The sequence below is a fragment of the Peromyscus leucopus genome, chromosome 3 (genome assembly GCF_004664715.2).
Source record: "Peromyscus leucopus breed LL Stock chromosome 3, UCI_PerLeu_2.1, whole genome shotgun sequence".
Classification (NCBI taxonomy): Eukaryota; Metazoa; Chordata; class Mammalia; order Rodentia; family Cricetidae; genus Peromyscus; species Peromyscus leucopus.
This window is the reverse complement of record NC_051065.1, coordinates 122,644,910-122,716,998: the sequence shown is the minus strand read 5'-3', so window position 1 is coordinate 122,716,998 and position 72,089 is coordinate 122,644,910. Positions and strand designations below refer to the sequence as shown.

General features: G+C 39.8%; 2 protein-coding genes across 6 annotated transcripts; one reads left to right on the top strand and one right to left on the bottom strand.

Moving 5' to 3' along the window:
• The first annotated feature begins 32,279 nt into the window (after positions 1 to 32,279).
• Positions 32,280 to 53,310, top strand: Crbn (cereblon). 2 transcript variants are annotated; one of them, XM_028886667.2, is made up of 11 exons: positions 32,280 to 32,386; positions 36,832 to 36,947; positions 37,541 to 37,743; positions 38,487 to 38,636; positions 41,703 to 41,862; positions 48,299 to 48,361; positions 49,328 to 49,412; positions 49,816 to 49,931; positions 50,352 to 50,416; positions 51,036 to 51,167; positions 51,963 to 53,310. In XM_028886667.2, exons 1-11 carry the CDS (start codon positions 32,320 to 32,322, stop codon positions 52,141 to 52,143), a joined length of 1,338 nt encoding a protein of 445 aa, XP_028742500.1. In that variant the 5' UTR covers positions 32,280 to 32,319; the 3' UTR covers positions 52,144 to 53,310. The 2 variants fall into 2 exon arrangements, with proteins under 2 accessions (XP_028742500.1, XP_028742501.1); XM_028886668.2 differs by having other exon boundaries at positions 32,290 to 32,386; positions 36,835 to 36,947.
• Positions 47,132 to 67,276, bottom strand: Trnt1 (tRNA nucleotidyl transferase 1). Of its 4 annotated transcripts, none has more exons than XM_037203951.1 (9): positions 67,196 to 67,276; positions 66,412 to 66,584; positions 62,452 to 62,645; positions 59,899 to 60,037; positions 57,093 to 57,219; positions 54,972 to 55,165; positions 54,098 to 54,351; positions 53,679 to 53,958; positions 47,132 to 47,393 (listed from the first exon to the last, which is right to left on the bottom strand). In XM_037203951.1, the coding sequence occupies exons 2-8, from the start codon at positions 66,557 to 66,559 to the stop codon at positions 53,710 to 53,712; spliced, it is 1,305 nt and encodes a 434-aa protein (XP_037059846.1). In that variant the 5' UTR covers positions 66,560 to 66,584; positions 67,196 to 67,276; the 3' UTR covers positions 47,132 to 47,393; positions 53,679 to 53,709. The 4 variants fall into 4 exon arrangements, with proteins under 4 accessions (XP_037059846.1, XP_028742502.1, XP_028742503.1 ...); XM_028886669.2 differs by lacking the exon at positions 47,132 to 47,393 and adding an exon at positions 50,418 to 51,225; XM_028886670.1 differs by lacking the exon at positions 47,132 to 47,393 and adding an exon at positions 50,418 to 51,225 and having other exon boundaries at positions 67,209 to 67,275.
• Between the last annotated feature and the right edge of the window lie 4,813 nt (positions 67,277 to 72,089).

The following is a 72,089-nucleotide window of genomic DNA, read 5'->3' as shown; positions in this document are numbered from 1 at the left end:
TAAGATAGTTTGTCGATATTTTGTATTTTATCATTTGCTAAATATATATATTTTTAATTTAAATAGCCTCCCTTTTGGTTTCATTCCATGCAAAGTAGTATATTTCAGGCTGGATTGTGAAACTGCTGTAAAGGAGGCAGTCCTATGTAAGAGTTGGCTCACTGGGAAACCAGAAGTTGAATAGGGCCTGGAGGAAGGTGAGGATTAAATATGCAAAGATTGAAAGATTCTCTGCCAGAGGACAGGGCCAGAAAAGGCTTGCGGGTGGCTACAAGTTGCATGCATCAAAGTAACACACACAGCCTGTCTTTAGGCAAAGGTACAGATGTTTGGAGCAGGTAATTGCAAGGCTCGATGGCCACACTGGTTTTTTAAATTATTCTGAAGAGAATGCCTGGAGTTTCCCTTAGTTTTTCAAGTGAAAGAGATGTGATGAAAGGAAAAGCATCTAAATCTTAGAAGCATTAGAAATAGCAAGTCAAGGAGTCTGATGGACAAGAAGCACAAGTCGGAGCTCATCAAGATGTAGGAAGTTGAGGGTGCTGGGGAGATGGCTTAACAGTTAAGAGTGACTATTCAGTTGCCCACACCCATATCAGGCAGCTCATGAGCCCGTAACTTCAGCTCCAGGAAATCTGATGCCTGCTTATGGATTCCAAGGGCACCTGCACTCGTGTGGCATACATTCACACACATACATATCAATAAAAATGTTTTTTAATAGATGTAAAAAGGAAAGGAGAAGAGGAAGAAAAGATATTCTGTGGAGAGCAAATCTGTGAATTTAGCAGGTAGCTTCACACTAGGCCGAGGAGCTCATGAAGAATGGGAGAGAGGTTAAGTTTCTGTGTGTTTGTCACCCAGCTAGATTTTCGTGTCCCTGTAGAGGAGGGTCTCTGCATTTCTGTCTCCTCAAGTGTCAGTGTGCTCCTTGGATCAAATCAGAAGCTAAACAAATGCTCGTACTTTCTCCACCTACTCCCCACCCACACATTAATTTTTTTTGTCTGTTGCCAGAAACTGCTGTTCAGAGGTGGGAAGACGATAGGTCAGCGTGACCAAGAAACTGAAGAGTTTTTCTTTCTGGGTCATATTAACATGGATGACCAGTTAAACAGAAAAATGGAGAAGGACATTGCTAGCAGACTGGAAAATTGGTTTGCTGGGTAGGTAGCAGCTTGAAGGATTTCCATGCTTTGTTTTGCTTGGTTATTGCCTTTTAGTGGTTGGAAGAATAGAAAGCTCTGAAGTGGTCCTTTGATCCCCCTTTTTAATGTTATGAGATTCCTCGCTGCTGTGGCTAGATTTTCAGGCTCTTTGCTTACAGCTTTCTGAGGTCAGGGGATCAGTGGTCTGACGTGCTTGGACTGTTCTCACTGTTTAAAACTTCAGCAGCTATTAGCTTTCTCTGTGTTTTCAGTGTCACACAAGCAGACACACACACACACACACACACACACACACACACACACACACACAGCTTGTCTGCTGCCATCTTATGTTTATGAGCCTTTGAAAACCTGAGGTTACTTTAAAAATTAGATAGAAACTATTTGAAAGTATCTTTGGAGATTTGATTAACATGACACCCACATGCAACAGAAATCACATCAAGGTCAAATCCAAGCCTAATTAGAGACAGAATACTTTCCATTTCTTTGTTTTCATTTTTTATTTCTTTCTTCATTTCTTTTCTTTCTGAGACAGACTCTAGATACATAACTCAAGCTGGCCTGATACTTGCAATCCTCCAGCTTCTGTCTCTAGAGCACTAGAATTATAAGGAGTGCAGTATTATGCCTGGCTTTCACACAAAACAGTAAGCTGAAATTTGACATTTGCAATAGCTGTCCTTAGTCACCATGGCAATCCACACAGCCAAAGGGACATGGAAGAGTCGGGTGAAGGGTGTCATGCTTTGGTGCTTCTAGGTTTATCATGTCACCGATTAATTCAGCTTGGTGTTATTTGACAATCTGCATTTCACTTATCGTTGGAGTTATTTGGGGACTCAGGGGTAACATGAAAAATAACAGTCATATTCTGAAACATTTAGCTGAAGCAGTAGGGAAGGAACAATTATAAAAAGCCACATTGTACATCTATTACTTCAGGACAGATGATTCTAGGTCTCATTGACATGCCCACTTCTTTGAGCAGATGGCCAGGAAAGGAGCAGAGAGTAGAAAGCTTTCGGCAATTTTGAGTTCACTTCCAACATTAGACCCCAGGATGGAATGCACAATGAGGTGTTATGCCATCTCATGCAATAATGGTCTGCGGTTGTCCATCCTATTTCTTGCCCCTGAATGAGGAAGTCACGCTCCTCCAGAGTCTAGTCAACTGTTACTTCCCTAAGACTGTCTTTGTTGGTCGATGCTTGCTTTCTCAGCTCATTCAAATAACCCATCTGAACATGACTAAGCATGGTCCGCAAGAGACCATGGTCCCAATCTTGTCAGGTTTCCTAGTGGTAGCTTCCCCTACCACGGTTCTCTACAAATCCTGCTTTACTACAGTCCCTATGAAGACATAGTACTTAGTATCAAGCTAGCATTAGCACTAACTAATGAGATAGGGACTTCTGGTGTGAGGTAAATACTGCGCTCTTATTAACAGAATCAGAGAACCTGTTAGTTTGCATGAGCACATATTAATCAAGTTTCCTAGTCCATAGATCCATGATACATTTGTGAAGTTTTATCCTTTGAACTTCAGTGAGAGGCTGTAGCCACATACCCAGCAAATTTTATTTTAGTGCTGAAGACTCTTCAATGTTTTGTGGTTTGCTAATATCAAAACCTTATTTAAGGTTCTGAAGATGATGGAATGCAAAGCACAAGGTCCTGGGTTCAATCCCTGAACCTCTAACACCACTACAAAAAGTCCTTTCAGATGCCAGACACAAGTCTCAAATCAGAGGGCAATCAGCTGGTCTGCTCGAAGTGAGCTCAGCCCTCTAAGAAGGTACTTGATATTCCCATTGAGAGCCTTAGGAAATTCAGCCATGAGTCCAGCACTGAACAGAACACGACCAATCTCTCCCTTGGTTGTGAAAGAGATAGAACTTCATACCAGGGATTTAAATGTGACCATTCAGAACAATTTAAACATATAAATCTAAATTCAGCCTTTTAACATGTCCTGGTTGGCTTAATACCTGGTAGAATCAGTTCACAGGGTGCACTTCTCTGTGCCTGCTGTGGATGTCACATCCCCTGGAGGGACTAGCATTTCCATAAGCTCATTCAAGGAATTTAGTGCTCCAGAAGCAGTTGTATTTTTCAAGCTTCCAAACTTGCCCCTGAGGTGCCATAAAAGATTAAGCTTGCCTCGTTCACAGGAAGTAGATTTCTTTTAAAATTCTCATTTCAAATGTATGTAATAAAGTATTCTGATCTGCCCCATGAGTAAAAGAGAAACAAAGGGGATAGAAATCATGATACAGAAAATATTAAAAAAACAAAAATGCTTCTCCTCCAGTTGAGATGTGTTCTGAACAATACAGTGTTGGGGTGTGCCATTGTACAGTAATTATGTTTTCTCATGTTTCTGCGGTAGCCTGCCTCTTGCCAGACTTCAGCATTTTAGCAGCATAATGATCACTTTGGAAGGGATGAGCACCCATTATAACCAGAGAAGGAAGATCCCAGAAAAAATCAAATTCAGAAAATGCAGGAGAATGTACTTTTCATTGCTAATTTGTTTCATAGCTGTCTTTGCAAGAGGGAAAAGAAGAGTGTTGTTTCCAAGAGAAAAAATGAAAAATGCAAATGAGTTAATTTAGAAGCATCCTAAGATGCAAATCCCTAAAGTTCTGAACCTGTACTTGAGGTCCCTCCCGGAACCCACAGACCCTCAGGCTGGATGCATCTCTGTACCTGTGACTTAGCGAAGTGTGCTCTGCATAGCGTTAATAGATGCTGTCTGTTTTTCAAATGTTCTTTTGGCAAGTAGGTATATAAAATGCACTAAATTAAACAACACTAACCAAATTTCATTCCCGTAGAGCCAGTCCTGAATGTGCTAAGAGCCAAAAGATTTCCTCTAAAGCCACATAAAGAGTTGGGGAGATGGTTTAGTTCATAAGGTGCTTGCTTCAACCATGAAGACCCAGAACCCATGTTAAAATAATGATGATGATGATGATGATGATGATAATAATAATAGTAATAGTAAAGCAGGATCTGTTGGTGTACTTGCAATCCAGGGACTGGAAAGCTGGGGAGGTGGAGACTGTTGTCTCTCTGAGGTTCATATCTAGCCCAGCTGAAGCAACACGGTCCTCACCAGTAAGAGGTCTTATCTCAGCTGGGCGGTGGTGGCACACACCTTTAATCCCAGCACTCAGGAGGCAGAGGCAGGCAGATCTTTGTGAGTTCGAGGCCAGCTTTGTCTACAGAGCGAGATCCAGGAAAGGCACAAAGCTACACAGAGAAATCCTGTCTCACTCAAAAAACCAAAAAAAAAAAAGAGGCCTTGTCTCAAAAAACAAGATGGATAGTGCCTGAGGATTGACAGTTGAGGTTCTCTGGCATTTCCATATCCACATGTGGATACACACACACAAACACACACACATATACAAACACACACTCACAAAGAGAGGAAAGAGATACAGAGACAGACAGACAGAGGGGTAGTTCCCAAATACTTTGAAAACAGAACCTTGCTTTCATGTCAACTCATTCAGGGATGGGTCTTCTAAAGACATTCTCTAGGAATCCCTGCTTCTGTCAACCCCTAACATTAGAATTCTATAGCTAAGGAGAAAGGTTCTGTTTTTCTGAGGTCATCCAGGTAACTCAAAGGTGAAATTGCAGATAATTTTTTGTAAGGAATGCATCTCTCTCCTCCCCTGTGTATGCTTATTCCCTGTTTCATAGACACACCTGTGATAATGGCACGTTTGAAAAAGTCCACTGTTTTAAATATTCTGGAAATTTTCTGTGGGGCCCAAGAGATCTGTAATATTCTAGTTTATGCTTTCCGTCTCCCACATGAATATTATAGTATTAGAGCCCTTCTGTACTTGCAGACATAATACACCCCCATTTAGTATGATTCAACTCAATGATTTTCTCATATTAGAAAAGGTGATATGCATTCAGTAGACATTATAGCTGAAATGTTGATCTTTTCCCAAGCTAGCAATATGTGGTTAATACTCCCTTGAGATACTGGGCAGTATCAGCCAGCCACAGCACGCAGTAAGCCATGGGAGGTTTTAGCTGACACAATGCAGTACACTATATGCTGCTTGCCGCTAAACTTGGATACTAGGTTGAATGAGTGTGTTGAATAGACTGGCTTTGTGATATCTTCAACTTCTAATGGTGCTGCTAAACTTGGATACTAGGTTGAATGAGTGTGTTGAATAGACTGACTTTGTGATATCTTCAACTTCTAATGGTGCTGCTAAACTTGGATACTAGGTTGAATGAGTGTGTTGAATAGACTGGCTTTGTGATATCTTCAACTTCTAATGGTTTTAATGGAAACCAACTCTCTGATAAAAGTACCTAGAACTGTATAAATAAATGTGACCCACTGTAATTGAACTCTAAATCCTGATTGCTTCATGGATCAGAAGGCAATGTCACGTTTGTTTTTGCTAAAGTTTTGTGAAAACCTGGGTCCTTTGTTGCCAGTTCTGATTTTTTAAATGAGAACCATTAAGTTTAAACTTTGTCAAGCAGTTCAGATTAAAATATTAGATGGACTTGTGGGCAGAATACAGCCTGTAGACAGCCTATCTGTCACTGCTTGGTGTTTGGAAATTGGCTTGGGTCTCTTTATTGACTCTGTGGGTCACAGTGGGGAGAGTATTCCACATTTCCTCAGGACAGCCAGATAGATATTCAAGAGACCGGGACTGTTTCTGACCCAGTTTCCCTTCCCGAGTAAGTAAATGATACAAACAAAGGAAGATGAACATGTGTAAGAAATAGAGATGAAGTGAGATCAGTAAAGAACCTGTTTGCCTCCTGCTCAATGTTTTCCTGTCTTTTCATAGATGTTTGGGAGGGGTTAGTGTTCACAGAAAAATTTAATGGAAAATACAGGAATTCCTTTGCCTTCCTTGGAGCCACACAAGTTCAGCCTCTCCCACTGTCAGTACCCTACCAGAATGAGTGTCCATTGACACACTATCAAGCAAAGTGCATAATTCACATGCTGGCTCACTATCCATGTTGTAAATTCAGTAGGTCTGAACAATGCACATCATGTGCCCACCATTTAAGCATCATCTAGAGTAGTTCTACACCCCTTAAACTCTCTGTTTGTTCAAGTTTTGTTGCTGGAGGGCTTCTCTCCAGGTTCCCCAAGCCCCGCAGTCCCACCATCCACTTATAAAATAATCACTCAGACGCTTATATCACTTATAAACTGTATGGCCATGGCAGGCTTCTTGCTAACTGTTCTTTTATCTTAAATTAACCCATTTTTATAAATCTATACCTTGCCACGTGGCTGGTGGCTTACCAGAGTCTTCACATGCTGCTTCTCCTGGCGGTGGCTGCAGCGTCCCCTTCCTCAGCCTTCCTCTTCCCAGCATTCTCCTCTCTCCTTGTCCCACCTACTTCCTGCCTGGCAACCTACTTCCTGCCTGATCACTGGCCATCAGTGTTTTATTTATATAGAATGATATCCACAGCAAGTTTGCTTTGTCTGACATCTATCTCTGTTTCTGGTGGATCAAGAATTTTGTGTTTTATAGAATCTCATGTCACTGCAACTAAACAGTATTTGACCTCTCATAGTGTGAATTTAGAATTTCCTTCAAAAGCCCATGTGTTCATTGCTAGCTTAGGAATCTGACAAAGTGGTGGAGCCCTTAAGAAATGAAATCTAGCCAGGTACAGAGGCACATGCCTAAAATCTCAGGAAGCAGAGGCAGGAAGATCAAGATTTTGAGGCCAAGATGGGCTATGCAATAAGAGTCTATTTTGATGAGATAGAGAAAAGCAAAGGAGAGGAGAGGAAGGAAGCAATGAGGGGGGAGATGGAGGGGAGAGAAGAAGAGAGAAGAGCAGAAGATAAACAGGCAGAAATGGGGAAAGGGTCTAATGAGAAGTCACAAGTCATAGCAGGTCTGCCCTTGGTGGGTTTATTGAGTTTCTGGTACCCTTCTCTTTGTTTTCTGACCAGCAAGTAAGAGCTCCTTCAATCATGTGCTCCCACTATGATATATTGCCCCCCAAATAGCAGACCAACAAACCATCAACTACCTCCAAAACTGTGAGTCAAAATAAACCCTCTTTTTAAGCTTGTTGTCTTAGGTATTTGTAACAGCAATGGAAAGCTTGCTTACACAGCATCTATCAGTTCATGTTATCCAAGTCTGTCCTTGGCTTTTGATAGTCTTTTTCTGATCCAGCACTTCTAGATGCCCTATTACCTGCATGTAACACAGAATTTTCCCTGATGATTTTTTGCTTGGTATTTTTATTTGTTTATATTTCTTTTTTTTTTTTTTTTCTCAAGACAGGGTTTCTCTGTGTAGCTTTGCGCCTTTCCTGGAACTCACTTGGTAGCCCAGGCTGGCCTCGAACTCACAGAGATCCGCCTGGCTCTGCCTCCCGAGTGCTGGGATTAAAGGCGTGTGCCACCACCGCCCGGCTAATTTTGTTTATATTTCTGTTTTGTTTTGAAACTGGGTCTTGTAATATAGCCTAGGCTAATCTCAAACACATGATCCTCCTGCCGCCGTTTCCTTAGTGTTAGTTTTACGCTCATGAACCACCATACCTGACTCACATTTATCCATTCTTTTGCTAATGGAAATGTTGGTTTCTTCCACGTTCTGATGATTATGAATATAATCGCCATAAGGTTGTATTGTTCAGGTTCTTGTGTGAACATCAGTTTTCATTTCATTTGGGTAGACTACAAGAAACGTATTGGGTCATGTGGTGAAATGATACTTAGCTTTATGGGGAACTGTAAAACTGCCTTCCAACATGGCTGCACTAGTAGTAATGAATAAACTTGCTAGTTCTGCTGGTCACTAGGCATGCCCTCAACAAGTAACTTGGTATGGGAAATGTTTTCATCAGGTGCCTGAGCCTAGGAATACCTGAAGACAAGGACTTGGCTGATTTCCAGAGTTGGACATCACAAAGCAAAACAGCATCTCACAGGAGTTTGGCAGGGGATAACAGACCTTCATGAGCAATCTGTTCTCATTTAGTTAGGCAGAAATTCATTTCCCCGCCACTATCCCTGGAGGAATCTGGGCATCAGGGCATCATAGACAGCTGAGGATTTCCCCTTTTGGCTTTAGAATACTCCAGTCTCTAGTCTGAGCATAGGAAAATTGATCTGAGTTCAGATTTAGATAGAATTAGAAGATTTTAAGATCTGGGTTGTGGCAAACTTTACTTTTTAACCTCTGTGACCATCTTTGTATGCAGCCGAATTGTGATATGATCATGCATTTGAGGTCAGCCTAGGCTATATGACAAGACCCGGTATCAAAAATCAGTTATATGAGAGCAGGAGGCTTTACTTTCACCAGTATCCTTACACTACATGGATGGAATCTTCATCAGATTTCAGAATTTGTCAGGGTCACTCTTAGATAGTCAGAGAACCTGTTTGGAATTTTTTGGTCCCCAAGCAACTACGGTTTAAGGAATTTGCAATAACCAGAGCCCAGACTCTTACATGATTGCAGAATTCAGAGCTCCCAGCTCAGCACTGCTTTCAGCCTACTTTAGTTCTGCTGGTATCTACATAGAGAATGACAAGGGCTCTGTAGGTGGCTTCTTGGTGGCTTGATCCTCACCAGTTTGACTGCAGGACCTACAAGATGAAAGGTGAGAACAGATTTCAGAAAGCTGTCCTCTAACCTACGCACGCGCGCGCGCGCACACACACACACACACACACACACACACACACACACACACCCCAGAATGTCTGTTCTGCACCCCAGCTTCCTATGTTAATAAATGTGATTAAACATTGCTCTCTTAATTTTGGTAGCTTACCATTGTTCAAATCATAAACATTCTCTGAACTTAATTTCATTTATCTCTAAAATGGTCTACCTCATCATGGGGTTTTCAAAAATATCAAAAACAAAACAATGTAAACAATCAGAAGATGAATTCTAGTTCATTCTCCTAGCTAAACTAACGGTCATCTGTTGACCAACTCTTTGCCCTCAGTGCAATGAACCCATTAACTGTTGCCAATGTCAGCACTAAAGAACTAGGTCAACTCTAGTATTTCTTCCAGGTATTTTATTATTGAAATCAAATTTATTACCCATTGCATGATTTTTGCTGGGCAGTAGTAGGAAATAACTAAGGCAGCCCTACCTAAAAGTATTCTCTGTGATGGGCACAATCAGTGTCTTTTCTAGTACAACTCAACCTCCACAGCAAATGTCGTGAGGAAGTATACATTCAATGTTAGTTATGTATTTATGTGTGTATTTATTATTTATTTATTGAACTGATTCTCTAATACAAACCTGCTTTGAGATCCATATATAGATGAAGATGACCTTGAACCTCTGATTCTTCCTCCTCCCTCCATATCCCAAGTGTTAGATTTTTAAGGCATGTACCACCACAACTGGTTTGTTCTGTGCTGGGAATCAAGTGTGGTACATGCTAGGCAAGGACTCCATCAATGGAGCGACATCTCAGTCTTGAATATTCAGTGTCATATTTTACATTTAAGTGGCCATCTGTAGTCAGTGGCTACCATACTGGTTCATGCAGAACCCCCAGGAGCCTGAGAAGAAGGTAGTACAAGCAGGAAAAGGAATGTAGGCCCTGACATTTTATTGAAGAGATGGTTTTGCAACTTGGTAGTAGCATGTATTTGACTGCACATGTTTTGTTTGTTTTTTTGTTTTTGTTTTTATTTTATTGTCTTTCTGTAGTGAACCTTGGAACTTGGTAATTCCAGGCAAACCTAACAAAAGCTTTGTCCTAAAATGAAGTGGGGAAGAGTCTTAAAGCCCTGGGTTCTTACAGAGTATAATTATGTGTGCTTTGCAAACAATAATAATCAAGGATTTGTTAGAAATATTTAGTTCATTAGTGCTTAAACTTTTCATTATGTGTGTGCATGTGTGTGTGTAAATATGTGTGCCATGGTACTTGTGTGAAGGCCAAAGGACAATGGGTGGTAGTTGGTTCTTGCTTTCCATGATGTGGGGTCCCAGGGATCAAACTCAGGTGGTCCAGCTTGAGAGCAGATGACTTTACTTAACACTTAGGCACCTTGTTTTTAAAATGGTTTTAAAACTCACCGGTTTTTAAAATGGTAAGAATTTAAGAGTATTAAATAAAAACAAATGGATTTCCTGCCAAGTGCTTCACTGATGGGGCTATGGTAGTGACTTATTGGGAAACACTGTATTTGGTGCCTTACGTCTGATACATTCTCTACAGCAGAAATCTCTGAATGGAGCTATTGAGAGCAGGTCAGGGCCTAGGCCTGGTGTGTCCAAGGTCTTGGCCTCTTATTCAAGAATGAAATAACACAAACTGCAAAGTACGGAGGAAACTTTATTCAAAGCAAAACAACAGGACAGCTCAGGATACAATGCAAAGAAGCAGTGCCTCCCAATGAAGACACTCAAGGGCCCTGATTATTGTTTGGGGCTTCCTTCTATGAGGGCTAAAGGAGGTGGGTGGATATTAAGAGGTTTGTTTTGGAAGGTTCTCTATTTTGATTAACATATTAGGTTGCATAATCATTCCTCTACTGGGAAAGTCCCTTCCTGTATGTGTCTGAATTTTGATTATATGTCTTCCTAATGATGTCTATACATAAGATGGTAAATAGGGAATTCTTCCTAGAAGTTTACTTTAGGACATAATTTTACCTTACTGTGCATGCATTCAAAACCAGTTCAGACCAGATTGGCCTTTCCATTCTTGTACTCAGACAGAAGTGGAATATAACCAAATCTTAGAATCTGCCTAAGTTTAATGGTTGTTAAAGGCAGGAGAAAACTGACTCCATTGTTCTGAGTATAGTGTGTGTGTGCAGCTCAGTACAGGTGCTGCCACTTGTACATGTGTATGCAGCTCTGTACAGGTGCTGCTACTTGTACATGTGTGTGCAGCTCTGTACAGGTGCTGCCACTTGTACATGTGTGTACAGTCTTATATGGTCACGTGCTACCAAGGGTACTATTAGAAGAGGCATGTGCATAGCCAAGCCAAGCAGAGTCCCAGGTTGCTATGCTATTCCCTATGCTCATTGCCTCAGAAAGTTGGCCTGTCTTCCTGAAAACTCACACTGTGAAAAGCCTGGTATAACTAAATGGGCTCCACTTTTATGCCAGTCCAGATAAACTTTGACCTTGTAGGAAAATGGGTGAAATTTCTCTCCTATTAACATGAAGTGGTTCAAGTAGTCTGCTTAAGAGGTCGGCCCCGATTTGAAGCCATGTTTACCATTTACCTTTGGGGAAATGCCTTTGGAAAAATGCTTCTCTGCCTCAGTTTCCTCACTGTCTCTCCAAAGTATGGTAGTTGGGTTATTGCAAACATTGACATAGATAAGTGCATAAATCTTTCAGTGAGTAAAGACACACAGCACACTATGCAATGTGTTGTGACAAAAGGTAAAAACCAATGAAATAAGTACAGTCCAGTGGGAGATTAGAGACTGTGTGTTTTCCACTGGCTTACAGTGACAGCTGCTAACAGGGACAACTTCCTGAGTCCACTAACAAAGAGGTTTTAGCCCATCCCAGCCTCTCAATGGAAAGAAGCTAGAAGCGACAAGAAAACAGATTCCGTCCTGCAGTTTCTTGCAATTTGTCCAGGCTTCTTGCATTTTGGTCCCTTTGTCACATCACATCAACCATGTTTCTGTTGCTGCTTCTCCTTTCATTCATATTGACATCCTTACCTCTGTTTTAGGAAGCCCTTGTGATTATAGTGGCCCATACATGGAGCCCTAGATACTTCCCCTTTCAAGACACTTACAGATCTCTGAAAAGTTCCCATTGCCATATGGTATACATACCCACAGGGCTTGAGAACTGGGTGGGGTTCTCTACCACAGAATGACCAGATATTAATAAATACTATGATGGTGAAGGGCGTGGGATCAGACCTGCCTGCTTTATTCAGAGTGGAGGCTCTTGGGGAGCCAGTAATTCATGATAAGCATCATCTGGTGACTTGGCAGAATGCAAGTACTTAAACATGCAAAATTGGAAGCAGTCCTGGCAACAATACCAATGCAAAGCCCTGGGGTAAAAGTTGGAAGTTAGGGAAGACAGGAAGTTAGGAAGACAAAGGCCGTCCTTGTCATGCTCTTGGGAGCAGCTGGCTTGCTTTTATTCTTTGTCCAAGAGAAATGTCACTAAGAGACCTATCCGTTCTTTGAAGGTTAAATTATCATTTTTAATATCACTCTGTATTTAACTTGTTTGGTCTTACCATTCTTCTAAATGGGGCTTAAAAAATGACTTGAAGAAGTCCCTATGTCACCTAAACATGATTCAGAAGATAAGGTATTCTTCCTAATTTTGTTAAGCCTAGGTGACCTTTGCAGAAGAGGGGAGGGCACAGAGTTTATCAAAGAGGGAACTAAAGGGCTCATCCCTAGTCTCTACCCAACCACCCTGTCCTTTAAATTCCTTGCTAAGACACAAGAGCAGCCCTGTACATATTATTTAGTCATCAACAAAACTGATATTGGAAGAGGTTGTGCAAAGCACATATCACCTGGTTACAGAATTATAAAATGTTAGAGGCAAAATACAGCAGGTTCCATGGCCTTCATTCTCTAAAGGACTCAGAGGTCCTACAAAATCACCCAGAAGATCCCATAGTTAATGTAGCATTTACGACTGGCAGCCACATTCCAGAGCATACACCAGTCAGACAGACTCCAACATGCCAAGTAGAAAGTATTAGCTGTTTTCAACCCCAAATCAAGAAATCTGACTGCAACAAGGTGAATCTACCCTGATTTCCTTTCATTATGGTTCCACAGTGTGAAGAGAATCAGTTAGCAAAATGTGAAGATGGAGTTGTTCACGCTGATACATGGGTAAAATAGAATTGAAATGTGCGTGAGGAATATCCAGAGCAAGGGTAACCATGAGAATATTTGTAGTTCTGTAGGGATGACATTCTGTTGAGGGCCAAGGTCATAATTTAAAAATAAAAATTAAAAAAAAAAAAAGAAACAAGACCAATAGTGGCAGTAAGCTTTATGATGTCAATGGCTTGAGCAGGGGTGTGTTGGGAATGAAATGGGGGACTCATACATAGAAAGGGAGGACACATAGAGAAACTGGTTCAGGAACAATGAATAAATCCATATGATAAGTTCTAAAGGCAATCCCAAAAGTTCCAGGAGTTACCTACAGAAACAATTAGGAAAATAGTCCACAGTGCCAAAGGCAACTCGCTAAAGAGTGAAGAGCCAGGGTTTCATCCCACTGATGAAAGAGCAACAGTGAACTGGTCCAGCAGGGACGTGTGCGGCAATGCAGGTTCATCCGGTGTGGTGTGGGGAAGGGGAGCCCAGGAAGGGTGAGGTCAAAGGCATGTTGGCCGTATTTTGACCATAAAAAGGACATGCCCCAAAGGGCAAGGCTACTGACTAAAGTCCAAGATAGTTTCCCTTTTTGCATTTGTTAATTTTTGATTACTTAGTAATTTTTATTAAAGAGAAAGGGGAAAGGTTTTACTAGTGGCAAATAACGTTTTAGAAATGGAGGAATCCATGTTATTGACATCATTGTGTAGAGTCAAATCTTCTAGGTGACACGGCACACACAATCCACGTTGGTTTTCATGTACAAGTTTGGGGATGTTTTTTCTCTTTTAAATTTCCAGTTGAATATTTTAATTCATTTGAATTTAATTCACTGAATTCATTTTTTAAATGTGCTTTCATTTTGTTCTTCGCTGAAAGGAAAGAGAGAGGGAGAAGGAGAGGGAGAGGGAGAGGGAGAGGGAGAGGGAGAGGGAGAGGGAGAGGGAGAGGGAGAGGGAGAGGGAGAGGGAGAGAGAGAGAGAGAGAGAGAGAGAGAGAGAGAGAGAGAGAGAGAGAGAGAGATTCCAGTTCTCAAAACATTACCACCACCACCACCACTCCCACACATGCACCTTTCTCTGTAAATATCAACCACGCCATCTTGTGGCTAAAAGGTCTTTGTGTTCCTGACTTAAGTCATATTTTGAACTGTGCACACATTAAAATTTCTCATTACCTTCAATCATTAAATAAAATATGAATTCTGATGAGATGAACTTCTGTGGTGTTAATGAATTAGATTCTCACCGTAAAATATTTATTGTGAAACGAAGGACAATTACAAAGATATCAAATACAAAACCTTACTCAACATTTATGCCTTAATACTGGCTTGTGAACTGAGAAGCGTCTCTGTGATTACAGCCACAAAGGCCTCTGTTTTCTGTTCAGACTAATGCCACTTCCCTTCATCTTTGTCTGCATCGTCGCCTCTTCGTTTCTTTGTGATTATTTTTTACACATTTTTATTAGTTTGCTTCCCCCTCTGCTCTATTTTGGAATTTAATATACTACTTGTGGTGAGAAATTTTATTTGTGTGTTTCATCAGTATATACCCAACACTTAATATGGCCCCTGGCACACCATAGGCACTCGACAAGTATTTGTCAAATCATGATAACTAATAAAGAGAGTTTAATAACTAAAACTTATCTTTTAAATAAAAATAAATGAGAGCAGTTGTAGAAAAGCAAAAATTAGAAAAATCTCTGTGACTGATGTGAACTGGTGCTTGCTCAAAGAATTCAGTGAAACTGGCTTGGATACATACATACCTCTGGTATTTCAAAAGATGCAGCAATTCAGGTCATGCGAGACTGTTAGGATAAGGCATCTATTATTCAGTGATGTGTCATTAGTCATGAGAAGCCCTCTTACAGAAGCTGTGGTCTTTACCAATGAACTGGTACCTCTCCAAATCAACAGTCAAGTCAGAACAGCTGGGAAATTCACATTTTGATGTTTGCCAGATTCTGTGGGATTATTAAATGACATTTAGATAACCGATTTAAGCCCTGCCACTGGGAAGCTCGTTACTTGCTGAGCAAGCGGATTTCCGCGCATAGAAAGAAAGTGTTGGAAGTCTGTCTTCTTGAATATGAACTTAGGTCACATCAAACATGCCTTTAATGACATCCAATTTATACTTTGAATTCTAATAAGTGCTGATCACACACACACACACACACACACACACACACACACACACACACACACACAGGGTGGGGGAACATAAGAAGAATCTATTTGTGAGCAAGAGGACATGATAGAAAGGTAGAAACAAAATTGTACATGGGTTCAAATTTGACATTGCATACAATTTAAGCCTGGCAGACATCATTGCACTTAGAGAGCATGTTTATAGGTTCCCAGGTGTTTGCTAAGAGGAATGCCCACTTCTTTAGAAGGTTGACAGCTTCCCCAGATAAATAAAGCACAGACAATTGGAATGAAGCCTAGGCATATGGAAGGGCATGCCCTGAATGGCTATTCTTCCCACTCCCTCCCCTCCCCCAACTCTTGCTTCAGGTCCCAGAGAACTGTGTGAAGGGCAAGAAAGTGGCATTTACTAGCCAAATTGAGTTTGTCGCTTGACTCTAAAGAGCATACTGCCTTGGGAGTCTGCTAAATGCCGAGACAGAGGTTGCTTCTTCCTACCTCTGTAGATGTGCAAGAGCAAGGAGCCTGACATTCCTTTTGTAGGTGAGATACAGGGCATGCCTTTGAGTGCCTTGGTCTCCCTCTTTTAATCCTGTAAGAGCAAGCACTGTATTTTGTTCATCAGTGTGGGTCCTCCTGACACACAGTCTGTATGGTGAGTCACTTGTAGGTGTGGCTGATGAATGAAAGAGCACAGATTCACACACTTGAAGAGTGCATGAGAGAAGACAGAACCTTAAAAATTTCAAGGTCCAAAGATCCTTGGGACTTCTTCAATTTTTGGTACATCATATTTTGAGCCCCTTAATTTTGTGTGACCTTTTTTGAAATACCATCTCCCTTTGGCAACTGAGTAATTTTGTCACTTGGGATTAAAAATGATTCTTTTGTAAAATGGCAAACCATCCTGACATTTCATCTTCAAACCTTTTAACAAATTTCTGTTCTTGTACAAAACTATTCATCCAGCAGAACAGAGATGTCTATCTGGTTTTATAAAACAAAGCACATTTTTTTTATAGTAAGTGGCCAATCAGGGAAGCCACAGATGCGGAAGCTGTGTCAAAAGGCTATGTGACTGGTTGAGCAACCTTCAATAAGTAATACACTGGACTGGGCCCTACTTTCCCCTTTTGGAGAAGTGCTTTCCATGGCCCATTGGGCTCTGCATATCATTTATTGTTGAAGTTTTAAACCTCGCTCTCACGCCTCACATTTTAATGTAAAGAGAAGGCCGCTCTACAGGACTCCACTGATTATACTTTCAGAATTACAGTTTACCCGAAGGTGTCTACATTTTGATCCTCAGAACCCCTGAATACCCTTCCTTACATGGCACAGGGAACTTTACAGACTTGATGAGGTCAATCCTCATCACAGTCTAATTGCAAAACAAGAGAACTATTCTCAGCTGCAGCCGCGGGAGAGGAACACATGAGGACGGAAGACCGGTCAAAGGGAGGCAACACTGGTCACCTTAACCATGGAGAAAGAAGACTGTGGTCCAAGGAATCTGAACAGCCTCTCAAAGCTAGAAAAGGCAAGGCCTTTTATGAAATTTCCAGAAAATAAAACTGCCAACACTTTTATTATAGCCCAGTGAGACTACAAGATTATAAATATTCACTGCTTAAACTTGTAAGTCATGGTTATTTCTTATTATAGCAGGCTAAAAAAACTAATAAGCATATCCTAAAATTACAAGAAGTAAGCAAGAGTCCAATACTGTGTACAGCTTACTGGGCAAGCCAAGACCCATTGTAAACATATCCACAATGTTGTTTGGCCTGAGCATCACGAGGGTTCCAAAATTTAGATTTTTTTGGTATTAATTTATAAGTACTTCATTTAAAACATGTATCTATATAAATTATGTATATGGAAATACATACATAGACACATATTTGTGTGTGTGCATGCATATGTACAAATGTACACAGTCAAATACAGTCAGTGAGATTAATTTTTCAGCATGCTCTAGGGGCAGGGAATTCAGAGTGCTCTAAAAACACAGTTGGCAAATGCTACCCCAGCTGAGCTCATGGTGGTGGGTGAGCAGAGCACACACAGTATAAAACCATGCTGATGAAAACAGCCTTTACTCTGCAGTCTTACAAGAGTAATAGTTTGTGAAACTTGGAGGCTCAAAATAGCACCTATGTGCATATGAAATTAGAGTAAAGTACTTGCCACATGAGCATTTGTACATGAGTTCAATCCCCAGACCCCACATTTACAAAAAAAAAAAAAAAAATGATGTTACATCCATACTTTTAATCCCAGCACTAGAAAGGCAGAGACAAGTAGATTCTTGGAACCGCTGACCAGCTAGCATAACCTACTAGGGAGCTCCAGGCCAATAAGAACTTTATACATACATACATACATACATACATACATACATACATACATACATACATACATAGTGTGTGTGTGTGTGTGCTTTGCATGTATGTTTGAGCACCACTTGTTTGTCTAGTGTTACAGAGGCCAGAGGAGGGCACCAGATCTTCCTCGAATTGGAGTTCCAAATGGTTGTAAGCCACCATATGGATGCTGGGAGTCAAACCGGGGTTCTTTGCAAAAGCAGCCAGTGCTCCAAACCATTAAGCCATCTCTGCAGACCTCTCCTTTAAAGTTTTTTTTACAAGTCACTCCAGCCTAAATTATTTGGATAATTTTGATGCTATCTCTGATGTGTTTGTTCACTTAGTTAACATTTATTGGCATCTAGGATGTTAGAGCTGAGAAACTTGGATTACATCATTTTTTTCTCCAAAATTATATAAAAAGAAATAGCCTGTGAGGTTAAAGGTTGATCATAGCAATACAGCTAGAGTTTCACGTGTGTTTGTTAACTCTCAGCCCCAGGCTCTTTCTCCACTGTTGACTGGAGTTTAGATGATGGCTTTCTAAGAATATCCTAAAAGTCTCATAAATTGCTTTTATAACTTGGCATCATGCACAGCCATTGTCTAACCTTCAGTCTGAGAATGTGCTTCCTAGGTGAGAGTTCATGATTTGTAAAAGAAGGAGTGTTTTTTTTTTTCACCTAACTCTTGGATTAATACATAAAAGACATCCCACTTTCTTCAGGGAGAATGAAATGAAAGCCCTAACTATCTGCTGGTGCTCTGATCATCTCCTCATCCATACTGTATTTGAAAACTATGGATTTCTCACTTTCTTCTCATTTCTCACATAATACCATATTATCACATTGTCAGCAATTACTCAGTGTAATATACTTAATATTAGATAAAAGTTAGTCATTCAGAGCCATTTTGATATTAAACCTAACACAAAGATGTTATTAAAATACTTGAGAACCCAGGCCTTTGCTGGAGCAATTTCCTAGATCTTTGCTCCTGATTTCAATAAATTCAGTCCTTGAAAGGAGAAGCAAACCAAATCTCTACCTGTCAAGTGATACAGTTATAAGAAAATTCATTTCACTGTTGATACTTAAGGGGGAGTGGGATTTCAGATTGAAGGCAGCAGCATTCCATGGGGATATTTATTATTTGTCCCCATGCTAATTTTAAATCTCATCCTGGAAATGAAATGTGTAACTAAGAAGAATTGTGTTAAATGATCCCTGCACATTAAATAATCACTTGCAAAGACTGATCATTTAATAAACTAAAATGTGAAGAATACAATGTAATTTTTCTTTGTTAGTTCTGAATTCACTCAAAGATTGTACAGTGTCTTGAAGTTATCACAGGAGATAATGACTTACAGTAGGTCATAGAAATTTAGGATTGAAGGAGTATTTGTTGGATCATCCCATTAATGGTGGACAACCAACCTTTGCCAACTTTAATTTGTCAAGTATAATTCATTGTGTGGATCGTGTGTACTAAGCTGAGAATTCTAAAGTGGTATTTGGAACTGGTAGTAAAACATGGTATTATTGATTAGTGATATCTTCATTGAGTAGAGAGGAGATTGACTAGCTGGTACAGAAGTCACTTACATTCTTTTGCAATTCCAGACCCCTCCATTTTAAAGATGAGTATCCTAAGGTCAATATTTGCCAGAATAAATGAGCTGATCTGTGATCAAGCTGGCCTAGCCACTACTATTTCTGTCATACCATTTGAGTGCTGCAATTTTCAAAAAAAAAAAAATCCTGGAAATGAAAAAACAAATAACTTTATTTTCTTGGCTATCTAAAAACGTTAGCAGAAAAAACTCATTTAAGCAGAAAATTTATTTGGATAGTGACATACTTTACCTAGGAAATTGGTGACAGTTCACTGCCTAGTAAAAAAGAATTTGAAGTCAGTTCTCCTGTGAGGCACCATGTAGTTTAAATTGGAATTATGGTTTCAGGATTCATTTTCAAACACTCAAGAAATGTGTTTGAATGTCTTCCCTATACAAGATACTATATTAGAGTGGTGAGAAAAGCAATGAGATGTTTTGGGCAAATATTCCCAGTCTTCACTCAACAGATATTTATTGAGCCATTGCCTTGGGCCCTGGAAATTCAAAACCGACTAAAATCCTTCAATAATCAAATTGTGAGCCTGCTTGCCAATATGTAACATCATCACCAATGAATAAAGCACACTTTGTTTTGTGTTGTGACTTAGGCCTAGGAAGCTGCAAGAAACCAAAGACAAGTGCCCCATTCTGAAGAAAGTTAAAGCGTAGTAAGGATGAAACCTTGAAAATAAATTTTCAAAGTAAATGCCGAATGAAGTTCATAAATGTCAGGCTTTAAAGACTTTAAAACTTTTTATAGAATTTAACACATATATAAATCAAAAAATTTTAAAGTCAGTCGTACAATGAATGGAATCATTTCATGTATAAAGCCATCAGTCATGCCCAGAAATAGAATCTTATCAATACCAATGTTCCCTTTTTCTTCTCCCACTCAGTGACCCTAACATGAGATCAAGATTAACTACAGTGTTGATTTTCAACACCAGATTCATTTTTTTCTTTCTCCTTTCATTTATTCTCTCATACAATACTTCCTGACCACAGGATCCCTCAACTCCTCCCAGTTCCCCACCCAGACACTCCCCCAGATCCACTGCTTCTCTGTTTCCCTTTAGAAAAAAGCAGGTCTCTCAGTGATGTCAATCAAACAGAGCATAACAAGATTCAATAAGGCTAGGCACAAACCCTCATATCAAAGCTGGATGAGGCAACCCAGTAGGAGGGAAAGGGCCCTAAAAGCAGGCAAAAGAGTCAGAGGCACCCCTACTCCCCCTGTTGGGAGTCCCAGAAACACCCCAAGCTAAACGATCACAGAATGTATGCAGACCCATGATTGCTGCTTCAGTCTCCATGAGCCCTCAAGAACCCTGCTTAGTTTATTCTGTGGAATGTGTTCTCCTGGTTTCCTCCACCATCTGGCTTCTACAGTCCTTCCTCCCCACTCTTCCACAGGGTTCACTGAGCTCTGCCTAACGCTTGGCTGTGGGTCTCTGGCAGATTCACTTTTCTAGTTATTAACTTTTCTTTGGGTTGGAATTATATGGATTATTTTATAGCTGGCTTCTTTTACTCAACAGTATTTTATCTATTACCTGCACTATGAATACCTATAGTTTGTCTAATGTCTTTGTCATCTAATATCATAATGTATATGTATACTAACAGTATTTCAGTGAGTCTGAAATAACATTTTTCATATAACTAAGGAAGTTGAATATTTTGGAGCATTTAGACATCATCTTTTATGAGTCCTTCAATTTTCAAGTCTCTCACTCAATTTTCTTATTATTATTTTATTTTCCTTAACTGGTTTTTGTTGGGTGATATTCAAGGTAAGAGCTCCACTTTATCCTTGGTAAGCATACATGCACAAAAGACAAATCAATCAGGACAAAGACTCAAAACACATATGCTACCAGTTATGTGAAAAGAGAGATTTCAACATGAATGATGACTAGATTGATGCAGATTTTTAAGTGGGTAAGTCAAAACCAAAGTGAAAACATTAAGATGTTCTGGAGGCAGCATTCTGCAAGAAACACCTACATCCAAGTGAACCAAGACAGATGTTATAAAAACCAGAAACTTAGTGAAGGGGTGAGTTGAACTGAAATTTGGGACTCACAATTGTCGCTGCCCAGCTAATGCTGAGTCTTTGAGGGATTGCAAGTCAACTTCTGTGAATGTTGGAGATGATTGTTATGAAAACACATTGGCACCATTGTGATGGACATGAGGAATTAGAGTAGTGCTCCTGGATGCCAGATGGAGAAGAGAAGGTTGGAGTCCTTTCCACCTGAATCCTTAAGTTTCATTCTAGCACCCCATAGTGGCCTCCGGTGTCACCAAATAGAATAGTAGGTTGGAGCTGATGGCAAGAGAACAACAAAACAAGCCAAGGAAGTAGAAGTATTTACTCAACAGGGGGATGCCATCTTGACAGAAATATTGTTTAGCAGTCATTAATAGCTAAAGCTTTGGTGGTTACTGCTCTTTTCTCAGGTTTCTTCACCTTATCCCATTCCATGTCACAGGCATCCTTGAAGATGTGAACTATCAGGAATTGGATATAATTCAGTAGGTGATTCCATGCTGACAAACTAGCCTGCCTCCATCTTAAGCTAAAAGCCATCTTATAGTAAAGGCAAACTAGATTCATTCCTGCTTATGATTAAACATCTGTTTCTCATGGATTGGTCCATGCCCCACCTTAACTACAAAACAGTTTTGTACTACTTGTTCCAGAAAATGGCAACCATGATTTTGTTTCAAAAGGTTATTATGACCACCCATTGTTATAATCACCTGTTGTTATAACCACCTGTTGTTATAGCCACCTTGTTATGGCCACCTTGCAACTGTGTCTTTGTTTCATGGGGTTGTTATGACCAACTTGTTATGTTTGTATTCTGCTTCTGTAATTCCACCTATTTGCCTGCCACCCCCACCCCATTGGAAATCCCCTATTCCTGATCTGTAAAAACCCTTATCTTACCCATATCCAATGCTGATCTCTTGAACTCTGCTGTTAGGGAAAGACAGCCTATATACATGAGTTTTTTTTTAAAGCTTTAATTAATTTGGCCATGATTATTTGGATCATTGATATTTCTCCTTAAATTTGTGGGATTAACAATGCATAGCATGCACAAGGCATTGGGTTCCAGTCCTAGCATCTCCTACCCTAAATTTGAAATATAATCTCCACTGAAAGATTTGGTGAGGAAACAGAGGCCAGGGATTTAAGCTATCAGGGACATACAGCCAGGAAGGGCCAAATACCGTGAGTAACTTCTGAGATAATTCTTATTCATTTTTATCCACATGCTCAAATTTAAAAAATAAAGATGTTTATTGTAAAAAAAAAAAAAGCACTAAGAGATTATGGTAAATGAGAAATGAAATTTAACAAGAGGCCTCCTCACTTAAGGGAAATTTTACAATAATCAATACTTTGTGGTCACATGAGCTCATATAGACATGACATCAACATATTTCTTCCTTGACTATTTGTATAGTCTTTATCTGCTTTTCCTTGGTATTTCAAGAATCTTTGTTAGCATGTGAGAATAATCACAGACTCTGTTGATATAGATTATGTTTCCTGACAGCTTTTGTTTTCTGTACTTACTGTTGCAGACGATAGCCATCTTTGAGTGAGAACTTCTTTCTCTGCTCTAGAATCAAAACTTGAGCCCAATCTGGTCCCAATGCATGGATCAGTAGTTTGTTCATTGCCATTGTATGATGGTTTGACCACAACTCATAGCACACTCATAGCTTCCCCCAACCCCCTTTATAACCAATAATTGTGATCTCCCCCTTTTTTTAAACCTGTGAAGGCTGAGCAGTATATGAGAGAATTCATTTGCTCCTTTGTGCTCTGTAGAAAAAGGTGAGGCAAATAATAATAATAATAATAATAATAATAATAACAACTTCTTTTAAAAGTTCCATTAGTGTGTTAGGTCATGGACAGAATCATGGACAGTGAAAGAATTCAACAAGTCAATATCTTGGTAGAAAAGGACATGTTTTTGAATGCACTGTAAGAAATAACAGCAGCAGGAGTAGAGTCAGAAGAACTATCTGCCCCAAGACTTTGAGGCTGTGGGTTTTTATCTGGGACCTAGCTTCCTTTTGGATTTAGTTCTCACTACCTCATTCCTGCCATGCAAATGAAGGCATATCTGATTGGTCAATGTTTGATGTTTGGCAGTGCTGGGTTTGTAGTTAATGTGCATGGCCACACTCACTCACATCATTTCTCTGCTTGTGATTCAGCTGGAAAACAAATCCTGTTTTTCAATTATGGAAAGTTCAAAAATCTGGAAGCTTCTGAGAGACACCCCTTGCCTTACAATTCTTGGCTCCTAGTGTCTCATACTTCTGAACCTCTTTTTCTACCATCACATCTTCTTGAACTCTCACCTTCCAGTCATGGGATAGTAGCTCTTTGGTACATTTAGGCTGACTTATAGGTGCCTAGCTTCTGGGAAACTGAGGTCATTAATTAGCATCAGTGTCTCTTTTGCTTCTGTCCTGCCTTGGAGTCTGGAGGTCCATGCTGACCTAAAAGATGGTTGAGGCTTCCCTCTGAGCCATCCCTTTCTGGCTTGAATTAAGTTCAACCATTCCGTATCAGCATCCTATACTTTCCTCATCATGGAGCATACAAAGATTAAATGATGCAAAATCTCCATCCTCAATGCCCATTCTGCAGAACAAGACAAGTAGATGGAAGAATACAATGCCATGTGGCTTGGAGGTTTTTAGCCTATAAGTCCAGCACTCAGGAAGTAAAGGCAGATCTTAAGTCCGGGGCCATCCTGGGCTATGTAGTCAAGTCAAGCCTGTACTATACAGTAAAATCCTGTTTCACAAAACTAAAGGAAAAAGGAAGGAAGAATTGGAAGGAGGATGGAGGAAGAAAGGAAAAAAGGGCTTCAAAATAATATAGGAAATGTCTTTTTTCCTTGAAAAATATCAGGAAAGATTTCCAGCTAAGAGCCAATTGAATTGAGTGAGGCAGAAAGTAACTTTTTTAGGAAAGGAGTTAGATTATAAGCATTTTGCACTCTCTGTATTCATCGATTATATCCCTACCTGAGGCATTTGGGCCAATTTCTGTCATCAGCAAGATTCATGCATGACTGTTTCAGAATAATAAGAGTTTCGCTACTTTTTTTTCCCAGCCCAGGCCTGGCAAAGAGAACGGTTGTGCATGAGAAGAGTGAATTGCAGGACTCTCTGCTTTGCCTGTGGCAGCATGGCATAAATCCAGAGCAGCATTGGCTGTGTATTCGTGAGAATATGGTGACTTCCTAAGTACCTTGAGTCAGTGTGGGGAGATGCCCAATGACAAGAAAGCGGCCACACAGCAAAGCTCAGAGGACATTAAGCTGAGCTGCAAATCATGATTCTCTCATTCTCTAGACCTTGACTTGGGACAGCAGAGCAGGAGACCTAATTCAACCCCCCTGGTGCACACCTGTGTGGTGGTATTGTGTTCCCCAAAATATTGTGCACCATAATAAACTTATCTGGTGTCAGAGAACAGGACAGCCACTAGATATAGAGGCCAGAAAATGGTGACATACATGCCTTTAATCCTAGCATTCCAGAGGCACAGCTCCATCTGGATCTCTGTGAGTTCAAGGCCACACTGGAAACAGCCAGGCATGGTGACACACCTTTAATCTCAGGAAGTGATGGCAGAAAGCAGAAAGGTATATAAGGCGTGAAAACCAGGAACTAGAGCCTGGTTAACCTTTTAGGCTTTAGAGCAGCAGTTCAGCTGAGATCCATTCGGATATGAGGACACAGAGGCTTCCAGTCTGAGGAAACAGGATCAGCTGAGGAATTGGCGAAGTGAGGTGGCTGTGGCTTGTTCTGCTTCTCTGATCTTTCAGAATTTACCCCAATACCTGGCTACCAGATTTGTTTTTATTAATAAGACCTTTTAATAAGCCTGGACATGAGTGGGGGTAATGAAGGACAAGGGTCGAGGGAAAGAGAGCTTGGGGGAGTGGGAGATCCCAGCTGGATCAAGAACAGAGAGGGAGAACAAGGAATAGGAGACCATGGTAAATGAAGACCACATGAGAAAAGGAAGAAACAAAGTGCTAGAGAGGCCCACAGAAATCCACAAAGATACCCCCACAATAGACTGCTGGCAATGGTCGAGAGACAGCCTGAACTGACCTACTCTGGTGATGGGATGGCCAAACACCCTAATTGTCATGCTAGAAACCCCATCCAATGACTGAGGGATCTGGATGCAGAGATCCATGGCTAGGCCCCGGGTGGAGCTCCGGGAGTCTAATTAGCGAGAAAGAGGAGGGTTTGTATGAGCGAGAATTGTTGAAACCAAGGTTGGATAAAGCACAGGGACAAATACCCAAACGAATGGAAACACATGAACTATGAACCAATGGCTGAAGGACCCCCAACTGGATCAGGCCCTCTGAATAGGTGAGACAGTTGACTGACTTGATCTATTTGGAAGGCATCCAGGCAGTGGGACCGGGCCCTGTGCTCATTGCATGAGTTGGCTGTTTGAAACCTGGGGCTTATGTAGGGTCTCTTGGCTCAGTCTGGGAGGAGGGGACTGGACCTGCCAGGACTGAGTCTACCAGGTTGATCTCAGTCCTTGGGGGGGGGGGCTTTGCCCTCGAGGAGGTGGGAATGGGGGTGGACTGGGGGGGAGGGAAGGGGGTGGGAGGGGGGAGAACAAGGGAATCCGTGGGTGATATGTAGAACTGAATTGTATTGTAAAATAAAATAAAATAAAAGATTCATGCTACACACCTGCTCTATAAAGCAAAGGACCTTGAGAAGGCGGTGGACAGGAGAAGTGCTATAGCACTTCTAGACCCTGACTCAGGACAACCCAAGCAGTGAACAACCCAAGCAAATCTTTGCATACTTTCAGCAGCATACAGCAAGAGCAGTAATTAGAACTAATCCACCTTAAGGTGCTGATGCTGTAGGAGTGAGAAATGCAGAAGCAGAGCTTCCTTCCGGAAAATGTCTGGAATCTTTCTGTTTCAGGCTTGTACATCCTCAGCAGAGGACTTACAATACTGCCAAAATATTGGGTGGCTGCCAGACTTCATGACAGACTGCAAAATTGAAGGCTGAGCAAATTCTGATCATGCCCCAATTTGACTTTGTGAAAATCAAATTTTAAAGCATCTGTATTTGTAAATGTTACTAAGAAGTAGTCTTTGAGTTAAATATCAAAATGATAACCTGTGAGCTCATGTTTACTTACTGGCTACTTTTGCTGTTGTAGGTCACACAATACCCAACAAATGTAGTAAAGGAAGGTATTTTGCCTCATAGTTTGGGGGTATAGTCCTTTATGGTGGGGAAGTCAGGGTAGCAGGAGCATGGGGCAGCTGGTCACATTGTGTCCACAATCGGGAAGCAGAGGAAAATTGAATGTTAGTGCTAAACAAGACCCTAGCCAATGGAATGGTACCATCCATAGTTCCCACTTCAGTTAATTAGAAACCCACAGACATATTCAGAAGTTCAGCTCCTCGGTAATTCCACATCCTGTCATCCTGTCAAATTGACAGTTAGTACACTAACCATCAAAGCCTATAATCTTCAAAGAAAAGCCTAGAGTTTGGGATATATTTTCATTCTGTCTGAGAAGACCCTCTTGGAGCTAACAGCTGGTTCATGGCCTATTGAGTGAGTGGATATATATATATATATATATATATATATATATATATATATATATATATATATGCTAGTGTGTTTTGACACTCGGTCCCCAGGTGGGAGTGTTGTTTTGGGAGGTTTTGTGATCTTTGGGAAGTAAAGCCTGGCTGGAAGAAGTGGATCACCAGATGCCAAGCCTTGAAGTTCCACTTTTTGTCCCATCTCTCCTCCCTGACCCACAAAGATATGATCAAGCAGCTCCACTTGCCCCTGATGCCACAGCTGAGAGATGGTCCCACCATGTCTTATCTGCCATGATGGATTGTATTCTCAAAGCTCAAACAAAATAACCTTCCTTCTTTAAGACACTTCCTGTTGAGTCAATGCAATGAGAAAAGTGACTAATAGTTTATGCTAAAAGACAAAACAAAACATAAAACAGTGATTTAAGTGAAACATTCCTGTGGTATCCTATATATAAAGCTAAGGAATGGCATCTCCCAAACAAAGCTAAGGGAAGGCACACAGGGCAACAAGAAGCCAAAATATAGTCACGGATTAATAGTAAGAGGAGGAGTGTGAGGTTGTTGGAGGTAGTGGTTGAGCAAGATCCAGAAGGACAGGACAGAAGTTAGAAAGACGGAGTGAACAAAGGTGTAAGGAGGATTAAAGAGACAAAGCTGCAGAGGCATGAACGCCGACTGAGATGCTGAAAACCCTTCAGGCTGCACTTCCGTCATACATGGAAACTGACCTGTGATCACAGCATATTGGGATGGGTTGAGAACAGACTTCTCAAGAATGCCACAAAATTCAAAGAAACCACATGCAAAACACACATATCAATTTTGAGTCAGAGTTAAGCGTTTAACAAACACTTGCTCACCCGTGACTGACAGACCAGAAGTAACTTCTAACTTAGAATCAAGTGCCTGCCAGGCTGCCAGGAATCCCAAGTACAGTCTTCCTGGGTGGCTTCTGCGATGGGGCCTGGTGAAGGCATAATGCGGCTAGAGAACTACTGCCACCTAGTGCTGTTCCCGTGTCATAGCATAATACTTTGCTAACGTTTGTCAGGTCACCTGTATAAACAAACCAGTTACACAAGTCACATCACTAACACACAACTACTGTATTATGTATCAACAGCTTATATATTTACTGTAATATACTTTAATGGATATTTTAGAGAATAGTCCTTCTGCTTGCTTTTTTGTTCTTTTAAGTTAAATTGAATCAGCCTCAGGCAGGTCCTTCTCAAGTATTCCAGCAGAGGTTATGTGATCACAGGAGGTCACACTCCCAGTGTTACTGATAAGGACCCTCCGGAGGGACACGATACAGAAGTGGAACACCGTGATGGTAAGCCTGACCCTGTGTAGGTAGGCATCAGGTCATGTGTGTGCTTGTGTCTTAATTTTAACCAAAAGGAAATAAGCTTTAAAATATAAAAGTAAATTATAAAATTCAGATTAAAGAAGTATATGGTAATACAATGTGCTTCTGTTTTTAAATACAAGTCAGAAAGATTTTTTAATAGGTTAAAAAGATTTCAATATGCTAAAACTTTAATTCCTGAAGAAAACGTTTTTTAAAAATTCAGAGTAGTCTTGTGTGTGTGTGTGTTGTTTACAAAGTCTACAGGAGTGTACATAAGGTCTCCCGTCTTTATGTGCATTCATCACTCACTCACCAACTCACCTAGAAGAACTAAGTGCTGAAAGCTTCAGGCAGGGCAGTGGTCTTGCACTGTGTGCCAGTTTTCATATGTGGTACCATATCACCACTCTGATTACATCCACCAGTACTTACCATTGTACAATAACTGCCTATCATGTTTGGGACAGCAACACTGTATACAAGCTTTAGCTTAGGAGTGATGGACTAGACCATGTAGCCTAGATGTATAGCAGACTATATCACTCAGGTTTATATAAAATTGAAATCACTTGAAGATGTATTCTTTGAGTTTATTCCCATGGCTAAGTGAAACATAATCAACCACACATACACAGAAACCATGTGTTTAGCCCTACCCTAAGGCAAATGTTGCTGATATGAACTAATTCCACTTCTACGATGAATATTATTCTTCATCTCCAACTTAGAGCCCTAGAATTTGCTTTGGCCAATTAAATATGAGTAGAGGTTGTTATGCTTCACTTGGGAGTGAAGGCCTTTAGGTGACGGCGATTCATTTTCCAAGTCTTTTCCTTCTGCTGTGGCAGCCAGTGATTGTGATAGAAGAAAACTCCAGTAGGGGGGTGTTGCAATAGTAAAGTATCCTAATGATCCTCCAACAGGGAAAGCCCCATATCCACCTTATTTGAGCAAAAAGTAAACCTTGGTTGCATTGAACTGCTGGTATTTTGTCATTTCAGCAAAATATCAGATGACTTGGACACAGTCAACTGGTACACATCCCACCATAAAAACAGAGCCAAGGAGAAAGATGAAGAAATTATGATGTAAAAAGTGAGGGAGACAGTAGAACATTGGCTCCCTTCCTGCTCTGTGCTCACCTCTCTGCAGTGATCCTCAGCTGTGCTGGAAGTGTCACATGCCATGGGGAATATCCAGGTGAGTCGTGGAAATAATTTTGTAGAAAAGTTTAAAAAACATAAATTGCCCAACATTTTACCACTTTGCAAGATCTTCACTGCTTTGCCTTTCAAGTCAGAGATGGATGAGGTGATAGGAGGTCTCAGTAAACTGCAGCCTTAAGTATTGTCCCAAACAACACAACCTCTGTGGACCTATGTAGGCTCTGGAGGATCAGAAAATATTACAGCAGCTGTGAAAGCTGCATATAACAATTTCTTCAAACCTTGCATTATTCTACACATAACTGAAATATGAGAGTCATTAATAAAATTGTTGACACTGAAAAGGCTATGAAAGATGCACTGTCTCTGATTATATTCCTGCTTACAGAGCAGGTTCCCCTCTTTTCTTCCCTCTAGACCTGTGTAGAGCAGACAAGATCTGTATTTTTTTGTTTGTTTGTTTTTTGAGATAGGGTTTCTCTGTGTAGCTTTGCGCCTTTCCTGGATCTCACTCTGTAGACCAGGCTGGCCTTGAACTCACAAAGATCTGTCTGGCTCTGCCTCCCGAGTGCTGGGATTAAAGGCGTGCGCTACCACCTCCCAGCAAGATCTGCCTTTTATCCACCTGTAACTGGGATTTACAGTAGGAGGTGCTGAAGTACACATCTCACAGCAATAACTGCCAGACCCAGCACGTGACAGAAGCACACACACCAGCATATGATCGTGGTTTCTTAATACTCAGGGCTTTAACCCAAGAAGCATGGTTGCTTAGGTATTTTTCCAGTGATATTGAAAGATGAAGCTATGGATAAATAAGTCCATACTAAAGGGATGAAATTAAGGAAAAACAAAATGGTGAATTTGAATGGAGGAGAGATAAAAGAAGGACCCAGAAAAGACATATAAATGGGAGCTCTGGTGATGCTAGAGCATTGTGGAGAGAGGGAGAGAGACAGAGAGAGAGAGAGACAGACAGACAGACAGACACAGAGCAGCCTATGCTTGTCAAGGATTACAGTAGTTCTTTCTTGCCTAGACAGTTCTTCATTGACTCAGGGTTCAGACAGTTTGAAGGGTACTTTTGAGAGAAGCATGTCAGAGTAAAAGCTTCCTTATGTAGAAACTAAATACTAGGGTTAGGGGGCTGATTTCATTCAGTAAAGTGCTTGTTGCACAAGGACTTGAGTTCAATCTTAAGGACCTGAGTTCAATCTCAAGAATCTAGATAAAATATATATTTTTTAATCCAGGCATGGTGGTAAGCTTCACTTGTAATATCATCCAACACTGCAGAGGCAGAGAGAGTGGATCCCTGGGGCTAATTGGGCAGCCAGCCCCGCCTAATTGCTTATTCCTAGGTCAGTGAAAGACATTGCCTCAAACACAAGGTGGGTGACTCCTAAGAAATAAAACTCAAGGTTGAGCTGGGTGGTGGTGGCACATGCCCTTAATCCCAGCAATCGGGAGGCAGAGCCAGGCGGATCTCTGTGAGTTTGAGGCCGGCCTGGTCTACAGAGCGAGATCCAGGACAGGCACCAAAGCTACACAAAGAAACTCTGTCTCAAAAAAACAAAAAAACAAAAACCTGAAAAAACCCAAAGTTGATTTTTGGCCTACACACTCACTGACACACATGCTCCCCCATGCACCAAAAAGTGAATTCACACATGCACAAATAGACATAAAATAGAAACCAGACACTTGCTGTATGTAGAAAATTCTACAGATAAACAGTTTATTGAAATTCTGCAAACTCTATCTAAATTGATCCTGTGATAACAAAAATAGATATATGTGTGTACAGATATGCACATTTATGGATCACTTGGTTGAACTCTTTCTTGTCTTTAACACTCATCTGTTCCCCTTGCTCTCTGCTGCATGTGCTCTTGGGCAGTCTAGAACAATCTGGAACTGAATGGCCCTTTCACTATCTAGAATAATACCTTAACACCACTAACTCACCACAATGGCTCATGCAGTTCTTTTTAACTTGATCATAAAAGGCATGAATATTGCATACATTTTTAGAGAGGACACAGCTTGGACACTCTTTGTTCTGTTTTTGACATTGGGTAATCTGAGTCCTGAGGATATAAAAGTGGCTTGGCCAAGGCCACAGAGTGATTCAGAGACAGAAGGCAGAGTGATATGGAATTGACTGAGGCACTCTTGCAAACTGGTTTTCAGCTTGTGACTTTTCAATGAGGCAAATTTTCTGGGGGTCAGATGTCTTAAAAGCCCGGATTCATTAGTTTTCTCTGTGTGTTTCTTCCTTCCTCTCATTCTCTAACGCTTCTTCCTTCTTAATGGATCTTATACCGTTCTGGTGTTTTCCAGTTTTCTTTCTTCAGTGAAAACATGTTGGTAAAGCAATGTCAGTACTAAAACAATTCTCTTCTGGCATATTTTAATCCTTTTTACCACATATTGATCCGTTTTCTCTTAGAGAAGCCATTATGACTGGGCTAGTTTATATCCTGACAGTTTTATTTTCCAGGTGATTATCGGCCTTTGCTGTTCTTGCAAGTCTCTGCCTCATATTGATGGATGTTCATTTATGGCTATATGAGGACTACTGAAATTGTTTTTAAAAGTCAGCTGTATTCCAACTCTCCCTGGAACAGTCGATGTGTTTCCGAATATTCCTTTCCATGCTTCCGGACAGAAGGGGATGGTGTATAAGGAGGTTTGTTTGCTTAAGGTGGACCCTAAGAACTCAGCCTCGAATTCTTGGTTGGGTGTGGATAGCATTGGGTCTGTTGCTGTTCCTGCCTCGGTACGACCGACCGTTTCCAGGGCTCTCTGCTGTGTCGCCGTTCGCCTTGCTGGAGCCACCAGGGGACGCTGTGGCCCGGAAGCGTAGCGGCAGCTTGGCGCAGACCCTCCCCCGGCGCCCCGGCACCGCCCTGTCCCAGACTCCTTTGCGGGTAAACAGACATGGCCGACGAGGGAGATCACCCGGACGCTGCGCACAACATGGGCAACCACCTGCCGCTGCTGCCTGGTAACCTCCGGGACGGGCGCCTGGCCACGGGTGGAGAGCGAGGCCCGGGGCCGACCCCTCAGGCAGGATGGGGACAGCAACCTGGGTGCAGCGGCGAGTAGGGGAGCTTCTCAGGCGCCTCGACCGCTGCAACCCTGCGCTTTCCTCCCGGCCTCTGTCTCCTGGGCTGTGGGGGATGTTGGGGGCGAGGGACTTTGGTTTCCCAGAGCAGGGACCCAGTCCTGTCCATCTTTCTCCTTAGCAAGCCTCCATGGAAATGCTCTGGGACCAGGCGACGTCGGAAACCGGGTTACATTAGTAGCCGTTCCTTTTCTTGCACGTCTGTCTTTTAATACCACTGACAGCTAATATGTACTAAGCACTTAACACGTAACGCTCCACGAAGTGAATGCTTTGCATGCCTTTCCGCTTTTACTGCTACACCTGTCACCTGTTCAGAACCTTGCTTGTTGCAGGAGAGATGTGTCGACGAGTTGTTAAATGTGTGTGCAATTTAGTGACATGGAAGCACACACAGTTGCAGAGAGACAGGGCTCTGCGGCGTGCTGATCTGTCAGCACAACAGGTATCGCTTAACTACCTCTCTGTCGAGGCCATATTTGGTGGTTTTTTTTTCAGGTGCGAAAATAATATGCTTGCATATTACCACTCGAGAGTGGTATTACCAATTTCTTTGCCCTGTTCACTTTATGTCCGCATACTTTGTGACAACTTACATTGTAGTACTAAATACTAAAAGGGCATGAATTAGTGGTACATACTATTCCTAGAATGCTATAGACAACACAGACTATTGCCCGGGGCTTTGGGTTATAAACCACACAGTGTGTTAGCTTTTGTTTGTATGAAAACCATCACTACACACACCATTTTATTTTAAGGAGGTTCACAGTTGTGGTGAGTCTATTGAGGGTAATTATAATCTCAGGTGCAATTCATTTAGGGCCAGATAAACAAGTGCTGTTAGGGTTTTTGGGATTTGTGTTTGATTCATTGCAGTGCTGATTTGGATACTCTTGAGCTGTGTCTCCAACTCCTCTTGTAATTTTTCAGAGGTAGGGATTATTCTGGGGTTAGAGGATTTGAAGAACAATCTTGTAATGTAGATTTACTTAGGATACAGTTGTGGTCTAGGTGAGTTGTAAGTTGTTGAAAACTTGCATCTTCAGTCACTTGAGTTAGGAGGTTTTTTTGTGGGTTGTGAAGAAATTATTTCAGGTTTCAGGTAGTTGCCTCGGGAAAGCTGTGCTTTGGGTATAAATCTGTTCCTTGGTAGTGGTTTAGCCTGAAGGAGGGAAAACCTGGGTGCCGTGCCAGTGCATAGAAGGCACCTTTTGTCTAAGTCACGGGTTGTTTGTGAAGCTCTTTATAAAGTTTATAAAGGTAAGTCATCTTTCAATAGAAGAGATTTTAGTGACATCAGCTCCACTGTGGATGTGCCAAAGGTTTAGGGAGAGTGGCAGAGCGGAAGGAGGAAGCTGATGTTCTGTTGGCATTCCCCAAAGCTCCTGCATGAGTCATCAGTAACCCTGAAAAGTCTGTGTTTTCTCAATTTAAAATATTAGAGGGAAGAAGCTCACAGATGTTGTAGATGTAGAATAGTGGTTGTCCAAATTTTAAGTTTTTATTGCTGGAGAAACTTTGGCTTGCCCCTTGAAGCTATGTCATGTAAAAAGTGATCATCTTTAAGTGCTAAGGAAATTGTTTAACATTTTAGGTTTGAGGAGTCTATACTGGACAAATTTAAATGCTCAAAGATAAACATTTCCAAGTGGGAGGAGTGGGTTTTAATTTGTTTACGAGAATGGCTACCATATATAACAAATGCCTTTAAAGAATAAAAGTAGAAAATGTCAAGTGTAAATTTTGTATAACTGCAGCCCTTGAGCTAATAGAAGATATTCTAAGTTTGCTGTAGTAGAGAAGAGAATGGGTCTCAACAAATGTCAAGTAAAATCTAGGTTTTTAGAGTTACAGATGAAAAAAATTACTTTCAGAATGTTTTTCTCATTTTAGTTTTGTCTTTATCTTTTGATGAAACTTCCCTATTGTCAAGAAAAACATGTTCAGAAATGCTAAACATCAGCTACCTGCATACGTCTTGAAATATGTTCTTCTCTTTAACAGAGCCTTATGTCTAGGAATTCATAATAAATATAAGGTTCCAGGCATTTACTTTATTATTGTAAAATCTTTGTATTTTCTGTTAGGAACCTACTTACAGGTAGTTTGATTTAAAAACAACAACAACAACTTTCTCAATGGAAACACTGACCAATTTGTAATCAAACCTTATGCATTTAAAAGTTTTTTGGGAGGAGCATTTAAAAATATATGAACAGAGCCGGGGCGGTGGTGGCGCACGCCTTTAATCCCAGCACGCGGGAGGCAGAGTCAGGCGGATCTCTGTGAGTTCAAGGCCAGCCTGGGCTACCAAGTGAGTCCCAGGAAAGGCGCAAAGCTACACAGAGAAACCCTGTCTCCAAAAACAAAAAAATAAAAAATAAATAAAAATATATGAACAGAAATGAGATTTAGTGGGTTTTGATTCTTAGTTTAGGCCAGTGTTTCCCAACCTTCAAACTCAACATTTCAAGCTGGAGAACCCCTTGTAAGATGTACCTTAAGCAGTACAGGGTGTTTAGCAGCATGCCAGGCCAACACCTAGTTGGATTCCCAGGATTTTTCTAGTTGTAACAGTCAAAGATATCTTAATACGGTACCAAATATCATAAATGGACACAATTATGCTTGGAGTGGGAAATGAACCCATAGTTGGTAGGAAAAAAACAATTCTTATTTAATAGAGTAACACCTCTATAAAGTAGTAGTTTGTTTTGGTGTTTGGGGCTTTGATCTCTGTCCTTGGTAGCAACAATTTTTTTGCGGGGGAGGGTTTCGAGACAGGGTTTCTCTGTGTAGCTTTGTGCCTTTCCTGGAACTCACTTGGTAGCCTAGACTGACCTCAAACTCACAGAGATCTGCCTGGCTCTGCCTCCCGAGTGCTGGGATTGAAGGCGTGTGCCACCACCACCCAGCAGTAGCAAGAATTTTTAAAGTAGATCAGCTTACTTTTTATAATTTCAAAAAAATATGTGCAGATACAGTTCTTCTTTTTTTTTTTTTTCTTTTGGTTTTTCGAGACAGAGTTTCTCTGTGTAGCTTTGCTGGATCGCGCTCTGTAGACCAGGCTAGCCTCGAACTCACAAAGATCCACCTGCCTCTGCCTCCCGAGTGCTGGGATTAAAGGCGTGCGCCACCACCGCCCGGCGATACAGTTCTTAAATCTCCTTTAAAATTGTTTTTCTTCGTGCCGTTATTTTTAAATTTAAAATGACGAAGCAATGTTTGTATGAAAATAATTGCAAACATTTAATTTTTAAATATATGGTGATGACCGCTGGGAGAGTAGTCAGTGCCCTCTGCCAGGTTTTAATGGAATCTTTTTCCACTTTAACAGATCTTTCTTGCCTACTTATTTTTTCCTTGCTTTCTTTTTCACAGAGGAACTCTTTACAGCTAAAGTTTGAAAGCTCCTCAGATTATTGTGTCAAGTCTTCATTTTTTTTCTTCAGATGAGGAAGCTAAGCTTTAATCAGTTGGAATTTATTATGTAAGGGGTCAGAATTAGTTTTGATAGAGAAGAGAAAAATCATCCATATAAGAGATTTGCACATAGTTTACCTGTTTCCCTTATAAAGCTGTACCGGTTGCTCTGCTTTCTAAAAGTACAGTGTGAATGGAGGGAAAAGGAAATGTTACAGTGAAGGAGCCTGATGGCTGATTCCCCAGCCAGATGATCAAGGGGAATATCAGCCCCTAGTTCAGGTGGACCATATGTACCCTTGATGTGAGGTGAGGAAACACCACAGTCCTCAGCTGAATCCCGAGAATTACATCAAGTGGACCCTTATTGAGGGATGCTTTGTAAAGCACCAGATAAGTACTCTGAATGATCAGGGCCTCCCCAGCCAGGTAAACAGAAAATTGGCCTGCCAGAGGCTGGAAAAGAGCCTGATACCTAAATATAATGTGGATCCTGGAGGGGAGTCTATAACAGAATAATGGAGATGAGCTAAAACCTAAGGAAATCCAAATCAGGAATTTAGTTAATAGTAATGTGCCAGTATTGATGACTTAGTTGTGACAAGAATACTGAATGAATGTATGATGCTAACTGGAGGAAGAGAAAGCCTTGGCATACTAGAATTCTATTTTTCCAACATTCCTGTAAATCTTAAAGTGTTCTAAATTAGTTGATTGTGAAGAACAGGGAAGAAAGGAGGAAAGCACTCTCATGGCAGAAAGAGCATAGGCCGGGCTCCCCGCTGCCTCTGCACAGCTTTCTTTATAAGGAGGTCTGTCCTCAGGGCAGGCTATGTGAAAGGGAACAGAGTTGGCTGTTTTTTGCATCTCATTGTTTTTCTCCTGTTATTCTACTTCAGCAGAGAGTGAAGATGAGGAAGATGACATTGAAATGGAAGTAGAAGACCAGGATAGTAAAGAAGCCAGGAAACCGAACATCATCAACTTTGACACCAGTCTGCCAACGTCACATACAGTATGTAATTTAGTCACGGAGCTAATGCAGCAGATGGACCTTTAACTGTACTTGGAATTTCCTAAATGCAAGTGACTGAAGGATCCTGCATATTAGCTGACCTGTTGTTTCCCAGTGCATGTAATTCTACAAATTGAAATAATGTAATAATATATTCTCCTGTAATTCTTGACTATTTTCTAATATGCAAACAGACGTTAACTTTTAAACTTATCCTGGGTGTGCCTCTTTGAGGAATTGTCTTCTTCTGAAGGAGTCTACTAGTAACTGAGTCATTAAGAGTGTATTACTGCTGGGATGTGGGGTGGAATTCTACATACCAACATTCTGTCATATGAGTTGTCATATTTGGACACAGAGGGGTTTTTGGTTAAAATAAGATATTTTGAGCTACAAAATGCTAATGAGATATTCTTCATAAAAATTTGGGGTTCTAGTAGGAAATACTAGATCAAAAGTTAGAGTTTGATGGAAGTGTCTTCTATAACCAAGCTTATATAAATAAATGCGTGCTCTGTAGTTGACTCTACTATTCTTTAATCTCTTAAGGTGTACTGAGTGTCTGTCTTGACTCCCTGTGTGTTCTTGAATAGTACCTAGGAGCTGATATGGAAGAGTTTCATGGTAGGACTTTGCATGATGATGACAGCTGTCAAGTAATTCCAGTCCTTCCTCAAGTGATGATGATCCTAATTCCTGGGCAGACGTTACCACTGCAGCTTTCTCACCCGCAAGAAGTCAGCATGGTGCGGAATTTAATTCAGAAAGATAGAACCTTTGCGGTTCTCGCCTACAGGTAAGAGGATGTAAATGTGCTCCCCATGCTGCCTTCTGTTGACACAGCCAAGGTCAGTGTAGCAGCCAAAGCCACCTGGAATTCTGCAGAAGATGTTGGATAAGAGTGTGAAGCAAGCAGTCTTGTCAGTATCTAATATTATTTTCATTACTTTGTAAGTCAGACATTTACTTTTACAATTTAGCTGTGTCTGGCTCTTGAAAAACTTCCATGCATTTAATGGAAAACTTGCCTGGAGTCTGAATTCAGAACTGTTTTTATTCAAAGACAGCTGGGCTTTTATATTTCATACAGAGGTTACTTTTCCCTTTCAAAACTCACAAGTTATGCCAACACAACAGCGGGAAACTGAAGCTGTCCTTCAAGCAGCCTTTGGCAAATGAAGGCAACATGTGGTGGAGACAGGAAATGGAAACAGGAAGCCTCCCCATCACCCCCAAATCCCCCCCACATATATATGCATAGTGCTGCTAATTAGCAGTGACCATCATTGTCTAACAAAGTGAAAGAATGTTTACTTTGTGAAATACAATTTAAAACTCTTTAGCCGGAGGTTATTTCAGTGACTCTAACCCCCCCCCCCCCCTTATTTAAACTGCTGCTTGCTTTCTGGAGCCTTGTGTGCTAGCTTTACCTTGAGGGGGACTGCTGTAAATTGTTCTCCCCTCTGTATTGCTTTTGCTGCTTTTGTGTATTTAAAAGCTAAAGCTGAAAACTCTTCCTGTAAATTTTTGTCTTGGAAGTAATATGCAAGAAAGGGAAGCCCAGTTCGGAACAACAGCAGAGATCTATGCTTATCGAGAAGAGCAGGAGTTTGGAATTGAAGTAGTGAAAGTGAAAGCAATTGGACGGCAGAGGTTCAAGGTCCTTGAACTTAGAACACAGTCAGATGGGTAAGAAACTTCCAACATCCTAGAGAGACTTTGTGGCAATGTACTATTTACTTGATGTTTTATAGCTTCATTGTTCTCTTTGCCGTCTAAGGGGAAAGTCCAGAGTTCCCAACCTTGATGGTTAACAGAGTCACTGTCAAGTGTAAAACTGGAGCGACCTCAGTTTCAGCTTCATCGCCCAGCCCGGAATGTGACTTAATGTGGAGTGGGGCTTTGGCAGTGTTTATAAATTATGTCTGGGTGACTGTAACATCCCTGCAGGTTTGAAGACAATACTGTAAGCACCAAAGAAGCACCTGTTGAGGCGTTGCTTCTTTGGGATTGAAGAGCTCTCTGCAGCATGAGAGAATAGAGGGCAGAAGCTGTGCTCAGTATGCTCACCAGGACAGGTGTGCAAGTGGCAGCATTGCTCTGCTGTTTGAAAGCTACACTGAGGAAGGACATCTGCCATGTGCTACACCCGAGCTGTGCCAGCCACCGAGTTTGGGACTGTGTGCAGTGTGCGTTTTCTATCATCCCAAGATGTCTTTTATATGAGGAGTGAAGAAATGCTTCTGTCTCTGCACTCTGTGAAGTTTAGAAGTTTCCTGAGGATCCTGGCGTAGTTCACATAGTTAGGTTTTCATATGATCAGAAAATACTGTTAATTTTCCTATTAAGTTCTGCTAATTTAGCCCATCCTCCTAAAAAGGAAATGAAGTAGAAGCAAGCATTTCTTTTATCTGGTGTCATGTCTTGTTTCTGGCACACAGGAAGCACATGTAGTATCTTAGGGGACAGCCTCTGGGCTCTGCCTGTTTGTAGGGAATCTGGTCTGTGGTCAGAATTGAAAATTCTGTCATGCCGCTTTTATTTCATATGGCATCTGAGCACAGGAAGGTTTGAAGATTTTAGGTACCAACAAGAATGTAAGCTGCATGAGAGCAAGATTTGTTGTCTGTTATGTCCATATTGTAAGCAGCTGTAAATATTAATTTACAAAAGTGTGTATGAGTCAGAATGCATTTTGGGACAAGAAATCATGTGGATATTGGGTGGGATATCCAGAATAGAGGGGCCTACTTTTCTCCTAGACCTTCCCTAGAACATGTCATTGTACAGACTCCAAACCTTTATAGGGTTGTATGCCTGAGGTCCTCAGTAGACAAGTTGTTGGAGAAGTGACTGAAAATGTTGTGGTCTACATTAGGACAGTGAGAAGTGAATAAGTACAAAGTGATCTGGGGGTCTGTTGTGGTAATTAGCTGGTGGTTTTGTTACTGTGGATTTTGCTGACACTAATAGTTTTTAATTTACTTCCTGTATACATCTTGTTACAGTTTGATTATCTTTGAATATTATTTCCTAGAAGTGACAAAAGAAATTGAGTTGGGAGAAAGTCTGTATGTGACTTTAATAATTAATTGTGTAGAACTCTAAAAGACAAGCTGGACGTAGTCACTGTCAGAAAGTAGGCAAGAAACATGGTTGCAATGTAGTGAAGATCACCATCACACTGACAGAGGTGGACTGGCCTTGGAGAGAATTCTCTCTAGTAGTCTGTAGACCTACTATATATTAAGGTCTCTCAAAAAGACGTGTCTCAGTTTGAAAGCCCACTGTGGAATAAGATTTCTTTGCCTCCACTCCCACACTGGTCCTGAAACTACCGTCACTTCAAATGGGCAAGTGAAAGAAACCATGAAGGTGGTCCAGGGCAGTCTCTTCTTTTTGCAAATGATTGATAAGCTAAGTCCCAGGGAGATCACTTACCCTATGCAAGTAAATACAGATGACTTCATCCACATTCTGACTTCCTAACTAGCTGTCAGCCATTATACCAGGATTATTCCTTAGCATATTGGGAACTTAATTCTAGGAAAGCTATAGTTTAAGATTCATCTTTTTGTTTTTGTTTTTAACCAAATGACACTGCATATGTGAAGTACATAGTTAGCTTCTAACCTTTCCTGTTAAAGTGTTTTTCAAATACATAGACTTAAAAAAAAAAAAAAAAAACCACACACATAGAAGGGTGTATACGACTTGGTTTAAGACTCGTCATAAATCTGTTTCTTAGAAGTGTACAAAAAAAGAGAAATTAACATCCTGTTGGAATTCTGAGACTTCTTATCTGTCATATTTGGGATAAGTAATTTTTAGTCAAAAAAGTTTGAAATATATGTATTACAAACATTTTAGCTGAAAATTCTAATAGTGTAACATTTTGATTTTTGGAGAGACAAAGTTGTTTACTTTGAACTGGGTTTGCAGATCCATTTGGATGTAGATGCTCCTGGATTTTCTTTATATGATATCTATCTAAACATGTGGGTCACTTTAACAGGCATTACAATATAAGTGCAAAATCTTAAATTTTGTAGTTTTTCCCCTTAATTTCTTGTGTAGCCTGTTATAAAATCATGTTGTTATAATCATAAAGTAACTCTCATAAACACGTAGGGGAGAACCAACACACACATATACATACACACACCCCAGGCGTGTTGAACAGGGACCGTGAAGGCTCACTTCCTCCCAGTTCTGAAAGTTGGTACTGCAGACAAAGGCCTAGCATGGTCTAGAGGACATTGGTTCCACAGTGTCTTTGGTACAATAAATTTTTGTCTGGAAACAGGGAGAGAGAGAGAGAGAGAGAGTTTTCCTTTCTTTGTTTTTGCTACCTGGCTATTAATGACAGAGAAAGAGTGTGTGAGGCTCACAGCCTAGAGATTTAGGGATGGAGAGTTGTATTATCTAAGAAGATCAAAGAATTAGATGTGTCAAGATAATCTGTAGGCTGTATGCTGAGTTTTTAAAATAAATTGTGCTTCATTTGTGCCTGCATATTTATCTGAAATGTATAATCTCTTGAGTCTACAAGTGAGACTGAAATCTAAATTATGTCTTATATTAAGATTTATTAAACAATTGTTTTGAGAATTTCTTATATACACATATAGCATTTGGTCTATTTGTTTAAAGTGGGGAACTTGGGAAAATCTTAGTATTTAAAATTATCCTATATCGAGAAACTCACTCAGTGTATCTTAAAATGAACAACATGCTTGATTCTCTTTATTTTAGAATCCAGCAAGCTAAAGTGCAGATTTTGCCAGAGTGTGTGTTGCCATCAACCATGTCTGCAGTTCAGTTAGAATCACTCAATAAGTGCCAGATATTCCCTTCAAAACCTATCTCTTGGGAAGACCAGTATTCATGTAAATGGTGGCAGAAATACCAGAAGGTGAGACACTAATTTCTTATACATCTTCTAGACTGAAGATAGGTTGCTTTTAAAAAGAGTAACAACTGTCATGACATTGTTTAGACACTGTAGTTTGCTTGATCATAGATGGATTTAAAAATAATTCACAAGCAGTTGTTTACGAAAGATAACTTGTAGTAGTGGTGAAATGTCACACAATTGTAAGACACTGTTGATACTATGCTTATCGTGTATGTATTAACGGCCTGTGGGCTCTTGATTCCATAGGAACTGTAGAAAACTCTAATCACATATTTGGCTTTTGAGTTAAATGCAGCCCTGAAGAAGGGACAGGATTGTTTGGGCTGCCATTCAGTGGCAGCAGAAAAGAATGCTGTCCTTAGACCTTTCAGAGGAAAGCTTTGTCCGTTGTTTTGCGGCATGCTGCTGATCACAACAGAAATTGACTTGAGAGGGTAAGGTATTGCTTGTTTGGTGCTGGCAATGTAGTTCAGTGGTTGAGGTCTTGCCTACCATGTTCAAGGCCCTGCATTTGATTCCCAGCACGGAAGAAAGTCAAGGGTGCTTGCTTGTTTTTGCATTACAACTTAGGTATTCCTTTGGCTAAATAGTTCACCTCTTAGGATAAAAGTGAAAACTGTCCTGCTTCATTGGTTAGATATGTACCTCACTGTAGGTGTATGTGTAAATACCTTTAGGTATAAAACATGCTTTCTAAATTGATGATTTCCCCATAACTGAGAAATGTACTAGTTTCTAAGTTTAGAATAAATTGGTTTTTTGGTACTTTCTAAAAATACAAGATTATTTCCATTGTAAACATAAAAGTTCTGTGAATCTTCCCTTACTCTTAAGTTAGGATAGGGAAGGCTTACATTTTGTTGTAGATAGCATACCATCCCAAAGTGATGTGAACTAGTATATAATTCTCGTGACAGGCTCTCTCTCCTTTTCACTGCTCTATCACATTTAGTGCTCTTCAGTTTCTAGAGAACTTGAGGCAGAGTGGGTGCTTGATGGTCTCATAACTGTTAAGGTATACAGTTTTACCCAATTCTGTTAACATTGATGCACAGTACAGTATGCTTTAGTTTTTCTAAGAATGCTCTACAGAGTATAGTTAGATTGCTTAAACACTTACTAAAAGAACCTTGAAAGTAATGTTATGGAAACTTTGACATTGTTGTTGCAGGCAGCTTTGGTCTATCTGTACAGTACTTCCTTTTCCAAACTGGGTATAGAGATTTTCAATATATCTACCCTTATTTATTTGTCAATACAACAGTGGGGAATTAATGTTCATGATGATTTTAAGCATAATTCTTAGAATAAGCATGTCAAAAGGTAGTTCTATCAAGGAGTGTTGTTTTGTATTTAATCAAGCAATTTAGTACTGTCACATGTCTGCTAAAGAAGTGATTATGTGGCAGATTAATCCTCTCAAGATGCTTGCTTCCTACATGTCATGTCAATATTTAGCTGTTCATTTCAGTGACTGCTATCTTTTCAGCAGGGCTTATATTGAGATTTTTAATTCAGACTGGGACGGTAATGGGAAGTCTTAACTATCTAAAGTTTCTAAATTTACTCCTCTTTGAAAATTAGTAAGTATAGGATGGGACTGTAGTTCATAACTGACATATTGGCCCTGTATAACAAATCCTGTCCTGGCGATAGGACCTTGAAATTCTAAACCTAAACTTCAGTTAAGTAAATAACACAGCTCGTGAAGTTTAACCTTTATATTACTTATTGGTTAAATTCTTCATATTCTATGACAACAGTGCCTCGGTATGTTTACATTGAATTTAAAAATTTTTAGGTATTGTCACTGGCTCAATGGGCAAGGAAGCTTGCCTGGGGACGTGTGGCCTGGATTCCTGAGTCTTCTCTGTCATCCTAGGTTTGTACTCAGGAGCCCTCACTGTGGGAAGAGTTGCCGAGGCCTTAACAGAAGGAACTAGGGAATGAGGAAGGCACATGAGGTTTTAAGAATTTTTTTTAAAAAGCCTTCAGCCTTTTTATTTCTCAGATTGTTTCAACAGTTTCCTTGTTTAAGCTTAGAATGTCTTAGGTTCTGAAATTTGGAATCTTGTTCACTAGGTTGAAAGAAAAATTGTTGCTAGCAAATGTATGTTGTTCCCAGGTGACTAGTAAACTCTGTTGTATCTCTTAGACCCATTCTGGGCCCAACAGAATATAGGCTCTAAAACAGGGAAGTGCTGCAGGGATGGTTGGTTGGCCAGGACTTCCTGTTGAGACTGCATACTGAACTTGGAGGTGGACATTCTGTTACTTTCAAAAGTGGACCGTGTATTGCTTGTGTTTAGACAGACCTGAGGTCAGTTCAGTCCTCTTCATAGAATTTATTCACACTCACTTGTACAGCCCACCACAAAGTAAGGCCATACTAGATACATCCTTCTTCCATGGCTGAGTAGTAATTAAGGTGGCAGAGTTGGGAGATTGCTAGTGTGATTTAAAGGTGGTTATCACACTTCTAATAGGAAAGATAAAGGATCCAGGAGAATATGGTCTTCCTGGGATACAGTTAGTTATCTTTGAAAGTATATAAACTGCCCAGATCATAAAGTAGTAGTGAAGCTTCCTTAAGTGTTCTATGTAGCTTCCCATTCTGACAAAGTAGCAGTAGGGAAGGCCCAACAGACATATGCCTACTCAGCATGTTGGATGTTGAGAAGGAAAATGTTAGCCAAGTTAATTGGGAAACACTTTAAACTCATTCCATGAGAGATCTTGATTTCCTGAGATTCAGGCTTTGACACTGGTGTTTACATTTTTTTTTAAATCATGGCCGCTTTCTAAACTCACTAGAATGATTGGAAGAGACTGTCCAAATGGCAAACTTTTTCATCCCTCTTGAAATGCAGTCCCTTGTCCAAGTTCTCAGCCTGTCCGTATGTAAAGCTTGCTATGTTAATTAGAAGAGTTGACTGAAATATAAAGTAAGCAATGTGGAAATTAGAAATCTGTAGTGTTTGATGCTCATCCTTCCAGCCTGTGCTAGATAAGCAAGATGTGGTTGTTCTATTCATCATGGAGAGTAGGGCAAAAATGAGAACAAACTTACAAAGGCATGGCCTTCATGCTCTTCACAGGCTGTTTTTTTAATGCTCTAAAGTTTATAAAGATACAGATACTCATTCTTGTATATGCAGAAGCTACAAGAAAGGTCACTACTGTTGACCTCATTACTAACCACGTCTTACAGGAGATTCCATTGTATCTTTTGATAGACACAGCATCATTCCTTTTTAAAGCTGCAGCAGGCTGCTGTATGGTTTACATTGTAATTTACACAGCTAGTCCTCTGACACCTGCACTAAATGTACAGATTCCCTTTACAGAGGGACCTACATATGTATGCTCAATCTTGATAGTAAGGTGAAATGCCAGTAAGGGCTTGAAGTTTTATTTTTACAGCCCCTTATAAAGGAGTTACATACCTGCTGGTATTCATTGTTGTCATGGTTTCACAGTATACAACCATGTTTATTGATCTGCTAAGTGTGCCTTGTGGATTTAATTTTAACTTGCATAATTACTTACAGCATTTTACTTACAGGACTTGTGTATTTCTTTGTCTATGAAGTTTCTACCTATATTTTTCCTACTGGGTCACTGGCTTCTAAGAACTCTTGACCTTTATCATCTTTGTAATCACAAGCATGTCCCTGTTTGTCATCTGCTAGTGCTGGTTGTGGTGTGCTGTTTTACGAGGGGGGGAGGGGGGAATGGGCATCTTAGTTGTATTTTAGTACACTGCCTTCGTGTTCTAAATTTTAGTGAATAACTTCCTAAGGAAGAGCATGCACAGTTTTTCTCTTGATAATGGATTTCATATAAACATGAGTCCATGTGCAGTTTATCCTGGTATTAATGGCACTGTTTCCAGGTGGCTTGTCTTTGTCCCATTTAGTTTCTCAGAGTTTGCTTTTGCTCACAGTGACTTTGACTTGAGGGGCCACCTCAGACCAGGTTAGTTTATCTGTTACTTCTTCTATTTTTGTGTCAGGCTCTATATACTGGACTGCTGTAGCAATTCTCAAGTTCCTAAGTACTGTGAGTACAAATAGGGCCTCTGGCTTTCTCACTGCTCCTTTTTACTGAAACTTTCTCAGATACGTTTCTAGGATAGGTGTAGTCAGGTATTAGCACAGAGAGACTTGTGATTTTTTTTCCCTTGCACACATACTATGCATATATATTTGTGTATCTACCACTAGTTTATAAGCCACTAGAATAGTTAAGATCCTACCAGCTTTCATTACCAAGAGATATTTGGGAAATTAAAGACAAACAAAAACTGTCAACTTCCAGCTTATTTAACTAAATTTTCTCATTTACTTTGCTCACTGTAACAGATCAAACAAAAAATATCTCTGGGCCCCATGTAAAAGATAAAAGAGGTCAGTGGGATAATTTCTTTTAGCTTCCCCCCACCCCTCCATTATTCTGTTTCATTGGCCTTTCACGGTTTTTAAAAATTCTTGCAGTTTCATTTTAAGGGCCTTTATGTGTGCTATCACTAGTAAACTGTTCCCTGAATGACTGTAGCCTCTGTGAAGAATTAGTCCTTAGTCCCTTTAATTTCCTAAACTTTCTGGCTATTGAAGTAAACCCTTTTACAGAGTAAGCCTTGGAGCAGCTCTCTGAACTGCTGATTGTTATCAGCAGCCCCCACACAGAGGGTAGAAGCCACTCAGTGCTGAAAGTCAAGAGGGACTTGGGAATTGGAGTGTTGAGTTTGGGCAGTTGCTCTGTAAAAACCAACAGTTCTGCTCCTTCTGTTGTGTGCTTACTGTTAAAAGCACTTTAAACACATCTGTTTGTGCCTGGAACTTTTAGAGTAAGAATAATAATTGGATTAAAGATTTTTAGAAGTCTTTTTCTTCCAAGGGAATTGAGACACTAGTTTGCTTATAGGTTGGGGCCATGCAAAGGATGGCATCATTCAGTGCATTCCTGTCACTGTGTTAACATGTCACTTAGCTTCTGTTTTATTATGTAAATAAATGATTTGGGCTTCTCTTGATGTGTGGCAAAATTACACTTTTGCCCTACACTTTATAATGCCTTCATGCTCCAGAAGTGCTTATCTTAATGTGAAAAAATGTTTAACTTCTTAGCCAGACATGTGTCAGCAACCCAAACTGAAACTTTCCTTGGATTCTTATAATTTTGTAACTTAAAGAATTTCTAATTTTAAGAAGTAGATTTCTTCCCCAAAAGTATAAACCTTGTGTGCTGTGATTTCACTTTTTTGTTGTTAGCCATCTATTACATCTCTTAATACATAAAAGTGATCAGCACATTGAACAAATGGTTAGGGTAAGACCCTTCTGTGCATATCCTAGCTACTTCCCACTACCAAATCTGTGACCCTTTGCCTGGTTTCACCTACCTTTAAAATGGAGATACTTCTAGGGGTCATGTGGTATTCTAATAGTTCTTGCTATAGTATTGTTTCCATGGCGACTTGTAGATAATCAATCATCTATTGTTGTTGGTAGCACATCTTTAAAAATCTGTAATTGAACCATGACAGTAACCCTTAGTATAAGGTATATGGTCTTAGATGTAAAGGATAACTTACTGGAGAGGACTTACATCTTTTGCTCTGGCCTATTTGGCTGGACTCCTGAGCTAACCCTGAATAGGAAACTGTTTTTAGGTAGTCTGAAATAGGACGTTTATGCCAGGCTATATTTTTTTTTTTCTATCAAGTATCCACTAGTTTGAGGTGTAGTTCATGGTACTTCAGAAAGTCTATCTTTACCATGTATTAATTCCTAATATTGGCAAACAAGAATCATGTCCCCTTGAAATACACCTCTAAACCCTCTAATGGAAGAATTTTCCTTTGACATGATTACTGAAGAATACTTTATATATTTAATATGTATTATATATAGTCTATAGCAATATTCAGACAGTGATATCCTAGGTCTTATCATTCATTTCCTGGCACTGATCTACCCAGAACAATGAACAGTTCTGCATAACCCGTCTGTGGTAAGTGCCTCATATTGGTATCACACATTTTATTCTTTTATACTTGTTATAGCCCAGTTTGTGTAATACAAAGGTACTTACCATTTCATTTTCATTGCCTACCAATCTCAGTACAGCAATATGCCATGTGAGCTTGTAGTCTAGAAGCAATAGGCTGTGCATTGTAGCTTAGGTGTATAATTAGACCACCCTGGTCTGTGTTGAGTGCTGTTTGTGATCAGCATTTCTCAGAGTGCATTTGTCATTAAGGTGTTGAAAGTGTTTGCCATCTTTAAGAATGCCATTTCAGATAATCTATTGGTAATAATCTTTTTAAAATTAGAAAATGTTTTTGTAGGATTAATCATTTTTAGATGCTACTATTTGTAGTATTCAAATCTTTTCCTTGAATTTTCACAAGTGACACTTTTTGTTTCAGAGAAAGTTTCACTGTGCAAATCTTACTTCCTGGCCTCGGTGGCTGTATTCATTATATGATGCTGTAAGTAACATGCCAGAAACTTATCTTTTATTAGAATTTTTATAGTCCTGACTTATATTTAGCAAAATAGGCTGACACATTTTGGTTACTGAAATTATGAAGGGTCATGTAAAAGTCACACTATAGCTAAGAATTCTAACATCACAATATTGTTTTCCAAACAAGTACATTTATATGTATCTCTGCATCACTAGCATTAAGTGGTACATCTACACAGGCTTGTGCTATCAGTTAAAAGTATATGCACTGTCACTGCTAACAAAATCACAAAAGACAGAATACTAGGATAACTTAAAGAATCTTGATTTGGAATACAATGACTGTCTTCAAAACCCAGTTTCTATCAGTTACTCTGTGGCTTGAGGCAGATGGGTATAATAGTAGCTATTGCACATAGTAAACATTAAATAAATACTAGTTGTATTTCTTAGTGAATTCCTGCCCAGAAATCTAAAGAACTGGAAAAATAAAACAAGTAATTTGAGCATGTATGATGTATGTACGACTAAAAGAAAAACGCAGTTGACCTCTTGTCCTTCAGCAGCTCATGAGCCTTACAAGGCACAGATGCATTCTGTAAAAATGTGTTAATGCCTGGAAAAAGACAGACAGAAGTTTTTCTGTAGAAACTAGTTGCTAAGTGAGGTGTGTAGACAGTAAATGCAGAGGTACACCACCATTTGCGATGAGCCGAAAAGGGCTTGAGAAAAGTCAGAAGAGAGGCCAGTTCAAGCAGCGGCCTACAAGAGTATCCTAAGCATCCAGAGGCATTTAGAATCACATACTTCTTGGGATAGATATCCTAAGAGTGAGAAGCCTGGGAAGTTGACCTACTTGCTAGTCAAAGGAGTTAAGAGTCAACCAGTTCTGCCTTTAACAGACATTGTACCTGGTCTCAGATTTAGTACCAATGTATGATTTTTAAAGGGACTGAACCTTATTGTGACTACTTTTATTTTAAACTAGGAAACATTAATGGATAGAATTAAGAAACAGCTACGTGAATGGGATGAAAATCTCAAAGATGATTCTCTTCCTGCAAATCCAATAGGTATGGCAAATAGAGCAAGCTGTGGCATGTTGTTGGGGGGGGGGCTTCAACATTAATCAGTTTAAACTAACCTTTGAATTCTGAAAAGGCATTTGTATCTCTTTTACTTTGAATTTTTTTTCAAGAAATTGGTATTTTAAGCAACAGAGTCTTCATATTTTGTTAATTTCTAATAACTAAATTTGAACTGCAGAAGTGGTTGAATTGCATTTGACACTTCCTGTTCTTTATAGAGCCTTTACAAGTGAATCTGGCCCCAGAACTTAGCTTTATATGTCATCTCTATATTTGTAAGTCAACTTCATTCAAGTATATGTTTGACTTAAAGGAAGGTAACTGGAATATAAGTACATATTAATGATTCCTAACTTTAAAGTGTGCAAACCTCACTCTGTCTTTTAAGACTTTTCTTACAGAGTAGCTGCTTGTCTTCCTATTGATGATGTGTTGAGAATTCAGCTCCTTAAAATTGGTAGTGCTATTCAACGACTTCGCTGTGAATTAGATATCATGAATAAAGTGAGTAAAGATGATATGTCTGTTGTGTAGATTGTAGGCCAAGCTACACTGTTGAGACCAGGAGCTACCTCTGTTTTATAGTAATATAGTCATACTGGAGAAGTACCTGGTTACCTGTTCTGATTTGTGTTAAAAAGCTTCTCTCTAATCTAAAAATGCTCTGTAATTTAGGCCATTCCAAATTTGGGGGATTATGAATGTTTTAACAGTAATGTCTTGGAGGGGTATGTGTATATATACACACACACACACTTTTGAATAAGGTATATTAAACCTAAAAATTTGAAATTTTGTAGTCCTTAAATATTAATCATAGGTTCATCTAAATTTATCTAGGTGGAAGTGTGATATACATTTGTACTCTTGAGAAGTTTATTCATGGTTTGGGTAACATACCTGTTTTTCTACTTCAACTTTTAGTGTACTTCCCTTTGCTGTAAACAATGTCAAGAAACAGAAATAACAACCAAGAATGAAATATTTAGGTAAGATCTTTATTACATTTAGTATACCTCTCGCAATACATTTCTAACTTACAGAATTTTTCCTCTAGCGCCTAAAAAATATACTCAATTAAGAAAATAAGCACAGGTCTGGGGTAAGGCTGTTTCCCAGGCTGGAAATATCCACAATGTCTATATGTTTTTCCTCAATTTCTGTTTAATATCTTATTTTCTTACATAATGAGTGCTTCAAGCATTATCTTTCAACTAGTTATGCTAAACAGGACCAGAACAGGGCATGTCTCTGAACATGTGCTAACGCTGTGACACAGTAGTTTAACACTTTGATGAATTCATTAGAATTATAAAACAAGACAGTAAATCAAGAAAATAAGGAAACTGATGTCTGCAAGGCAGCCAACTGTCTAAAGATGAATAAACCTGACCTTTTCATTAGGCTTTTTAAACAATAGTGTTTCCCTTGGACTCATCAAAAAAAAATTGTCAAGCAAAAATAGAGTATCTGCCAACCTCCTGTATTCCTGTACTTATATCTGACACAAAATTTAAAAATTAAAAAACATACCCCAAAGAAGGAAAAAATTAGAATTACTGTTTTTCTTTTCATTCTCTTATTCTCCATATTGCTTCTTTGTTGCAGTTTATCCTTATGTGGTCCAATGGCAGCATATGTGAATCCTCATGGATATGTACATGAGACACTGACAGTGTATAAAGCTTCCAACCTGAATCTGATAGGTCGACCTTCTACAGTACACAGCTGGTTTCCTGGGTAATACGGTTGTGTTCAGTTTTTTGTTGGACTCTTCATTTAGTCTTAAGTGAAGCTTCTAGAAATGATACGAGGCAAACAGGACAGGAATAATTTTAACTAATCTTCATTCCATCAATAGGTAGAAATGAATGGGGGTGGTGTATATCACTGCATATGTTAGAGCAAAAAACTGAAATTTGTCAGCTCATTGTAAAACTTTATGATCTACTGTAACTACAACTATTGGTTGATCCACTAATATGTGGATCAGAGGCCTTAAGCAGGGACATAACACGATGTAAAAACTAGTAAATCTTGCTATATCTAGCCTGCTTTAGTCACCTTTTTACTTTGAAATCGGATTAGTGATTTTACTTGCTATCCTGCACTTAAAAAAATCCTATTTGATATCATTGTGAAGACTGTAAAACTAAGTATGTTAATGTAAACACTACACGCAGAATACTTTACCTGAGGAAAACGGTAACTTGCTAACTTGAGAACAGAAGTGCCTTGTTTTCGAGGAGTTCATGCTCTCCTTCCTCTACCTCATCTATATAGCTCCAAGATTGCTGTTCTCTAACAATAATGTAGTAGAAAGCAGTGAGGTTAAGGCTGGAGCAATGTAGTCTTTGGCAAACAGCAATATAAAGAAGCTTGTAGTAATAAAATTGTCAAAACATAGTATCAATACAGTATCAAATTATGAGAAGGTAGTTTTGTAAATTTATGAGGTTTCAGAGAAATTACACAAGCCTAAATCAAAAGTATAAAATAGGTTTCCTTAGCTTGTGTTTTTCCTTCATTTTACAGGTATGCATGGACCATTGCCCAGTGTAAGATTTGTGCAAGCCATATTGGATGGAAGTTTACAGCCACCAAAAAAGATATGTCACCTCAAAAATTTTGGGGCTTAACTCGCTCTGCTCTGTTACCCACAATTCCAGAAACTGAAGATGAAATAAGTCCAGACAAAGTAATACTTTGTTTGTAAGTGCACTGTAAGGATAACTCCCTAACAAATTGTTTTCTCAAGTCAGATCTGCCCCAGACATCACTGCCTCTGATGTATGTGTATAGTGGTTACAGCATTTGACTACCAAGTTCAAGAGCACACTTGCTCAGAGGATGAGAAAGCAGTGTAAAACACAAGGTTGGATTCAGAAGTACCCGCTTCAGTAGCTTGGTGCCATTAATTATCCTGTTGAATATGTGGCATTGACAGGCTAAGAAAACACCATTTACAATGATGAGGAAGGCTAGGGAACAGGATAGGGCACCACTGCTCTAAATGATGAAATGTTCCAGGAGCTAGGTTGGCAAGCACAAGAGAGAGGCAAAGCAGTGTATATTACTTTGAAAGAAACAAAGTCCTTTTAATTTTCTTTAGCTTGTCTGAGATACTGATTTGTAAATTTTGAAAATATTAAAGAGTAAAATAAGCAGTTTGAACAGAAAAAATAGCATTTTGTGTATTTGCACTATTTATTTGATAGCCCTGTCATGTGTAAGACCCCCATAAATAATAGTATATGTGCATTTTGCATTTATGTGAACAGTATATATTTCTGGGATTATACCCTTTAGGAAATAAAGCAATTGAAGGGCATCTTTAAATAAAACTTACCAAACTAACACCTATGTCCAAACCTACACTATTTAGTTAAATTATGTAAAAATCGAAGTGATCAAGTAAAATTTAAAGTGAAGTACAGAAATGTAACTCCTCAATGTCATTTTTTAAGTTTCACTTCTGTTTCATTCAAGCTGCAGTCATAGTGAGGCAGTGTAATCTCACGACCCACACAGTTTCCCATTCCTTGCAGATAGTACTGTTTACAGGAATCAATCTCACACAACATAGCAGCTTTGAGATCACTCCATCTGTATCCTTCCTATTTATGCAGGTGGAATGACAACAGCAGGAACTCAATGATGTAAATTCAGGTATTTACTAACCTGTGTAAAGGAATTTCTGAGGCTCCCCTTTTTGTAACATAACCCTGTTAATCTTCCTCTTATTTGGGCTTCATCACTAGTGATTTTATCAAACTCCAAAAGCTGCTGTTTGCTTATATGGATACCAAGTGTCTAAATCTAAGCTGTATCCATCTAATTAGTAAAATAAACACTTGTGTTCACTCTCTGTGGTACCTGGTAACACTCTCAACACCAGCCCTTCAGTTATTCCTGTAACAGTCTAAGCTTTGCACACAAAAGGAAATCAAAGTCCTGTGTAAATGAATGGCGTTGTGGACTAATTAATTTTAAAATCAGCAATCAGCGAAGGCAACATAAAGTAGTTAGTTTTGCACACACAAGTGTTCTTTTGGAGTTACCACCTCCAGTCTAAACAAGTGACAGCTACACTTTTCTCACTGGCATACTCCTACAGACTTGGAAAATTCAGAGTTACACCTATCTGAAGAAGACGTAGACTTAGTTTTCTATGCGTCCATACTGAGTTTACTCTTGCTGCTGTTTCTTAGGATTTAAGTAAGAAACGGAAGGAAAGAAAACCAGTCTTACCAAGACGTTCCTATTTCCTGGGGAGCTCATTTTAGGTCTTCTTTATGTGACTTAGAAGTTCATCCTTTTCCATTTGGTAACCACTTTTCTTCCACTGTTCGCGCAACTGCTGCAACAGGGCCCCGATTTCCTTCCCTGAAGAAATGCCCACTTTCCTGATGTCATGTCCACTCACAGGGAAGGGCGGGACAGACCACTGCTGCATCTCCTTGAGCAGGCCATGTTCTCCTTGGTACTTGAGCAGCTCACAGACACGGGCAGTTGCGTCTGGTTCCCTTGACTAAGTGACAGAGTTTTTCACATATTAAACACTCACAATTTTATTCTGCCACTTAAATATTTATATAAAGTCTACAGTTTGAAAAATTGCTTCTCCAGTTAGTGAACTATTTTTCTGACCAAACCTAATACATACTTACATCTATAACGAAGTCTTGATATGGTTTCAATGGTTCTGAACTATCTGTTGCTTTAATCAAGTCTTTCCTGTTTTTAACTATAAATAAACCCAGGTTTTTTTCTTCTTTTGAAATTTTCAATCTCAAATCCAGTTTTGTGACATCATCTTGTACTTTGAATAAAGAGGCCAAAAGAGTCATTGGTTTTGGTGAAAAGCCTTCAACATTTTTACTGACTTTGTTAAATTCTTCTAAATTTGCATTAGCAGGTAAACCTGTATGGCCAAAAAAAAAAGAAGGGTCAATTGTTTTTAATTATAAAACCCTCACTTGTCTCTCATACCATGCAGTTTTTAAAGAATGTGTAGTGTTCTTTCTCCACTGCTTATTATCAGCCCATCTGTCACTCCCTTAACTCCAAGGAAACCCTATCATATTCTTGTTTCTTGCATCAAGATGTAGCAGGAGGCTGAGGAGCTGTGGTCAAGTGCACAGATGTCTTCTCTGTCACGCTCCTGTCTGCACCCATTCCCTACTCAGTCATTTTGTGTTTCTGTTTGGAATATATTAGCTATAATTACTGACTTCATTCCTACATACTAAGTATTCTTGTAGAAGTGCTAACTAGGTCTAGCGGCTATTATTTCCAACCCTTTGTGATGATAAATCCACCCAACCTGCAAAGCCAGTTAAGTGGCACAGCTTCAACAAATCAGTGTTCACTCTGCACTATTCTTTACCCACAAACTGTCCTAATCCTTAATCCAGAGTTTATCTTAGAATTTCATTTCCCCATGTAAAATTCCTTAGCTATGTAACACAAACTATTTTACCTCATGTACTTTAAACTAGGTATTTTGTTGCTAGAAATTCATACATAATTGTATAACCTCACCTATGTGAGGAGCCACACCAAGATCATAGATCAGATGGATCAAATGGTTTACATGGTCACCAGTAAGAATTTTCTTCAGTTCTACCCAAATCCTCTCTCCTGATATTCCAGCCAAACCTTTGGCATTTTCTGCAATTGCTTCTAGAGTCTCATGGTCATGCTCACCAGGTTTGTCAACAATTCTGCCATAAAACCTGTAAGACATTTGACATGTGACTTTGTTTTTCTTCAGGGTTTTTTAAATTTATTAAGGAAAACAAAACAAACAAACAAACAAAAACCCTGCAAGATCAGCCTCAGAGTTTTCTTACTTCTATACAGGCATGTATCACCACATAAAATATTTTCCGCTTCTACTAGGGTTGTCCCATATACATCTAGGTGATAGATCAACAAAGCATGGACAGTGCTGTTTGGTCTGTTTTTTGTTTTTTTTTTTTTTTCTTTTTTTTTTTGGTTTTTCAAGACAGGGTTTCTCTGTGTAGCTTTGCGCCTTTCCTAGGACTCACTTGGTAGCCCAGGCTGGCCTCGAACTCACAGAGATCTGCTTGCCTCTGCCTCCCGAGTGCTGGGGTTAAACTGGTCTGTTTTTAACAGACTGTTTGCATATACTTGTTTAGAAAACTTGGATTTATTGACATAATATTTATGCTCTGCTACACAGTATTCTGAGTGGTCCCAACTAGTGAACAATGAATGTTCTTAGATATATACTAGCCAGGTAGGGTTATTTTCTTTTAAGGTTAGAATTTTTATTATTATTATTATTTTAATCACTGGTAAGAAACTATCAAGATACAACCTACAGAGGTTTATACCATTTGTAAATGGTATATCAGATAAGGCATTAGATTACAGAAGCAATTCAAAAGCCACCTGCAAAATGTATAAATGGTCAAAAAGTATATGAAACATGTCCAGAATCACTAGTCACCAGGGAAATGCACATGAATCACTCTAGTAAGAATGGCTGTTATCAAGAGTAGCAGGTGCTAAAGAAGCCATACAGAAACACACTTGTACAGCTAAGCAGAAATAAAATAGCACAGGCACAGTGGAAATGGGGAGACTCCTCGGAAGACCAGACAGGAAGTCAGGTCAGTATCAGGTTTACTGTGTTCACTGTGGCTCACTTTTGAAAATAAACTGATTAACTGTCAGAAAATGTAGCACATTGAACATATGGTACAGTGGCTCAAACTTGTGGTTAGCCAAGCCTGGCCTTGAACTCATGACCTTCCTGCCTTAGGCTCCCTCGAGGCTTAGGATTATAGGCATATGCCATCACTCTTGATGCAATATCCTGTCAATTATAACAATAGACAAAGCTAGAGATGACTGTTAAATAATCTAGACACAAAAAGACTAGAAATGCATAATCTCACAAGTAGCCAAAAAGGGGTAAGCTTAAAGCTGAGGACCAGATGACTTATCAGTGGGCAGTAAGTTACAGTTACACACGAGATGACGTTCTCCTCACTGCTGCAGAGTAGAGTGACACAGAAAACAAAAAAGCTTGAAGGGGATTGAATGTTTTATCATAAACATAGTAAGTGTTTGAGGGCAGATAGGGGCTGTACCTTAAATTACAATGTATCCTAATATTACATCTACATGTATAGCAAAAATTCAAACCACTGCCACCCACAAATCTATCCATGCATTTCACACTTACCAAGTTTATCCACCTTTTAAGTATGTGTATTTATACTCTGATCTGTTTTACCACTCATCTAATAGCATTTTCTGTCAGTGCGTCATTTTGTGCTGAGGCATCTGATCAGATTATGTTCCAGAGCATCTCAGACTCTTAGGCTCTGTGAAGGCAGACACGTTAAATCATTCCTCACTGTGATCAGAGCACCTAGCCCAGTACATAGAAGGACTCAAACCACAGGATCAATGAAGAAAAATATATTAGTAATTTAAAGGTTTTCTATAGAATGACTTAATTATGTATATTTCAAAATCAAAGTCAAAGGGTGCTACCTCATGACTAAAGATAGGTAGGTACTTGGGCTGTCTCTCTTATATTTCTGCTGATGTGTATGACACAAAGCAGGATTGTGCTCAGGAAAAAAACACTGGAGTTTTCTATTGTTAAAATTTAAAAATTCTTACCTGAAATATCTTAAAATGCGAAGATAATCTTCTTGAATTCTCTGTTTAGCATGTCCAACAAATCGGACTTTTTTATTTTTTAAATCTGCATAACCATTAAAATAATCAAACAAGGTACCATCAAAACCTATTCATTAGAAAAAAAGGGGAGACAAATCATTATCAAGGATTTAGTAGGATGGAAAAAGAATCATCTGAAAACTACCACAGTAAAAATTCAACAAGTGTAAAAAAAAAAAAATGAACAAAATTAATTTACCACCCTTGTATAAAGTGGGAAGGAGGGGAAGACACCAGACAAGCTGATTTTCATATTAATACAGAACATCAACAGCAACAGATAATCTTCTAAATATATATTCCTAAAATAAGAATTTCAGGAGAGACCCTGCCTCAAAGGAGTAGATGGAAAGTAATACAGAACACTAAATACCTTTTTCCAGCCTCTATGTACATGCATACACACCTGTGCATACATTCAGACGTAAGAAAATAAACCTTAAACAAAAGCACAGTAACAGACATAGTAGACAAAAACTATTTGAAAACATGAATGTGCTTATTGGCAAGAAAAAAAGCAAGCAAGCATCTTGCAAAAAACTACAAGCTTCAATAATATTCTGGGGAAAATATGTCAGTACCAAAAGAAACTAATGGCTTATTTCCCTAATATGCAAAAGCTGTTTTGAAATAAACAGACCCAAGATGGTAAAGTACCTATTACCTCAGCATTCAGGACACTAAGAGAAGCGTTTCTAGGATGGCCTGAACACATCAATTCAAAACCAAAAGCAGACCTTATAAATAAAAAAACAGGTTAACCAAATCCAGAAATCTTAATAACATTTCAACCTTAGTCATAAGTTTTTGAAAGGCTTTTCAGATTTCTCTCTGACTGGGTAATATCTGTCTGGTAACAAGAGGCTGTGGCAAAGCAGGTACTCTGAGCCAACACCAGACTCTGTGAGCTGATTATGCAATCACCCACACACTGTAACAAGACCCACTGATGGCTCTGTCACTAAAAAGTAGGGAGGGAGGTTGGTCAAGTACTCTAACTAGCTTAGAAACAGTATTGAGTGAACCATTCATCTTGATTCCCCTTCCAGGGGAAATCTCAAACTCACATAGATAGCTACTTACCCCAAGAACTCAAAAGAAACTGAATGCTAAATTCAATCAGCTAAGCATATTGGCCAGTCCCTGTGAGATATTACACTCTGTGCCATCAGGAACATGAAAAACTGCTACCACCTTTGGAAAATGACTGTCAATTTAGCTGTTTCACATTAAATGCTGTTTGATTATTCTAAAAGGAACAACACTGGCAAGCTCAAACTTAAGTCTTTAAGTGTTTCCAAGCTGTTTTGGATCTATACATAAGCCAACTACTGTACCAGAATTTCGATTTATATGACGATTTCCAAAAGCTCCATATGAAAACAAAGAGAAGAATGCTAAGTAAGCAAAATAAGACTATAGAGTATATCTTTCTTAAGATCCTGTTCTAATGCAAGACTGACAGGACAGCTAACTCTTTCCAGCTACCATGTACAATCCCTTCATTCCATCTCTAATATTGCAAAAAGGGGGAGGTGCTTGAACCAGTAAGAATTCAAGGACAACTGAAGAGAAAATTAGGCTAATATAAGCAGTTTTTGTTTTGCTGATGACTAAAGATACAAACAGCCTGGCTCCTGCTTCAGCTAGAGTCCTAATTGTTCCATTTCCAAGCCACACATCAGGCATGTTATCATGAGTTAAATGGCTTCATAGATCTGTTGAGCAGATTAAATTTACTCAATGTGCTTACTGTGCTGGGCACATAAGGCTCAGCAAACTTGGCAAAACAGCACCAAGAGTGGCTTTGTTTTATGTGAAATACTACCTTAAAGACTTGGTTTTTCTGTTTTAGTGAAGTATACTGAAAATATTCCTGTTGGACAAGACTCTATTAAACCAGTTGGAGTAGTTTCAGTTTTAATTACATAAAAAGAAACACTTCTATATATTTTATATATATAGCATTCATTATCTGGGCTCCTTACTGTCATAAATGCCTAGGCTTTGGAAGCTCCCACCATCACTAACTAACCTGAACTACAGCACTTAGCATTCTGCAGCTTTATATGTTCATCTTGCCTAAACTTACTTTCTCCCTGAAGTAATAAACACAAAGAGACTGTGTAAAATTTAAAGTATAAAAATTGGTGCAGCAGAGATGTACCAAAATACTATCACAACTCACTTCAAGTCCTAATGTTTCTCCTCACTTTTAATATCACAAAAGATTAAGCTGACAAGTGTTTCATTATCTAGGGCAACTCTATTGCTGCTTCCTAAGACAGATACTAACAAAGATTTTGAGGTTGTATGTAGAGGCAGTAACAAAGATCTGATAGTTATTTGCCATTCTATACAACAGTTTTGGACACGTATATAAAACAGTGCAGAGAGAAAGTGATTGGGGGTGGGGGGGTGTTACACATTTCTCTTGCACTGTCTAGATACAGTAAGTTAGCAGCCTGAATGTGCAAACGTGTCAGCACTACTGTTAAGCACTGCGTTGTTTACCTCCTTAATCGTCACTATAGTAGAACAAGGGAAACTTGCAAACACTCTCATTGGCAGCTAGTGCGTAACACAGAATCTGAGGCCAGAGATGTTGGTGCCAGCCAACAGGATATACTGGCTCTCCCAAGTTAGTGCAACTTAAAAGGTGGACAACATTTCCATAGCGCAAGTTTACCAAGGAAAGGAAACACTCTGACAGAATTAACATGCTGTCTCGTCCTCAAGAGATTACCTAAAAACATGGAATTTATGGTGAGATCTCTTCGTTCAGCATCTTTCTGCCAGTCAGTTGTGAATTCTACCTCAGCATGCCTTCCATCAGTGGTGACATCAATCCGGAGTGTAGTAACTTCAAAATTTTCTTCATGAAGCTGCAATTAAACACAAATTTGTTGTTTTAAATTGTAGCAAGTATGAGTGTGCATGTGTGTGCCACAGCCAAGGACAACTTGCCCAAGTCTGTTGTCTCCTTCCACTATTGTGATTCTGGGGACTAAATTCAAGTTGTCAGGTTGGACAGCAGGTGTCTTTACCTACTGAGCCCCCACAAAGTTTTTTGTTTTCTTTTTAATTAGTTTTTAATATCACAAAGTATTTTAAAAACTTGTCTTCATTAAGGCAGGGTGCTGTGATACCTGCCAATTACTGTATGTCTTTTAAAGTCCATTAGTTTAAACATATAACTTTGTACAGAAACATACACTTCAAAAAATGCAAAAGAATAGTTTCTTTAAAATACCCACTGTGATTAAGATTGGTTTCAGAGACAAATGTCTAACTAAGAGAAGTGGGTGGCAGGAAAGAGCACTCAATGCACTGGGCTCAAGTTACTCCATTTTAGAGCAAGCTAGTCTCTGAAACACTATAACAGCTCCAGTCTACAGAAAAGCAAAGACCAGTTTCTGGAACATACACCACTGAGCAGCAGCTGCTGAAAGAAGTACTGTGTATCCTGAAAGGAGACTACCTCCAGCTGCAAAGGCTGGTAACAACATGATGTGAGCTGAACATTAAGAAGGATCTGGACATGGGATGTGAGAAGAAGCACATTTCAAATGCCATATTAGCAATAGTCAGCACAGAGATTTTTCCAATCAAACAGGAGTTTAGGACCTCTTCATTGTGACGCTTGTCCTAGCATTCCTCACAGTTTCACAAACTTTTCCAGACACAAAGCTGCACCTATAGTCCTACTATAAATTAAGGCTCCTGAGATACAATTACATATGAAAAGAAAAGAAACGGATTTGAAGGAGGAAAACTATGTGAAATTATTATCAGAAACAACATACTTTCCCTCCCTATGCAAAACCAGGGTGGACCAAAAATAATCAAGATTTGGAGCACCAGAAACTGTTGGTAGTAGAAATGAAACACCACAATGAAAACAGGATTAAGTGGAAATCAACAAGCCTTGTCTTTTTCCCCATTTGATTTTCAAAATATTACACAATTGAGCTTATCCCCTGGCACACAACTCTGCGGAATTCTGATCATTACTGAAAACTCTTAAGGGCATCAGGAGTACTAGCTCACATTTTCAGAGACTACCAACCACTGGTCAATTTGCTGAATATTGGGAGCATGTGTACACAACCTTTTAACATTGTGATATGACACTGTCATCTGCAAATGGGATGGACTGCATTCACTGCTGTCTGGGGACACATGTCCAAGAGACCCAGTCCAGGCCTCGTTAAGAGCATCATCCAAATACAATGAAAGCCATAGAAAATGCACATTTAAGGAAAACCATTAAGACAAACAGAAAATGTTTAAAAGAAACACTATGTCAAAACAATTATAACTAATAGCCTATGGAAAAGAAAATTTTTCATTCTGAAACAAGAACTGAACACTAAAAGAAATATAGTCCTATGCCATATAAGGACACTTTAACAAAGGACCTTGCTTGGTATATCATATTATACACATATTACAGTATTTGTGACAAAAGTATAACATATGCAGGACATACTTTACTAATGATAACAAACAACTATGTTACTAGTTTCTGTATTTACCACACTCATTTATAGTTATTTTAATGTACGTCACATGTCATTCATTTAACAAAGGAGGTATGTTCTAAGAAATCTGTTGCTAGGCAATTTCATTAACAATTTAATTGTTTTTAAACTTTTTACAATAACATTTGAAACATAAGATACAGCTATAAAATAGTTAATATCCTGTTGTAAATCATATTACTCTTTTTAAAAACTTTTTTTTTAACCAGACACAAATTAGTTTAATTCTACCAGAGAGGGGGTAATGAGGATCCACCCCATACCTTAGCCCACTGGCAAGTTCACTGAGTGACACACGTAAAGCTGGTCTCCTCCATGACAAGGGTAGTACCTCGTGGAGTATGTCCAGAAAGACCTGTCTCAATCTGGTCAAATACACTCCCAGAACACTGTATAAATGATGCAGTCCGAAATGCAAACTCTGAACCTGAATTAACCAAAGACTATGGTATTAATCATACCCTGGAACGATGGGGAAAGGAGAAGTATCTAGGCTTGCTGTGGAGAGGGGTGGCAGGGAAGCTAAATCACAGAAATCAAGAACCTCTTTAAACCTGCAAATTAAAAACAAAATCTACAACAGAGGACTTACTTGGTTTCACCTCACAAGTTGTAAAAGTGAGTACCTAACTTATATAAGTAGCTCCAACGGATGAACAGGCAAGATTTCAGGGGGTAGGAGGCACTGACATTTCTATTTATACTTTTTAAAAATTTGATACTGTTTGAAAGCATTCCACAGAGCTTCCACTCACCCTGGCAGTGATCGTCCCATGCTTCTCTCCTTTGTTGTTTATCATGCGAACGCCAGCCGACTGGAACATCTCCTTCATCTGAGTAGGGGTGGCAGTGGTGGCGAAATCCACATCCTGAGGCTTCACCCCATTTAGTAAATCCCTCACTGCTCCTCCTGCTATTCTTAATTCATGATTCTCTTTGGCAAATAATTCTGAGGAAAGAAGATCTTGATGTTTGTTTCTTAACACAATGTGATTGAAGATTAAAACTGAGATAAGCACAAGGTCTTGTCATCTCTTATAGAGAGTAGAGATCACTGAGCAGTCTTGTATGAGAATGAAAACAATAGATAGGCAGTGGTGTGTACACCTTTAATCCCAGCACTCAGGAGGAAGAGGCAGGGAGATGTCTGTGAGTCCAAGGCCAGCCTGGTCTACAGATCACGGTCTAGGACAGCCATGACAACACAGAGAAACCCTATCTCAAAAGAACAAACAAACAAACAAAAGTCCAAACATCTGAAATGGGTCTCCTCCACTAGACTGCCCCTAAGAACTTTGAGAATTTCTTTCTGATCCAGCAGATAGTTCAGAATTCCAAGATGCCTTAAGATCATCACTGTAAGTATGAATTTCAACAGAAAAGAAAGCAATGAACAATTCTGCTTGCTTCTCTGTAATATATGTGCATATTTTAGAATAGAATTGTTCTATTTCTTTGGGAAAAATGTAAAGACAGTATACTTATGTATGAAACCTATGATAAATATTATAGCCAAGAACTCTTAAAAGACAAAACTGCATATATTGTTTGAAACCAATTTCAATCTGTGCTATACAAAGTATAAACACTATCCAGGGCATGCCTTGCACAGTTCATGAATGTGAACCCTGTTTTCCAGTCAGTTTCAGTCTGTGTTCTTAGCTACAAATTAAGAAAACCTAGCAAGCAACTAGCTTCAACCAGTCCACAGGCTAAGAATGCCAGCAGATAGCAACTTAATCCTACAGAAGAACTCACTTCATTTTGCCTACCTCTCTGAGGTACCACACCAGTGCATTTTAAACTTGTGTTGACTGATGACTTTCTCTGTTCTATAAAACAATGAAACTGCTTCCACATTGGAAAATGGAATCTGAGGTAACTTAAATCTGTCTTCCGGGGCTATGGGCATTCAAATGGCTCCCCGTAAGAAGAAAGTTGAGGTTTTTAAGTGGATAACCAAAGCATAATGTCTTCTTCCTAAAGACATACAATCCTCTTCAGATTCCACTTCCTCAACTCTTCAAAACACACTAATCCAGGCCCCAACATTGTAAAGTCAGTTCCAAAGCCCTCTGTGGCAAGGCTGCAGGGTTCTCCATAGGCAGTATTCTTCCTTTACTGAACAGAGCAGCCTGTCCTGTCCCTGGGGATCATGCCTTCAGTCAAATCCATCCCTGGTCACAACTCAAAATGTAATCCTCAACTTATTTTCCTCCATACTGTCCTTCCACCGACTCTCTTCAAACTGAGCAGTGTCACTTTGTAGATTGTGTAAAATGGCTCGACTAAACAACCTTGCCTTAAATAAACGTGGGCTCCTGAACAAGATACCACTTCCATAAGCCCTCTCCAATAATCGTTCACGCTCCCTTAATTTCTAATGAAGTTCTCCCAACAAATACTGCTGTTGAGGGTCTTTAAAATATAAAAATCATGTTCACAACTTTCATAATACTAAGGAGAGTCCATGTCCCAAACAACTGAAAAACTACCCAAACTGGGATCTATTTCCTTTAACCCTAAACCAGGCCTCTAAACTCTGTTTATTCTGACACAGGGCTCTGGAGTGTCTTCATCTCCTTGTCCAGTACCAAGGCACTGGCCCCTTAAATCCAGCCTCCATAGCTGGATCACTCCAACGCACCAGAATACATTATACTAGGCAATGTCTCCTCCTACAGATTTGCACTGCAATGTCCAAATTCTCTAGCACAATACACAAAGGCTCCCATATCTAACTTCTGTCTCATCTCTCTCTAATCTTTGCCTCACACTTTGCCTCCACCAAACTCCCTGAAGTTTACTTCCACCTTTGTTTGCACTGAGCATGTCACTCGGAGTGCCTTTCCACCATGTTCAGTCCAGCTCACTGGCCAGTGCTCAGACTTCTTGTCCAGTACCATCAACTAGGAAAGACACTGCTTACAAACAGCAGTGAAATGGACTTTAAGGGTGTGACTCCTCAGAGGCTGAGCTCACTGTGCTCTACACCTAGGGACATATGGGCAGCACAAATTGGAGTTGATGGGTTATCTATACTTTTTTTTTTTTTAAAAAAAAAAAAAGGACAGAAGTTAGGGGAGTAGGAAGGTAAAAGAAGGAACTAGAGGACTTAGGATGATTATGGTCAAATTGTAGGAAATTCTCAAAGGATAAAAGTATCTTTTTAAAAAGATATTCAAGAAACTATAATATTTGACATCTTAAATATTGTTTCTATAAGGAGGGGTGATAGAGAATGGGAAACTAGGGGCTGGGAGAGCTTATGAAAAAGAACAGGTTCAATCAGCCCCGATTAGAGCTGTTAGGTCTGCAGTGCTCAAACAGCAGCCGATAGTCACTTATGGTTACGAGCATTTGAAATGTGTGAGTCTGAATAGAGACATGATGTACCTGTTAGATGTATCCTACATGCATAAATGTGACAAGAATAATCATTTTCACAAAAATCATACTCCTATAATAGCTTATTAGTTAGTGAAGGTTAAATAGAACACCTGGAGAACTATTAATTTCACCCATTTCTTATTAGTTTTATAATCTAACTAGAAAAGGTTATCACATGCAGGCTTATCAGGTTTATATATTTCTGTTGGACAGCAAATTTCTAGCATTTTTCACTGATTAAATCACAGTGAAAACCACATCATAAACTTGCATTTAAATCCTCTACTCCACCTAAAGAACTTAAAAGGATACCTACTGAGGAAAACCATCGTCTCATGTGAAGAACACAAAAGTACTCTTGGGAATAACACAGTAATTTTAAAGCAATGGTTCCCCCAGTCTGTTCAACAGAATTAGTCTGCGGAGTTAGAACAAAAGCAATAGAGGTTCATCCTTCTGAGAGTCAGTGGGATGTAGGACAGAATCCCAGCTTTTATGTTTTAAAAGTACTTCAAGGGCCTGTGAGATGTCTGAGTGGATAGAGTACTTGCCACCAAGCCTGATATCCTGAGTTGCATTCCTGGAACACACATGGTGAAGACTACTGACTTCTACAAGTAGTCTTCTGACCTCAACAGAGAACACACACCCTGCTCATCCCCAATAATAAAGGCACCTCAAGTGCATCCTAGGTGATTTACACACCCATAACTCACTGTTATGCTGGAAGCCATTCTTAACATACCTACAGGCTTTCAACTGCAGCTGTGTAGTCAACATCATCTGCTCACAGTAAAGACCAACACTGACAAAATTGTGGCAACAGCAATTTTCTGTCTGCCTCCAAGTCAAGCTTTATAGGTGGACACAGGAAAAAGAGGAAACTATTTTTATTTCCTTCTGTTCTCTCAGAAAACAATTATACAAAACAACAACAACAAAAAAAGTAACTTCACTGTTTACAAACTGTATGACACCAGACTTCAAATTTAAAATCCAACTCCTTCAGTTAGTTATTTGGGAAATAAGACAAGGAACTTTACTTCCTAAGCATGTGTTTCTTCCTCCATACAGAACACACATCAGGGTCTCACTACATAATGTATGGTAAATGGGATTCCTTAGAGACATAGAAAAGTTGTGCTTCATGCTGCAGTCAATTTCCCCCTTCTAGTGATTGGGTTTATGATTTTCAATTTATCCCAAGTAGGCCTTTCTTTCATTAGCCCCACAATAATTATTTCAATGTTGGTTAAAAGATGTTACCCCTTTATATCTCTGTGGTGGACAATTCCAAAGTACAGAAAGCTGCCTTAAGCTCTCACCTGTCAGGCTCTTCAATCCTTCTGTGAAAAGCGACTGGAATTCTGGAGACTGCAACTTCATTGTAAATAGGTATCGCTTTAGAAGGCACAATCTACTCCAACTACAGCTCAGGACCTGCCTGTGCCAGGGATACAGGCACCTCTGCATCTGGAGACAGTCAGTAACCACACATCTACAAGGCAAGCACATGGGTACGCTAATTAAAAACTTCAAAACGAGACAAACAAATGCTGTCAGAAAGCTCAACTAGCAAACTCATCTCTCCTGATAAAAACCTGGAAGAGACCCTTTAAAGAACGCTAAACCTCCCGGGTGGCAGCTACCCAGTTCTGTACTCCCGATACGTTTACTATATCGGAAGCAGGAGATGAGAGTCCCAGGAAATGAAACATTAGGCTGGCAGGAACAGCGAGGTCTCCAGAATACGTGTTACACGTGCTGATCACCCTCCTTCCCCACCCCACGTCGGCCTCAGGGGTGTACTGCCTCCCAAGTGGGAACTTGGCGGGGTTGCCTCGGCAGTTCTCGCCCTCTGCTCGATCTCCGCGAGACGGCAGCTCTTAAAGGACCCCGAGGAAAGGGAGGCGCCGCGGGGAACGGCTACCCTCGAGCAGGCCACGTGTGTCTGAAACGCCTGCTTTTCGCTCAACTCTGTAAACCGCAGGGAGCCCACGGCCCAGTGGAGAGACCGGGCGTCGCCAAGCAGGGGAGCACCTCCGACCTCCCGCCATCTCCCACGGGCGCGTTCGGGCGCACGCGGTACCGGCAGGGTGGACTCGGTACCTTAGGAACGCACCATTCCAACGCCGACGGCCTGCTTACTCGCTCGCCGCCCCGCCACACGCCCACTTCCGGGTCGCGGCGCAGTGACGTAGGACGTACGGAGGAACCGCAGCAAATGAGACGCCACGCCAGGTTCCGCCCCCTTCCTCCGGGCGGGGCAAGGTTTTCCAAGTGACAGGGCTCCTCCTGAGTCTGTGCGCAGGAGTAGGCAGAGTCGCGGGCATTTTAAATGGAGGAAATAAGCCGTGTGCACTTTTCTGTGTTTGAAATCCCCCCACAACACGCTTTATCTAAACAGTTTCCAGCGTTGTGTGACCGTTGCTACCTGGTCTGGAGACTTCTCCAGGCAACACGAAGAACTTGGGTTTAAGTCCTTTGCAAAGTGGAGAGACTGGCAGAGAGTGGGAAAACAGACCTGCAACTTACAATTCCTTAATCTTTCTAAGTATGGCTTAGTATTTCTGTGCTTCCTAGCACCGGGTTCCTTCTCTTCTGGGGACATGGGTATCTACATTTTGAAATGACAGACTGCTACTCTGAGATTCAGACACAATGGTGACTCAGTCCAAAGCCTGAAGGGAGCAAAGCTCAGATCACTCGGTTTTACCCCAGAAGACTGAGTAGATAATATTAGGATAAATCCTACAAAAAGAGATAACTGCACTGAGGTAAGATAAAAGGTTTAACAGAACAAACTCAATCTTCAAACTAATATAAGCAAATAACAAAAATAACATATTGGCAAACTGAATCCCACAACAACATACACAAAAAATTCGTCCGGGTAAGCTTTTTTTTTTTTTATTCTCGAGACATTGTTTCCCTGTGTAGCTTTGCTGGAACTCACTCTGTAGTCCAGGCTGACCTCAAACTCACAGAGATCCGCCTGCCTCTGCCTCCCGAGTCCTGAGATTAAAGGCATGGACCACCACCGCCCAGCTTTATTCCTAATGCAGGGAATGCAACTTAGAGTTAATGTTCAGAAACCAGTTGAATTAACTCACCGTGCCAACAGACCCTGAAAAAAGGAGCCATAGAGTCACCCAAGAGACACAAAAGAGCTCTCGTTTTTATATACACTCACTTAGAAAATTAAGATTAAAAAGGACTTCCTCAGTAAAGTAAAAGGCACCTGGATAAAAATCTATAGCTTACATCAGACTTAGTAGAATTTGGATCATGTCTTCCTTAATATTTGGAACATAGCAGTTATTCAGTTTAACTACTTATTTCCAACGTGTAACTAGTTCATCATTGATTAACAGAAAGCAAAAACAAAACAAAAAAAATCTGCTTTATGATTGTATAGAAGAGACCTTAAGAATTCCAGCAAGAAACTCTTGAAACTGATAAATGCTTGAAGCAAAGTGGTAGAATATAGAATTAACAACAACAAAAAAAAACTGTCCCTGTATACCAATAACATGGAGAAGAAATTATGAAAACAATCCCATTCAAAGTTGTCTCTAAAAATACCCAAATAAACCTATCCTAGGAAGCAAATGACCAGTATAATGAGAACTTTAAAACACTCCAGAGAAATCAAAGAAACTAGAAGAAAGAAAGACTGCCTATGCTCTTGGGTTGGTAGAATCAACATTGTGAAAATGGCCATTTAACCAAAAACAATTCACAGATTTAATGTAATCCCCATCAAAATATCAATGTTATTTTTCACAGACATAGTGTCTTAGTTAGGGCTCATATTGCTGTGAAAAGACACCATGATCATGGAAACTATGATAAAAGAAAATGGGGTGGTTCATGTTTTCAGAGGTTTAGTTCATTACCATCATAGTACAACATGGTGGCATACAGGCAGATGTGGTGCTGGAAAAGAAGCTGAGATTCCTACATCTTGACACACAGGCAATAGGAAGTGGTCTGAGACATTGGACATGGCTTGAGCATATATGAGACCTCAAAGTCCACCTCCACAGTGACATACTTCCTCCAACAAGGCCATACCTACGCCAATAAAGCCACACCTCTTAATAGTGCCACTCCCTCCCTATGAGATTATGGGGTCAATAACCTTCAAACCATCACACAAATATAAATAAAACAAACTTAAAATGCCATTGAAAACACAAAAGACCTGAGATAGCCAAAGCAAACCTCTGTAAAAAGAGTAATGCTGGAGGCATGACTAAGTCACCACAAGAGTCACCATGCATGTTGTCAAGATATATCACAGAGACAATAATAAAAATAGCATAATGCTCGCTCAAAAATAGACACGTAGATCAATGGAACAGAATGGAAGAATCAAGCATGAACACACAGGGCTACAAATGCCTTATTTTTGCAAAAGTGCTGAAATACTCACTGGAGAAAGGACAGATTCTTTAACAAACAGTGCTGGGAAAACTAGATATCCACAAGTGTAGAAATGACACTAGATCTTTATCTCTCATCTTGAACACACACACACACACACACACACACACACACACACTCATTCACACAATCAACTGTAAATTGATAAAACATGATAACTTAAGACTTGAAACTGAAAATTCCAAAAGAGAAGGTGAGAAGGGCAAGGATGCTAGCATGGACTCTGGAATCTGTTAACAGGAGGTCTTGATCCTGAAGGAACCTGGTGGGCCAGTATTGGCTTTGGTGTGCTAATTGACACCATAGATAGCCATTTGTCCCTTCTGCCTGTGATAAGGGAAATGACTCCTTTTGGTAAAGGAGAACCAGCCTCACAAAGTTTCTGAGGAATGCTAGCTTTTATTTAACCACCAGAAATCCTCTGATAGTCAGGTTGAACCCACTTCTAGATATTTAGAGTGCCTTTTGGAATTTGGGGAATTAAAGTCTCCTTTGGACCTAACACTGGTCAGGATGTCTTATCACAGCAAGAAAAGACTAACACAAAATCTTTAATCTTTCAATACTTACTATGTTAAAAAAAAGAAATTATAGAAACAACAAAGAAACTACTAGTCACAACTAATATGTTAGAAAGGTCTCAGGATACAAGATGACTATAAAAAATTCTAATGTTACTTTCTAGGGGCAAAAAATATACAATGAAAACATCCATAGTTTATATGAAAATAAATATGTGGAAATAAATGTATGTTTTCAAACAAATGTGTACAGATATTCAACAAACTTCTAGGGAAATATCAAATATATATTAATTATTGGATTAAGGTATTTGATTACAAATAAAATATGTATCAAATTGCTAGGGAAATGGAAAATCACACTGAGTCACTATTTAAAAACCTACATGATGTTTAAACTTGAAAAACCTGGCACAACCATGTGCTGATGAGGATGTGAAGTGAGCAAAATTCTCATACACTGAAGACAACAAATTGGTACAGCTACTTTGGAAAAAGCTTAGTAAGTACTGTAACATAACTTATGACAAGTTGCTGTATCACAAAATACTATGATGTGAAACATGTTCACACCAAAAAGGCTGGGGGTACCCCCACCTCCAAGAGTACCAAAAGGGTGCCAGATACTAAAGGGTTACTTCCTCAGACTCAGGGAAACACTTACACAGACCAAAGGGGAAACTTACCTGATTGCTGCTGCTGGATGGGGTGCTGAGTGATCAGTGAGCCATATGTGAGTCTGTTGCAGGTGAACTGGAGATGAGGGATAGGGTTCCAGTGCAGCTTAATCCCCTGAGGGGAAAATGCCTGCACTGGAAGCGTCTATCCCAGGTTTCAGCATCAAATATGTTACAGCTCAGATGGAAAGTCAGGAGCCAAGGAATACCACAAAGTGACACCACACAGCAAACCTCACGTAAGAGATTTATTGGGAGGGAAAAAACCAGGAATGTAGCTGCCTCTGCTCAGGCAAGAAACAGCAGGGAACTGAGCAGAGGGCAGAGTTTATATAACTTTTCTTGGGGTGGGGGGGGCGGTGTATGGAACTTTTCAGGATGAAGCTTTCCAGGGTGGAGATGGGCGGGATTTCAAGTCTAGAGATTGGGTTTTTTACCCTGTAGGATGGTGTAGGTGGAGTTTCTCTGTGTCCCTACGGCCACTCCCAAGAAACCACACTGAGACTTATTATTAATTATAAATTAGCTCAGGCCAATAGCTCAGGCTTGTTACTAGCTAACTCTTACATTTTTTAATTAACCTATATTTCTTATTCATGTTCTGCCATGTGGCTTGGTACCTTTTCTCAGTGTGTCAAGCTCATCTTTTTCTCCTCATGTCTCCTTACTATTCTGGGACTCCTCCTCTTCCTCTTTGTGCTCTCTTTTTGTCTGCAAGCCCTGCCTAACTTCCACCTGTCTGGCTATTGGCCAGTTAGCTTCTTTATTAACCCAATCACAGTGATATATATTCACACAATGTAAAGGAATATTCCACATTTCCCCTTTTGTCTAATTAAAAAGGAAGGTTTTAATTTTAACATAGTAAAATTATATACAACAAAAATAGTTATCAAGAAAGAATTACAGTTAAAATATCCAGTTCATTTGTATTTGGCAAAATAGAGAATAGCTGTCTTTTGCTGAAGAATCTAGAGTTTCAAACCTAATTTACTTTCTACCATGATTAGAAAGAACTGTAACTATAATTACCTAGTCTTCAACCCCATTGAAGACCTGAGAAGGATACAATATTACCCAAGTAAACAGAAATTGCAGAGCAAGCGACTTCCAAAATTAAAAGATAACAGAAATAGTTGGCTGCCTGTACAGTCATCCACTTTTCAGCCCCACTGGAATGCCAGGATGGGGGCAGGGTCTAGCCATTAGGGAAGTTAGAGGATTCTATGGATGGAACCTGGCAGTTGGAGGTCCTCAGGGGAGAGGACTGGCCACTTGCGTGGCTCTAGGGGCTTACACTTACAAACCAACCATAAGGGAAATGAAAACTCCACTTGCAGAATTGTAGGGTGAAGA

Excerpts from the sequence above, each read along its gene's own strand:
- Crbn (XM_028886667.2), top strand. The coding sequence starts at position 32,320 with ATGGCCGACGAGGGAGATCACCCGGACGCTGCGCACAACATGGGCAAC. Across the intron at positions 48,362-49,327 it reads TGTATTCATTATATGATGCT|GAAACATTAATGGATAGAAT; the intron begins GTAAGTAACATG and ends ATTTTAAACTAG. Across the intron at positions 50,417-51,035 it reads ACCAAGAATGAAATATTTAG|TTTATCCTTATGTGGTCCAA; the intron begins GTAAGATCTTTA and ends TCTTTGTTGCAG.
- Trnt1 (XM_037203951.1), bottom strand. The coding sequence starts at position 66,559 with ATGCAGAGGTGCCTGTATCCCTGGCACAGGCAGGTCCTGAGCTGTAGT. Across the intron at positions 62,646-66,411 it reads AGGATTGAAGAGCCTGACAG|AATTATTTGCCAAAGAGAAT; the intron begins GTGAGAGCTTAA and ends TTCTTTCCTCAG. Across the intron at positions 57,220-59,898 it reads CATAAATTCCATGTTTTTAG|GTTTTGATGGTACCTTGTTT; the intron begins GTAATCTCTTGA and ends TCTAATGAATAG.